Raw genomic sequence first — 72,089 nt, 5'->3', positions numbered from 1 at the left:
GGTGGACCATATATTGCGCCATCATGTCGATGGTTCTCTGCAACCCAGCTAGAGTAGCTGCCATGGGGTCCATGGGACCCTGTGCCATGAAGGACTGATCCTGAACTGTTGGCAGCTGCTCTTCTACTTGAGCAGCTTTTGGCCTCCTACCCCGCCTCCTCGGGGCAAGCGCCTCATCCTGTGCCGACACCTCGTCAGGCACATCTGGTTCTGGTGCAGTGGCAGCTCTCCTGCTTCTACGCATTTTCCTGAATTTCAGCAGCATTAGCCCACAAAATTCAAAACTGCACGTTACACAGCTCTATGACTCATATTTACACACAATATATAAAGCAGAAACTAGAAGCAAAGATGACAATGTAAGACGAATGTGGACCCTATTTTCCGCATGTGACTCCTAGCAGACTCTTCCCAACACTTAGATAATTTTTCCCTATGAATCTGGAGCCTAAGCTCTGATACCACATTTGTCACGACCCAACCTATGGGCCGGACAGGCACTAGGACCTGGGCCAGCCTAAAGCCCCCGAGGCCCGTAGTAAGCCTAACTATTCACTAATCCAACTCAAAGGCCCATTTGGGCCCAATATCAAGAAATCAACCGGACAGAGTCTGGCCATAAAATGGACCTACCAACGGAAAGTTTTTGACTCACCCGACCTGTAAACACAGTAAATACTCAACTGGGGAGCTCAGCTCACCCTCCACATACTCATTTCATCATAAAAACATATGGGAGCTCAGCTCCCTCATCCAGTCCATCAAACATACATATCATTATATGTTTACAGGTCCAACATGATAATAATATTACAGACCAAAATCAAATAAATACTTCTAACACATGCGGAAATTCTAGGAGTTAATAAAATTACACAAACATTGATAAACAACCTGCGAGGGATGAAAGCAGGTTAACCTCAAAAATATCCTCCTGTGGCCTGGAAAAATTTTGAACAGGAGTGAGCGTTCGACTCAGAGAGTAAAATATCAATTTTAACCATAATCTCTATAACTATCTAGAACTAGTGCACCCTGTAGAGTGAAATGCAGCATCAACAATAAATTCACATCATAACAGCAAAAAGGTAATTTAGAGCACTCACACACCCAGTAATATCAATCATAATATATGAGAGCTGATCCCCTATACAGCTCTCTTAAATCCAACCTAGTGCCAGCGAAGAACTCAAGTCGGACTTTCGCTTAATAAACCAAATCAGGGTACCAGCGAAGAACTCAAGCTGTAACTACCCCGAAGGACCGGGTCCCAGCGAAGATCTCAAGCAGTGTCTACCCGTCCTATCCATAGTCCACACCATATCACACCCACGCCAACGCATGCACACTGCTCCAAATTACCACAACAACATACATGGCACTTTCATAGTTATGAATGCAACATAAATCATGCCTAAAGTTTATCTACATAAATATATGCATATAAGTGATGCATGGGTATGCTTGAACATATAATAATAGTGAAATTACAATTAAAATTAATATTTTACTCACAGACTTGACAACGGTTACTGTGGCGGCTGGGCGGAGGAAGAAGGCTATCCCGACTCACCTGACAATTACATTACAATTATTTAATATAAATGACTCAATACAAATCATGAAAAGACCAAATACGTCCTAAGTCGTGCCGAAAATCCGGCAGAGTCTCTCCCCTATACCTAGGACCTACCCAACCTGCAAAAGGGCTCAAAACACACTTCTATATTCACAATCCATATATCCACAACTCAATCATATCACACAGCCCCTCCTGGGCCCATCAAATCAATCATTCATCACAATATGTAAAATTTTAATTTAGTCCTTATAATTGATCATTTTTGCAAAAACTGCCCAACAAGATCTAAAAATTCTAAAACTTTGCCCCGCGGTTCTTAGCAATATTACTAGGCTATAGCAAAAAGAATCATAATTTTCTGAGCTACCATGAATATTTTATGGATTTTTAATCCTATTTAAACACTAGAAAATTACAAAAAAGCAAGGTTCGGGTTTACCTTATCCGATTCCGACTCCGGGGACGCGCTCGAGACGTCTGACAATGGGGGGGTAGCCAAAACCTCGGTCCAATTCGGAGACTTTTCCGGTAACGGGTCTGTCTGGTCGGAAATTCACAAACCAGGTCAACTGTCGAATTTTCGTTAATTGAGGATACCTTCACGAAGCCCACAACACGGGGGTTAGTACATAAATTTTTCAGAATTTTCTAAGCTCATTTAATGCTCGGAAAGACACTGCGAAGTTTCGTGGGACCTACCGAAAAATGGTGTCAGAAAAATTGGAAATTTATGTCGCCGCGAAGATCTCGACGAGTGGAGCACTCTGGTACTCTCGGTTTTCTCGTGGGATTCACTATTTGCGAGAAATCTAGCCCGAAAGTCAAAATGGGCTAAAACTTCCCAGGCAAAAATTGGACAAACCGCTCGATGGATTTCGGTGTTCTTAGTGTCTATGGAAAGCTCTCGACGAGTAGATGAGTTTAGACACAAGACCCGGTCCGATTGGTGGCCGGATCGGCCGGATTTTGGCCGGGAAGATGAAGAGTCGCGTGCGCAAGTTGCTCCACTTCGGGCGCTGTTTTCCGGCGTTCCAGGCAGCGGCCGGTGGGCTGGGACTGCTAGGGGTGGGCGCCGGCGAGCTGGGGTGGCAGGAGAAGGGAGGAGAGAGAAAAAGAGAGAAAAGGGGAGAGGGGTCGGACCCGCGCGGGGAGGAGGAAGAAAAAGAAGAAGACCGGTCTGATTTGACCGATCCGATCCGGTCTGGTTCGATTCGGCCGGTTCAATTTGAAATACAAAATTTTGAATTTTTACTCTGCCTCGGGACCGAAAAAGAAGTTCGAAAATTCCGAAAAAAATTCCAGAAAACTCAGAAAAATTCGTAGACTCCAAATATATTTTTAGTTTTGCCACGTGGTCTTTAAATTAATTTTTAAAAATCATCAAAGTTTATATTTTGAAAAATCGAACCCGATTTTTAAAATCCGAAAAATCTCAAATAATTTCTTAAAATTTAAATAAAATTAAAATATCAATAATGCTCATAAAATAATAAATTTTAAAATTTTGGGGTGTTACATTCAGCAGAAAGGGGAAACTGAGTCCTCGTTTGATTGGCCCATATGAGGTTTTGGAAAGAGTGAGTTCTTTGGCACTACCTCCAGAGTTGGAGAAGATACATAATGTCTTCCATGTGTCTATGTTGAGGAGATATCGATCAGACCCATGTCATGTACTACCAGTGGAAGAAATTGAAGTAAATACAGACCTCACATATGAAGAAGAACCCATGGAGATTCTGGCTTATGAGGTGAAGCAGCAACGGAACAAGCAGATACTGTTAGTAAAAGTGCTGTGGAACCATCATTCGGGCCAGGAGACTACTTGGGAATGAGAGGAGAACATGAGGAGACAGCACCCACAGCTGTTCAGAAATTAATACCAGGTAAAATTTTGAGACAAAATTTATTTTAAGGGGGAGAGAATTGTAACACCCCTATTTGCATAGCTTGGTATATTTCACTGTTCCAGTGACCGGTGTCGGTCAGGACAATTAAGGGGATTAGAACCACATCTAAGACAACTAGATAACCTATAAACACAAATAATTAGTAATTGCCAATTAGTTAAGTATAAATAAGAAAAACAGAACATAAGAAGTTAAACGAGCCGATAGTCACAGCGATGGGTGACCTTCTCGGGAACGACTTTTAAACTCAAATTTCGAACCATAAAATGTGACGTCGCGGTCCTTAGGACCATTACGAACACAGTGGAAAAGAGAAAATCACGAAAAAGAACTGTTAAGCCAGTCAAATAATTAGGTCAAGGAGCCGGAAGAAATATTGATTTATTTGCAAACCGGGTTGAACCGGCGAGGGGTAATTTGGTCAATTGACCCCGAGAGCTGACTCCTGACCTAACTGTCAAATAAAATCGAAGAAAAGAAAATTTCAGAATCGATAATTAAATTAAAGAACTAATAGAAAAATAAATAGAAAAAAAATGAAAAAGTTAAAAAGGTGATGACATCATGCATGATATCATGCGTGATGCCATAAAAATAATAATTAATATATTTAATTAATTGGAATTTTTGGGTTCTCTATAAGGATAAAAACAAAACAAAAGAAAAGAAAAAAAGAAAAAAACTAAAAGCCTCATCTTCCTCAAAGTGCCGCCTCACTCTCCCTCATTTCTCCATTGATACACCTCCATTAAAACTTGCTTCAAGCTTTGAAAATCCCCACTAAACCCCAACTTCTCCCATAATTGCTTCATAAAAACTTGTTTTAGTTACTTGAGAAGAAGCTTGGTCATCAAAGAAAGAAGAAAAGAAAGCTTAGAAACCCTCCAAGCAAGGTTAGTAATGCAAACTTCAAATTTTTAGTTTAATTAGCGTATCTATAACATCAAGAACATAGAAATAAACTTAAAATGAAATGAAACAAATTGTTAGGGGACTAAGCTGAAATTCGGCCAGCATGAAGGGGAGGGTGATTTGCATGATTTGAATGGTTTGAATGGGTATAGGAACTTTAATTAGTTGAATGATTAGGATTAAAGACTTTGAAAGTAGCTAAATGCATGAGTTTGTGAATTAGGGTTTTGAACATTAGGGTTTAGAGAATAAAAATGTGAGGAAGTAGTAAATGATGTCTTTGACCTAATGTGAATTGAAAAATGGTCATTTGTAACCCAATGAAGTGTGTTGGAATGGTGGGAGTTAAGGCCAAATTCGGATGGAGTATGGTCATGCTGCTGGTAGCATGACCAAATTTCCTTTGAGGGACCAAAAATGAAATTTTACAAGTCCAATTGGTATGGACCAATTGGAGATGAAAATAGACACTAAATGACACAATTTTCATTGAGGAAGCAAGCCCAAAAAGTGACCAAAACCTAGTGAACAAATTGACCAAAGTTAGAAAATTGCATGCTTCCTTGTACAAACTGACCAAATGAACAGTGTTTGTTCATTTGGTCATAACTTGAGCCAGGCAGGTCTAAATGACCTGAAATTTTACCAGTGGTTAGATGAGATATAGACCTAAAACTTTCATGAAGAAAAAAAAATCCAAATTATGCCATTTACCAAGTCATTTGGCCACCCCAATTTGGTGACTCAAATCTGCCAGCACAAAAAATTGCCCAGAATTCTGGGTTGAATCCAATCCGGCAGCCATGGTTCAAATGGCCATAACTTGAGCTACAAAACTCCAATTGGGGTAATTAAAAAAGGAGAATAAACTTAAGACATTAGGGAACATTTTCTATGAAGAAAGTTTTGCCAAATTCTAACAATAAAGTGACCAATGGAACAGTGCAACTTAAGACTATAAAACTGAAAATTTGGCAATTTTGCCTAAAAGACTTAAGTTTTGAGAAAACAACCAAAACCAACAAATTTAGTGACCAAAATATGGTATGTGGGTGAAGTTGGAATTCCCATACCTATTAAGCCTTAGAAAGTCAACAAATTGACTTGAATAGTATAGTGAATAGTAACCCGAAACACAAAATTTCAAGAACGTCGAGTTTAGCACGTTAGAGCTAGGTAAAAGTGAAGTTAAATTTTTTTTTGGATTTATGCTAAGTTATGGTACTGGAACACTGTGAAATTGTGTGTTTCAGTTGAAAAAAATACCGAAAAAGAACCCGAGGAACTGAGTCAAGGCCAAGAGGCGACTCGCTTGAGGTTTGTGCACAACATCACTATGCTTTAAAATTCATTATTAAAGTGAATGAAATATGCATTTTACTTTCGCTTTGCATTGTTGAAAGTTTATTGTGACCTTATTTATGATGTTTTAATTTAAATTGTGAAAGTTATTGTGTATATTTGAAATGACAATGTTTAGCAAATTGTTAAGATAAGTTTTGAAACCACAGTGTCATGACCATATATTTGAACACCTCACTAGCACGACTAGTGGGAGTAATTAGTTTCGAATTTTGATTCCTTCTCTGGAGAAGTGTTGAGGTGTGCCAGTAGAAGAGGATGTGAATGGATATCCATATATTTGAGCTAGCTAGCCTTGTGATGTGATTTCTCTTTAGCCTCTGGCTATTGAGATTCTATTTGTTACGAATGGCATGATCTAACTGTGGGTTTTATGAAATGTAATTTGATACTTTAAAATGAAATTATTTGGGATTAAAATCTTATAATGCATGATTTGTATTTAATTCTCATGTTCAGTTAAATTTTTGAATAAATGTGATTTAAGTTCTACATAAAGATTATTTTAGTATGTTGTGCACTACTGAGTCCTAGTACTCAGCGATAGCTTTTATTACTGTCGCAGATATAGAGACTAGAGGAGCAGTGATCGAGTCTTGAGGATTGAGGATTTATCAGCTTGAAGTTCTCGGGTATAATTTATACCCTGCCTGTAAATATTTATTTTGATGTATGTATTGCACATAAATGTATGGACATGTAAATCGGTCTTGAGCAGTTTGTACAGAGTTTGTATAAAGTTGTAATAAAATTTAGTTTGAATTTTCATACTGTAGATTTTGGTATGATGTATATATATAGTTTGTTGTCTTTAATGAATGGAAATATTTTATTTTAATTTGATTGAGATTGATAGATATTATTTTACTGATGATTGAACTTTGAAAATTGTGAAATATTGACTGTTGAATTTTGAGATTTGAGAAATTGTTGATATTGATTGTGAAATTGAAGTAGTGGTTGAGAAAATTTTTGGAAGTGCTTTTTTTTTAGGTATTTGAAGAACTGTTTTCTCAAAATATAAACGGAACTCTGTCAAAATTTTTATAAAATTTGTGAAAAAATAAAATAGACTAAAAATATTAACTAGTTTTAAATTTAATTAAATGTTTTAAATACCTATTAGAAAATGCTCACCGCTTACCGAAAATAAGAAAATTGTTTTAAAATCCCTTGTAGGGTACTTAATGAGTTATCGGTAGGTGAAGTTCGGTAGTTCATTAGGTATTCTATGGGATCATGTTATGCCTTACAGAGGGGTAAGGTGTGACATGTTTTAGTAGTATCAGAGCAAAATTTTTGAAGTATGTTTTAACTTGAGAATTTGTGTCTTTCTTTGTTAAGTACAACTACTCAATGTCCATATTTGTTACATACAGTGCATTACATCATAAATATGAACTAACGGAGGGAAATCTCCTTGTGTTATTTGTTCAGGAGATACCCTAACTTCAGACTGAAATGGAAGAAGGGGATCGCTCAGTCAAGCAATCTGTTGAAGCTGAGGCACAAGGGGAAGCCCTAGCTTTACATAATGTCAGTGGGTCAGTAGCACTAGCCCCACAAATGCCGCAGTTCCCTGCACAATTCGCACAGCAGATGGCTGCGATGTTTCAACAAATGGCTGGGGTATGCCTGCTCAAGTTCCACCCTAGACACCTGTGACACAACCACTGCCTCCAGCTAGACAGTATGATAAATTATTGAAGTATGGAGCTACTGAGTTTAAGGGTACAGTAGACCCGCTTGAGGCAGAGCAATGGCTTGAAAGGATGGATGGAGTATTTAAGAAGCTGCACTGCCAAGATGAATTGAAGTTTGAATACTCTGTGTCGCTACTGCAAGGGGATGTGTATGATTGATGGAAGACCATCCCCACGGCTTGGTGAACCACGATCGACACAGGATGACTTCATCAGAGAATTCTGACAGAAATATATCCCAGATGCATATGTTGATCAGAAACTGCAAGAATTTTTGAGTTTGAAACAAGGGAATATATCAGTGACAGAGTATGAGAGGGAGTTCTCTCGCTTAAGCATTGGAAGCCTAAGCATCCTGGTAGGTCAAGGTGAAAACCCGAGTTTGACCCCTACCCTGCATTGCAGAACCCTGATATTGATTTCTACCTCCTAACCTGCCTCCAAATCCACGTCCTCCTTGTCCTCGGCCCTGTTGGCCACTGAACTGACTACCTGCTATGCTGGAAGCACCAAGATACAACTGACGAGGAACATTTGCAACAGAACCCTGTGACCCCATTTGTGGCTCGCTAAACATTGAACATTCTCTAGCAAAGTGACCCTGCTGGCCACACCTGAAACATACTCCTAAACCCATCATACAAGGTCCTGAATGTCCTCTTTCACACTGTGTGCAAGGTGCCAAGGAGGATCCTGAACCAGACCCATAACTACTATAACCCGAACTGTGACCACTGCTGGATCCGTACCCTGGTCTAAATCATCGAGATTTGTGTTTAAAAACACCCTTCTTGTTGCTTCTACCTTTTCCTCTGTAGTGACTTTGGCTGTGTAATATCCTCACTTTAGCTAGTTCGTACAGTCTACTGCTCCGACGACCAATATTAATCAGGGTAGCTAGAATGTTTGAAATTATAATTAGACTATAGTGGAGAGTTATAAAGAAACAAAAAAATGCTCATAAAAATCAAGAAAAATTTTTAGGAACGAAATACACTAAGGTTAAACGAGCCGAAACCCCAGTGATGAGTAACTCAAAGGGGAAGTGACGGTGAAGGCCGTTAACAACCCTAGACCCGAGGAAAAACTTTATGAAATAATTTTTGGGACTTCAGAGAAGGATTATTGGGGTTCCAATGATAATAAAATATTAGGAAAACACAAGGAAAATTTAATCAATCGGTACACACAATTTTGGCTCGTTAAGCTAAACGGAAGGCATTTTGGTCATTTCGTCTTCAGAGATAAATTTTGACCAACTTGTCCATTTATGTAAATGAATTATATGACATAAAATATGAACAAATATTGATGAAAAATTTATTAAAAATGAATATCAAGAGAAAGGAAAGAAAATAAAATAAATTGAAATTATGACATCATTGTGATGTCATTAAAATCCTCCCACCCAATCAAATGTTGACACATGGCATTAATTTAGTTAAAAAGACTTAAAGGGCAGAAAAAGAAAAGAAAAAAACTAGATGCTTCTTCTTCCTTCCCTTGGCCGAAATCCCTCCCTCACTCCAAACCTCCATGGAAGCTTAGGAAATCTTGAAATAACTCACTAAATTACCTTGAAACTCAATTTTGCCTTCACAAAAAATTGTTTATACATCTTGGGCAAGCTAAAGACTGCAAAAGGAAATAGAAAGGAGGAGCTTTGATAAGCTTGGAATTTACTTTATTAAAGGTTAATGACTAAACTTACTCTTTCTCTTTCAATTCATGTTGAAGGAGTGAAATTGAATGTAAACTTACAAGAAAATTTAATAAACAACATGTGTATGTCTTGCTTAAAATTCCATCAGCCTTGGGCTTAGTAGGGTTTTGAAGATTTTCTTGAATTAATATGGTACCCTAGCTGCCCTTAACACTAACCTATTGTTTAGGATGGTGAAAGGTAAGTGAATGCATGATTTGAGATGGAATGGGTTAGGGTTTGGGTATGAAATTGAGACTTTGATCATGCAATGGTGAAAGTAAGTTTTAATGGTCAATTAGTGACCATTTGGTTATGTGTGAATGAGAAATGAAGTGGTTTGTGTAGTGGGAATTGAAGTTAGTGTTGCTGCCCTTGGTGACCTGCAGGATTGGGCATGAGTTCAGCAGGTTTGGGCAGCAATAACTGGAGTTGTAGAGGTTCAATTGGTGCAAGGCCAATTGGACATGAAACTAGACACATAATGGCACAACTTTGGTGAAGAAACCATACCCACAAAATCAAATCAAGTTGACCTAAAGATTGCCCCAATCCGGGTGACCTGCATTCTGCCTGGGCAGAATGACTAAATGAATAGTATTTATTCATTTGGTCATAACTCAGTGTAGAAAGGTCCAATTGACCTGAAATTTTACCAGCAAATAGCTAAGAATAGACTACATCTTTCATGAAGAAACCTAACCCAAATTTTGACCATAACATGTTCAAAAGGTGACCTGCAATCACTGCACAAAACACTGTAGATTTGGTCAGTCCAGAAAATCTGAGAAGTTGGCAATCCGGCCAGTCATGGTAATTAGGCCATAACTTGAGATACAAAACTCCAAATGGAGTGATTCAAAAAAAGAAATGTAACTAGACACAATAAGGAACAACTTTCATGTTGACAACTTTGCCAAATTCCCACTGCAAAAATGACTAATGGAATAGTAAATACAAGACTTGAAATTTGAAAATTTTGAACAACTAACATTAAGCTTAGAAATGGTATTGGCAACCAATACCAACAATTTTAGAATGCAAGATGTGGTATGTTAGGAGTATTAAAATCATTGTACCTATTGTCTATGCAAAAGTCAACATTTTTGTTGACTAATGAAATGAATAGTAACACCTAACCTTAAATTTCAAGAATTGTACAATTTGAAAGTGTAACATGCCCTAGTACACCTAGCAAGATTGGTTTGGATAGGTTGGAATGCCAATAGGGTTCTATTAGCAGTACTGCATATGGCTTCATGCCATTATGTGTTTTATGGCCTCACGTGCCATTCTGTGTTATAATAGCCTTTGGCTATGTTGATTGAGTTATTATACTTGGGTTTTATCCCTGAAAATTATTACAGTTTATTAGCTGTTCTGTTGCACACCGAGAGACGCAATGTGACCGATGGTGTGATGGTCTGAGGTGCTTGGTACCCACTGCCAGTTTATCCGTTTATCCAGTCCAGTTGACTAGTATAGGTTACTCAGGCAATGAAAATAAATTTTATCAAATTTTAATCGAATAATACTGCATTAAATGTCAGAAATTAAGTATACTTAAAATGTAAACATACATTATGTATATTTATTTTATTTTAGTTATTTTATTTTATATTGTCACCACTAAGCAGAATTGCTTAGCGCGTCGCTTTTGCCACGCGCAGGTACTGGAGACATAGCAGGGGAGTCCAGTAGACCTCAGACCGGGTGAACTTTCAGATCTGCACACAGAGTCCAGAGTCACCTCACATTTACAGTGCATTGGTAGGACATTAGGTTACTTTTGGTATTTTGTATTTTGTAAACCATTGTAATTAGACTTTTATTTTGTCATGTATATTATAAACTCATGCAATTATGTTTTGATGTAAACATCTATAAATCATGTTCAGTAATAAATTTGAGTATTTCTTATTGAGTTGAGTATGAAATGAAATGAATTGAATTTTGAGATATTGAAGTCATTTGAGAAATTATTGAAAAGATGTTGGCGGTTGACTGAGATTGATAATATGATTATATTGGAAGTGTTTTTAACAGATTTAGAAGAACTGTTTTTCCAATTTACAGTCGGCATTCTGCCGAATTTTCTATAAAATTTACGGAAAATTCAGATTAACAAAATTGTAAATAAATGAATTAAAAAGGGTAAATTGTAATGGAAATATGATTTGGTGCTCCAGCACACTGTGTGGCATAACTTGCTCGGCTACACTATAGACGGGTAAGGGGTGTCACAGGCCGCCACTATCCGTGGTACCCGTGTAGGGAATACCTGAAGAACTTTCTGTTCTATTCTTCTTTGCTCTTCCACTGTCATCTTCTGTATAGCTTATCTCAATCTTTCGGGCTCGATCAACTACCATATCAAAAGACTGATCAGACATCATGGCCAGGTTTGCATACCTCCTGTCCAGCCCCTTTAGGAACCTCTTTACCTTCATGTTTTTTGTAGCCACTACTGTAGGGGCATACCTGCTCAGTTCCAGAAATTCTGTAGCATATTCATCTATAGATCTGCCATTCTACCTTAAGGCCTCAAAGGTCCACTGCTTTTGATCTTTGAAGCTTTCTGGCACAAACCTGTTGATAAACAGTTCCATAAACTGGGTCCAAAATAATCCCTCAATACGAGATAGTACGTAGCCTGTCATCCACTGTCTTGGTACTGGCCCCAATACACGCTGCACACACTCTATAAGCCTCCTATCAGTCAACTGCAACTCTATTCCTGGCTGTTTGCAGGAATCTAAAAACTGATGGGCATCATCTGACACATCATAAGTACCAGGCACTAACTTCTTGAAATTAATTATTTATTTGTAAGGTTCCCCTCTTGGTGAGGTAGACTGCTACTGTTGGGAATGGTGGACCATATACTGTGCCGTTATATTGATGGTTCTCTGTAATCCCGCTAAGGCAGCTGCCATTGGGTCCACGGGACCCTGAGCCATAAAAGACTGATCCTAAACTGGTGGTAGCTGCTCTTCTACTTGAGCAGCCCTAAGCCTCCTCCCCGCCTCCTCGGGACAGGCGCCTTATCTTATGCTGTCACCTCGTCAAGCACATCCAGTTCTAGTGTAGTGGCAGCTTTTCTGCTTCTACGTATTTTCCTGAAATTCAGCAGCATTAGCCTACAAAATTTCAAAACAGCATGTTACACAGCTCTATAGACTTATATTTACATACAATTATATAAAGCAGAAACTAGAAGCAAAGATGACAATGCAAGACGAATGTGGACCCTATTCTCCGCATGTAACTCCTATTAGACTCTTCTCAACACTTTAGATAAATATTCTCTATGAATTTGGAGCATAAGCTCTGATACCACATTTGTCATGACCCAACCTATGGGCCGAACCGGCACTAGGACCTAGGCCAGCCTAAAGCCCCCGAGGCCAGTAGTAAGCCTAACTATTCCTCAACCCAACTCTAAGGCCCATTTGGGCCCAATTTTAAGAATTCAACCGGACAGAGTCTGGCCATAAAATGGACCATTTAACGGGGAGTTTTTGACTTGCCCGCCCTGTAAACACAATATATAATAAATTGGGGAGCTCAACTCACCCTCCACATAATCAAAATGTCATAACTCAAATGGGAGCTCAGCTCACTCTCCACATAATCAAAATGTCATAACTTAAATGGGAGCTCAGCTCCCTCATCCAATTCCATCATGCATACAGTTAATAATTTTATAGGTCCAAAATAACTTTTATAATACAAGCCAAAAATAAAAATAAGTGCTTCTAAAATATGCGGAGCCTAAAATTTAACTCAATTGTACAAAATACATTAAATACTATTAATGGACCTGCGAAGAAGAAGAACAGGTTAGCCACAACAAATAATCCTCCTATAGCCTGGAAAAATAGATGAACAGGAGTGAGCATTCTACTCAGAGAGTAAAATATCAATTTTAACCATAATCTCTATAGCTATCTAAAGCTAATGCACCTTATGGAGTGAAATGCAACATCGTCATAATTTTCATATCATAACAGCAAAAAGGCAATTTGGAACACTCACACACCCAACACTATCAAACAATACATATATGGGAGCTGATTCCCTATACGGCTTAATCCAACCACTGCCAGCGAGTGTCTCTTAAGCTGGACTTTCGCTTAATAAACCAAATGCGGGGTCTCAGTGGGTGTCTCTCAAGCCGTGTCTACCCGTCCTGTCCATATCCAATACCATACCACACGCACCTCACGCACACACACTGCTCCAAATTACCACAAACAACATCCATGGCAGTTCAATAATTATGAATGCAATATAAAATGTTCCTAGTATTTAACTACATAGATACATATTTGTAAGTTATGCACGGGCATGCTTGAACATATAATAATATCGAAATTACAATTAAAATTAATATTTTACTCACAGACTTAACCGAAGTCACTGTGGCGGCTGGGCAGAGGAGGAAGGCTATCCCGGCTCACCTAACAATTTTATTACAATTATTTAATACATTTGACTCAATACAAACTAAGAAAATACCAAAGATGTTCTAAGTTGTACCGAAAATCCGGCAGAATCTTCCCTATACCTAGGACCTACCCAACCTACAAAAGGGCTCAAAATGCACTTCTATATCCACAAATCATACATCCACAACTCAATCATGTCACATAGCCCCTCCTGGGCCCTTCACAGTCAACAATCACAATGTATAAAATTACAGTTTAGTCCTTATAATTAACCCTTTTTGTAAAAACTGCCCAAATGAACTCTAAAAATTATAAAATTTTACCCCGCGGTTCTTAGCATTATTACTAAGCTAATGCAAAAGGAATTATAATTTTCTACGCTACCACGAATATTTTATAGATTTTTAATCAAATTCAAGTGCTAGATAATTCAGAAAAAGTAAGGTTCGGATTTACCTATGTCGATTCCAACCCTGGGAACGCGCTCGGGACATCTGACAATGGTGGGGTAGGCAAAATCTTGACCCAATTCCAAGACTTTTTTAGTAGCCTGTCTGCCGGGCTCGAAATTTACAAACCTAGGCAACCGTTGAATTTTCCCGAATTGAAGGTACCTACACAAAACCCACAACACGGGGGTTAGTATATAATTTTTACGGAATTTTCTAAGCTCAACATAACTTTTATAATACAAGCCAAAAATAAAAATAAGTGCTTCTAAAATATGCGGAGCCTAAAATTTAACTCAATTGTACAAAATACATTAAATACTATTAATGGACCTGCGAAGAAGAAGAACAGGTTAGCCACAACAAATAATCCTCCTATAGCCTGGAAAAATAGATGAACAGGAGTGAGCATTCTACTCAGAGAGTAAAATATCAATTTTAACCATAATCTCTATAGCTATCTAAAGCTAATGCACCTTATGGAGTGAAATGCAACATCGTCATAATTTTCATATCATAACAGCAAAAAGGCAATTTGGAACACTCACACACCCAACACTATCAAACAATACATATATGGGAGCTGATTCCCTATACGGCTTAATCCAACCACTGCCAGCGAGTGTCTCTTAAGCTGGACTTTCGCTTAATAAACCAAATGCGGGGTCTCAGTGGGTGTCTCTCAAGCCGTGTCTACCCGTCCTGTCCATATCCAATACCATACCACACGCACCTCACGCACACACACTGCTCCAAATTACCACAAACAACATCCATGGCAGTTCAATAATTATGAATGCAATATAAAATGTTCCTAGTATTTAACTACATAGATACATATTTGTAAGTTATGCACGGGCATGCTTGAACATATAATAATATCGAAATTACAATTAAAATTAATATTTTACTCACAGACTTAACCGAAGTCACTGTGGCGGCTGGGCAGAGGAGGAAGGCTATCCCGGCTCACCTAACAATTTTATTACAATTATTTAATACATTTGACTCAATACAAACTAAGAAAATACCAAAGATGTTCTAAGTTGTCACAAAATCCTGAGAATCTTCCCTATACCTAGGACCTACCCAACCTACAAAAGGGCTCAAAATGCACTTCTATATCCACAAATCATACATCCACAACTCAATCATGTCACATAGCCCCTCCTGGGCCCTTCACAGTCAACAATCACAATGTATAAAATTACAGTTTAGTCCTTATAATTAACCCTTTTTGTAAAAACTGCCCAAATGAACTCTAAAAATTATAAAATTTTACCCCGCGGTTCTTAGCATTATTACTAAGCTAATGCAAAAGGAATTATAATTTTCTACGCTACCACGAATATTTTATAGATTTTTAATCAAATTCAAGTGCTAGATAATTCAGAAAAAGTAAGGTTCGGATTTACCTATGTCGATTCCAACCCTGGGAACGCGCTCGGGACATCTGACAATGGTGGGGTAGGCAAAATCTTGACCCAATTCCAAGACTTTTTTAGTAGCCTGTCTGCCGGGCTCGAAATTTACAAACCTAGGCAACCGTTGAATTTTCCCGAATTGAAGGTACCTACACAAAACCCACAACACGGGGGTTAGTATATAATTTTTACGGAATTTTCTAAGCTCATTTAGTACTCGGAAAAATACTACGAAGTTTCGCTGAACCCACCAAAAAACGGTGTCAAAAAATTTTGAAATTGGTATTGTCGCGAAGCTCTCAACGAGTGGAGCACTCCGATATTCTAGGTTTTCTCGTGGGGTTCACGGTTTGCAAGAAATTTAGCAAAAAAATCGAAATGGGCTAAAACTTTTCGGACAAAAATTGGGCAAACTGCTCGATAGATTTTGGTGTTCTTGGTGTCTATGGAAAGCTCTCGAGGTGTAGATGAAGTTTGGCACAAGACCCGGTCCGATTGGTGGCCGGATGGGCCGAATTGGCTCGGGAAGACAAAACGATGCGCGCGCACAGGGGGGACTTTGCGCGACATTTTCGGCTGCTTGGAGCGTCGGCCGGCGGTGGGAAGGTGACCTTGAGGTGCGCCAGCGTGTGGGGGAGGCTGGGGCGGTGGCAGGCCGGTGAGGGGTGGAGGGAGGAGAGAGAAAACGGGAGAGAGAGAGAGAGAGAGAGAGAGAGAGAGAGAGAGAGAAGGCGTCGGGAATGTCACACCTTACCCCTCTGTAAGGCATAACATGATCCCGTAGAATACCTAATGAACTACCGAACTTCACCTACCGATAACTCATTAAGTACCTTACAAGGGATTTTAAAACAATTTTCTTATCTTTGACAAGTGGTGAGCATTTCTAATAAGTATTTAAAACATTTAGTTGAAATTAAAACTAATTAATATTTTTGGCCATTTTAGTTTTCCGCAAATTTTATAAAAATTTTGACAGAGTTTCCTCTGTATTTTGAGAAAACCGTTCTTCAAATACCTGTAAAAAGCACTTCTAAAAGTTTTTCTCAACCACTACTTCGATTTCACAATCAAACTCAATCAAATTCTCAAAATTCACAAGTTCAATAATTCTCAAAATACTGTCAATCAATATCATTCATATTTCATTAAAAACAAAATAATTTATACACAACCTTATAAATTTATATCAAAAGAAACACAAACTAAACTTTATTACAAACTTCATACAAATTTGTGTACAAGCTGCTCAAGACCCATCTTTACATGTCCATACATTTATGTGCAATATATACATCAAAAGAAGTATTTACAGTTAGGGTATAAATTATACCCGAAGGCTTTAAGCTGATGACTTCACACACCTCAGCAGCTCAGTTTGCTGCTCCTCTAGTCTCTGTATCTGCGACAGCAATAAAAGCTATCGCTGAGTACTAGGACTCAGTGGTGCACAATATACTAAAATAATCTTTATTCAAAACTTAAAACACATTCATTCAAAATTTGGCTAAACATGAAAATTAAATACAATCATGCATTGTAAGATTTTACATGTAAACCAAGTTCATTTCAAAGTATCAAAATACATTTCATAAAACCCACAGTTAGATCACGCTATTCGAAACAAATAGAATCTCAATAGCCAGAGGCTAAAGAGAAATCACATGAATCTCAATAGCCAGAAGCTAAAGAGAAATCATATCACAAGGCTAGCTAGCTCAAATATATGGATATCCATTCACATCCTCTTCTACTGGCACACCTCAACACTTCTCCAGAGAAGGAATCAAAATTCAAAACTAACTACCCCCACTAGTCGTGCTAGTGAGGTGTTCAAATATGTGGTTATGACACTGTGGTTTCAAAACTTATCTTAACCATTTGCTAAACATTGTCTTTTCAAATATACATAATAACTTTCAACAATTTAGATCAAACATCATAAGAATGCCATATTCCAATATTTCATATTATTCAAAACGATATGCAAAAGATGATTATAAAAGTATATGTTGTGCACAAACCTCAAACGAGTCGCCTGTTGGCCTTGACTCGACTCCTTGGGTTCTGTCCTGGTATTCTTTTCCACTGAAACACGAAATTTTCCAATGTTTCAGTACTAAAACTTAAAATAAATCCAAAATAAACTTAACTTCACATTTACCTAGCTCTAATGTGTTAAATTCGACGTTCTCGAAATTTTGTGTTTCGGGTTACTATTCACTGCACTATTCAAGTCAAATTATTGACTTTCTAAGGCTTAATAGGTATGGGAACTCCAACTTCACCCACATACCACATTTTAGTCACCAAACTTGTTGGTTTTGGTCATTTATTTAAAGCTTTGGTCATTTTGGCAAAATTGCCAATTTTCGGTTTTGGTTTTCTGAAGTTGCACTATTCCATTGGTCGATCTGTTGTTGGAATTTAACAAAACTTCCTTCATAGAAAATGTTCTTTATTATCTTAAGTGTATTCTCATTTTTGGATCACCTCAATCGGAGTTTTGTAGCTCAAGTTATGGCCAAAATAAGTTTATCGCTCACGCAATCGCTCATGCTGCACTTTTGGGTTCTGGCAGATTTTGATCCAACTTTGGTCAATAATTTGATCAAGTTAAGTTCATAATTTGGCCTCACTTTCTTCATATGAAATGTTCTACTATGTCTTAGGTTTCCATCGGTTCAAGAATCGCCTAAATCCGAGTTTTCTAGAGAGAGTTATAGCCCTTCAAACATTACTGCTCAAATGGAATTCTGCAGAATCGCAGGTACAGTAACTCAACTTTGATCAACAATTTGAATGGGTTAATGGCATAATTTGGGTTGGTGTTCTTCATGAAAGTTTTAGATCTATATCTTATCTAATTGCTGGTAAAATTTCAGGTCATTTTGACCTTCCTAGCTCGAGTTATGACCAAATGAACAGTTACTGTTCATTTAGTCAGTTTGGTGCAGTGGCAGCCTGCTCTTATTTCACTTTGGTCAATTGGTTCACCCAGTTTTGGTCAGTTTTTGGGCATGGTTCCTTAATGAAAATTGTGTCATTTTATGTCTATTTTCATCTCCAATTGGTGGCATATCAATTGGACTTGTAAAATTTTAGTTTTGGTCCTTCAAAGTGGGTTTAGTCATGCTGCCAGCAGCATGACCATTAACCTACGAATTTGGTTTAATTTCCTACCATTCCCACACAATCCATTTGGTCATAATTGACCATTATTTCACTTCACAATAGCTCAAACATGCCATTTATGCATTTCTCTAAATTTTGGTTCATAAACCCTAGCATTGAAACCCTAATCTCACTAACTCTTGCATTTAACTACTTCTAATGATTTTAATGTTAATCATTTAAGTAAATAAGGTTTCTAAACTCATTCAAACCCATTAAATTCGTGCAATTCATACTCCCTTAGGCTGGCTAAAAATTCACTAATAGTCCTTCCCCCATATTTTCACTTCATTTAATGAATCTAAGCTCATTTTAAGTAATAAGCATGAACTTAAAATAGAAATTGAAGGTTAGAATACCAACCTTAGGTGAAGCCTTTGATCTTCACTTTTTGTTCCAACTTCACACTTTTTCTTTCCTCTATTCTTCCTTTCTATACTCTTCAAGATACAAGAATGAAGTTTTTAGGTGGGAGTTATGTTGATTGGGTAAAGAAAATTAAGCTTAATGTAAGCTTAAGGAAAGATTTTTCATGGGAGCTTATGGAGGAGATGGGGCGGCAAACAAGGGAGAAGAAGAAGACTTTTCTATTTTTTTTTTATTTTCTTTAATCTTATCCCCTTTTGAAGACCAAAAATCCCAATTTAATAAAATAAGTTAATTAATCTTTTATGACATCATTCATGATGTCATCACCTTTGACTTTTCTAACTTCTTTCTTTTTCTTTATTTATTTATTTATTTATTTTTTATTAGTTCTTTAGTTTAATTCTTGATTCTAAAATTTTCTTTTCTCCGATTTTATTTGACAGTTAGGTTAGGAGTCAGCTCTCGGGGTCAATTGACCAAATTGCCCCTCGCCGGTTCATCCCGGTTTGCAAATAATCCAATATTTCTTTCGGCTCCCTGACCTAATTATTTGACTGGCTTAACAGTTCTTTTTCGTGATTTTCTCTTTTCCACTGTGTTCATAAGGGTCCTAAGGACTGCAGCATCACTTTTTATGGTTCGAAATTTGAGTTTAAAATGACTTCGCAGTCGTTCCCGAGGAGGTCACCCATCGCTGTGACTCTCGGCTCGTTTAACTTCTTATGTTCTGTTTTTCTTATTTATACTTAACTAATTGAACATTACTAATTATTTGTGTTTGTGGCTTATCTAGTTGTCTTAAATGTGGTTCTAATCCCCTTAATTGTCCGGACCGACACCGGTCACCGGAACAGTGAAATCTACCAGGCTATGCAAACGAGGGTGTTACAATTCTCCCCCCCTTAAAATAAATTTTGTCTCGAAATTTTACCTAGTATCAATCTCTGAACAGCTGTGGGTGTTGTCTCCTCATGTCCTCCTCTCGTTCCCAAGTAGCCTCCTGGCCCGAATGATGGTTTCACAGCACTTTTACCAACGGTATCTGCTTGTTCCGTAGCTGTTTCACCTCATAAGCCAGAATTTGTATGGGCTCTTCTTCATATGTGAGGTCCGGATTCACTTCAATTTCTTCTACTGATAATACATGAGATGGGTCTGATCGATACCTCCTCAACATCGACACATTGAAGACATTATGTATCTTTTCCAACTCTGGAGGTAGTGCCAACCGATATGCCAAAGGACCCACTCTTTCCAAAACCTCATATGGCTCAATGAAACGAGGACTCAGTTTCCCCTTTCTGCCGAATCTCATAATTCTCTTCCAAGGAGAAACCTTGAGGAAAACTTTCTCACCCACTGCATACTGAATATCCCTTCTTTTCGAATCAATGTAGGACTTCTGACGGTCCGATGCAGTCTTAAGTCGATCTCGAATCACCCTGATTTTCTCTTCAGTTTGCTGAACGATTTTAGGTCCAATCATCTTTCTTTCACCCATGTCATCCCAACACAATGGGGTTCTACATTTCCTGCCATACAAAGCTTCATATGGAGGCATCTCAATGCTGGATTGGTAGCTGTTGTTATAAGCAAACTCAATCAAAGGCAAGTGTGTATCCCAACTACCCTCAAACTCAATCACACAAGCCCGTAGCATGTCCTCCAAGATCTGAATTACCCTCTCGGGTGGCCATCGCATGCGTGGGTAGAATGCAAGATCGAAGTTCAATCTAGTTCCTAGGGCTCTCTGAAGACTACCCCAGAATCTAGAAGTGAACCTAGGATCTCTGTCTGATACAATGGATACTGGCACTCCATGAAGTCTCACAATCTCATCGATGTATAACCTGGCTAATCTGTCCAAACTATAGTCCATTCGGACTGGCAGAAAATGAGCAGATTTAGTCAGTCTGTCAACAATGAGCCAAACTGCATCATGACTCTTCTGTGTCCTCGGAAGTCCCATCACAAAATCCATCGTTATTCTCTCCCATTTCCACTCTGGTACTGATAGTGGATGTAACAACCCAGCGGGTACTTGATGCTCTGCCTTTACTTGCTGACAAGTTAGGCATTTAGAAATAAACTCTGCCACATCTCTTTTCATACCCATCCACCAGTAATGCTCCTTTAGCCCCCTATACATTTTTGTGCCACCAGGGTGCATGGCAAAAGGAGACTCATGTGCTTCCTTCAAAATGATCTGCCTCAAATCAACATCATTAGGAACACATATTCTGCCCTGGTGTAGCAGTAAACCATCATCTCTGATTGAGAATTCTGGTTTCTTGCCCTGCTGGACTTCTTCTAACAGCTTCTGATACCTTTCATCATTCTGAGCAGCCATTCTAATCTGATCAATCAACACTGGCTGTACATGCCATGCAACTGCTGTCTGCCCATCATCATTAATCTCTAAGCTGGCATGCAATGATCTTAACTCATATACCAAAGATAAAGGAGTAACTTGTAGACTTGCCATAGTCTTGCGACTTAGGGCGTCAGCCACAACATTAGCTTTCCCTGGGTGATAGTCTATCAGACAATCATAGTCTTTTATCAACTCTAACCATCTCCTCTGTCTCAAATTCAACTCTTTCTGGGTGCCCGCATACTTCAAACTCTTATGATCTGTATAAATGTAACACTTTTCCCCATACAAATAGTGTCTCCAGATCTTGAGAGCAAACACAATGGCTACAAGCTCCAAATCATGTGTTGGATAATTCCTCTCATGCGGTTTTAGCTGGCGTGATGCATAGGCAATGACATTTCGATCTTGCATCAATACACAGCCTAACCCATTGTGAGAAGCATCACTATATACTGTATATTCTTTACCCGGTGTAGGTAAAGTCAGGACTGGAGCTTCAGTCAAACATTTCTTCAATTCATTAAAACTCTGCTGGCATTTGTCCGTCCACTGAAATTTTACATCTTTTCTAAGCAGCTTGGTCAATGGAGATGCCAACATGGAGAATCCCTTCACAAATCTACGATAGTATCTAGCTAAACCCAGAAAACTGCGAATCTCTGTGACATTTCTGGGTGGCCTCCAATTAAGGACAGCTTCAATCTTACTTGGATCTACTTTAATGCCCTCTTCTGATACTACATGCCCCAAAAAGGATATCTCCTTCAGCCAAAATTCACACTTCGACAATTTAGCATATAACTGTTTCTCTCTCAAAGTCTGTAGTACAATCCGCAGATGTCTATCATGCTCTTCTGCATTCCTCGAATAGACCAATATATCATCTATGAATACCACAACAAACTGGTCGAGGTATGGTCTGAAGATAGTGTTCGTTAGATCCATAAAAGCAGCCGGAGCATTAGTTAACCCGAATGGCATAACTAGGAATTCATAATGGCCATAGCGGGTTCTGAAGGCAGTTTTAGGAATACTCTGCTCTTGTACTTTCAACTGATAATAACCTGATCTCAGGTCAATTTTGGAGAACACAGCTACACCCCTCAACTGATCAAACAAGTAATCAATGCGGGGCAATGGATATCTATTCTTTATTGTCACCTTATTCAACTGCCGATAATCAATGCATAACCGGAGAGTGCCATCCTTCTTCTTTACAAACAACACTGGCGCTCCCCAAGGTGACACACTAGGGCGGATAAAGCCCTTGTCAAGCAATTCTTGTAATTGCACTTTCAATTCTTTCAATTCTGCTGGCGCCATTCTATATGGCGTTATGGAGATTGGGTCCACACCAGGCATAACATCAATTTCAAACTGCACTTCTCTTTCTGGAGGTAATCCTGGCAATTCATCAGGAAATACATCCGAAAAATCACATACAGTAGGGATGTCCCTTAGTGCTGGACTCCCCCACTTGGGTGTCTATAACATGTGCTAAGTATGCTTCACACCCCTTTCTGATCATTCTTCTGGCTAGTGCAGCCGAAATGATGTTTGATGGCAGTAAATGCCTCTCCCCGTGTATTACCACATCACCGTATAAAGGGAGACCAAAAGTGACTGTCTTCGATCTAAATAATCATGGCATGATGCCTGGCTAACCAATCCATGCCCAAGATGATATCATACTCTCTGAAGGGCATTTCAATCAAGTCTGATGGGAAAACATGTCCTTGGATCACCAGATGACAGTCTCTATAAATTCTGTTGACCTGGACTTCTTGTCCTAACGGACTAGTTACTAGCACTTCAAAACCCATTTGCACACATGGAACAGCAAGTGAACTAACTATGCTAGCACTAACATATGAATGGGTTGAACCCGGATCAAACAACACAAATACTTCTTGATCAGAGATAGAGAATGTACCAGCTACCACATCAGAAGTCTCAGCCTCTTCTCGCTGTCTCATAGTGTAGATTCTGGTCGAAGCACTTCCTTGTCCCGACTGACCAACTGTGCCTTTTGCTCGGCAAGGTGCCTCTACCTCTGCCTCTTCCTCCAACCGATCAGTGAACCTCGAGAGCGGGACTCAATAGATCCCTCGGCAGTAGTAGGAGCTGGACTATATCTCGGAGCACTAGTACAGTCTTTAGCTATATGGCCCTTGCCACCGCAGTTAAAGCAGGCTCCAGTGGCCCAGTAGCACTCCCCCCCATGAATCTTGCCACAAGTCTCACAGGGACGGGCAGAATGTGAACCTCGCTGATGGCCGACTGCACCTAGGGGTCTCTGTCCGGAGAATCGGCCCCTACCAAATCTTCCACCTCGACCCCTGCTGGGTCCACTAAACTTCTTTCTCTTTCCAGAGGTAGCACCAGAACTCTGTTCAACTGATTTTTCCCCCTTGTATTTTTCTGATTTCTCAGTCTTTTCTGATTTTTCTTTCCTTGGGGTTGCTTCTGATTCAATCCTTTCCAGTTCGAGTGCTTGAGACATAAGCTCTGAGAAGTTGCTGTGTCGGAATCCCACAACTTGCATCCTTATGCTGGGCTTCAAACCCGTCTCAAATCTCTTGCATCTTGTTTTGCTGGTAGTAAGGAGACTCCCCGCAAAGTGACTCAAAGTGAGAACTCCTCTCATGCTCGCCACCGACGGTTCCCTTGTTTCAAACTCAAAAATTCTTGCGCTTCGTCAACATATGCATCCGATGTATTTGTCTGAACTCTCGATGAAGTCATCCTGTGTCAAGATCGTGGTTCAAAGCCGTGGGGATGGTCTTCCACCAATCATACGCATCCCCTTGCAGTAGAGACACGGAATACTCAAACTTCAGCTCATCTTGGCAGTGCAGTTTCTTAAACACTCTGTCCATTCTTTCAAGCCATTGCTCTGCCTCTAAAGGGTCCACTGTACCCTTAAATTCCGTAGCCCCATACTTCAATAACTTGTCGCATCTCGTCAAGGCGGTGGTTGTGCCACAGTGGTTGGGGTGGAGCTTGAGCAGCATACCCCACCATTTGTCAAACATCGCAGACCATCTGTATGCGGTGTGCAGGAATCGGCATTTGTGGGGCTGGTGTTCTTGACCCATCGACATTCCGCAAAGTCGGGCTTCCTCTTGTGCCTCGGCTTCAGATCGCTCAACTGAGCGATCCCCTTCTTCCATTTCAGGCTGAAGTTAGGGTATCTCCTGAACAAGTAACACATGGAGATTTCCCTCCGTTAGTTCATATTCATGATGTAATGCACTGTATGTAACAATTATGGACATTGAGCAGTTGTACTTAACAAGAAAGACACAGATTTATATGTTAGAACATACTTCAAAAATTTGCTCTGATACCACTAAAACATGTCACACCTTACCCCTCTGTAAGGCATAACATGATCCCATAGAATACCTAATGAACTACCGAACTTCACCTACCGATAACTCATTAAGTACCCTACAAGGAATTTTAAAACAATTTTCTTATCTTTGACAAGTGGTGAGCATTTCTAATAAGTATTTAAAACATTTAGTTGAAATTAAAACTAATTAATATTTTTGGCCATTTTAGTTTTTCGTAAATTTTATAAAAATTTTGACAGAGTTTCCTCTGTATTTTGAGAAAACCGTTCTTCAAATACCTGTAAAAAGCACTTCTAAAAGTTTTTCTCAACCACTACTTCGATTTCACAATCAAACTCAATCAAATTCTCAAAATTCACAAGTTCAATAGTTCTCAAAATACTGTCAATCAATATCATTCATATTTCATTAAAAACAAAATAATTTATACACAACCTTACAAATTTATATCAAAAGAAACACAAACTAAACTTCAAACTTCACACAAATTTGTGTACAAGCTGCTCAAGACCCATCTTTACATGTCCATACATTTATGTGCAATATATACATCAAAAGAAGTATTTACAGTTAGGGTGTAAATTATACCCGAAGGCTTCAAGCTGATGACTTCACACACCTCAACAGCTCAGTCTGCTGCTCCTCTAGTCTCTGTATCTGCGACAGCAATAAAAGCTATCGCTGAGTACTAGGACTCAGTGGTGCACAATATACTAAAATAATCTTTATTCAAAACTTAAAACACATTCATTCAAAATTTGGCTAAACATGAAAATTAAATACAATCATGCATTGTAAGATTTTACATGTAAACCAAGTTCATTTCAAAGTATCAAAATACATTTCATAAAACCCACAGTTAGATCACGCCATTCGAAATAAATAGAATCTCAATAGCCAGAGGCTAAAGAGAAATCACATGAATCTCAATAGCCAGAAGCTAAAGAGAAATCATATCACAAGGCTAGCTAGCTCAAATAAATGGATATCCATTCACATCCTCTTCTACTGGCACACCTCAACACTTCTCCAGAGAAGGAATCAAAATTCAAAACTAATTACCCCCACTAGTCGTGCTAGTGAGGTGTTCAAATATGTGGTCATGACACTGTGATTTCAAAACTTATCTTAACCATTTGCTAAACATTGTCTTTTCAAATATACATAATAACTTTCAACAATTTAGATCAAACATCATAAGAATGCCATAATCCAATATTTCATATTATTCAAAACGATATGCAAAAGATGATTATAAAAGTATATGTTGTGCACAAACCTCAAACGAGTCGCCTGTTGGCCTTGACTCGACTCCTCGGGTTCTGTGCCGATATTCTTTTCTACTGAAACACGAAATTTTCCAATGTTTCAGTACTAAAACTTAAAATAAATCCAAAATAAACTTAACTTCACATTTACCTAGCTCTAATGTGTTAAATTCGACGTTCTCGAAATTTTGTGTTTCGGGTTACTATTCACTGCACTATTCAAGTCAAATTATTGACTTTCTAAGGCTTAATAGGTATGGGAACTCCAAATTCACCCACATACCACATTTTAGTCACCAAACTTGTTGGTTTTGGTCATTTATTTAAAGCTTTGGTCATTTTGGCAAAATTGCCAATTTTCGGTTTTGGTTTTCCGAAGTTGCACTATTCCATTGGTCGATCTGCTGTTGGAATTTAACAAAACTTCCTTCATAGAAAATTTTCCTTATTATCTTAAGTGTATTCTCATTTTTGGATCACCTTAATCGGAGTTTTTTAGCTCAAGTTATGGCCAAAATAAGTTTACTGTTCACGTGCACTGTTCATACTGCACTTTTGGGTTTTGGCAGATTTTGATCCAACTTTGGTCAATAATTTGATCAAGTTAAGTTCATAATTTGGTCTCACTTTCTTCATATGAAATGTTCTACTATGTCTTAGGTTTCCATCGGTTCAAGAATTGCCTAAATCCGAGTTTTCTAGAGAGAGTTATAGCCCTTCAAACATTACTGCTCAAATGGAATTCTGCAGAATCGCAGGTACAGTAACTCAACTTTTCTCAACAATTTGAATGGGTTAATGGCATAATTTGGGTTGGTGTTCTTCATGAAAGTTTTAGATCTATATCTTATCTAATTGCTGGTAAAATTTCAGGTCATTTTGACCTTCCTAGCTCGAGTTATGACCAAATAAACAGTTACTGTTCATTTGGTCAGTTTGGTGCAGTGGCAGCCTGCTCTTATTTCACTTTGGTCAATTGGTTCACCCAGTTTTGGTCAGTTTTTGGGCATGGTTCCTTAATGAAAATTGTGTCATTTTATGTCTATTTTCATCTCCAATTGGTGGCATATCAATTGGACTTGTAAAATTTTAGTTTTGGTCCTTCAAAGTGGGTTTGGTCATGTCACAAGAAGATGACCATTAACCTACGAATTTGGTTTAATTTCCTACCATTCCCACACAATCCATTTGGTCATAATTGACCATTATTTCACTTCACAATAGCTCAAACATGCCATTTATGCATTTCTCCAAATTTTGGTTCATAAACCCTAGCATTGAAACCCTAATCTCACTAACTCTTGCATTTAACTACTTCTAATGATTTTAATGTTAATCATTTAACTAAATAAGGTTTCTAAACTCATTCAAACCCATTAAATTCGTGCAATTCATACTCCCTTAGGCTGGCTGAAAATTCACTAATAGTCCTTCCCCCATATTTTCACTTCATTTAATGAATTCTAAGCTCATTTTAAGTAATAAGCATGAACTTAAAATAGAAATTGAAGGTTAGAATACCAACCTTAGGTGAAGCCTTTGATCTTCACTTTTTTTTCCAACTTCACACTTTTTCTTTCCTCTATTCTTCCTTTCTATACTCTTCAAGATGCAAGAATGAAGTTTTTAGGTGGGAGTTATGTTGATTGGGTAAAGAAAATTAAGCTTAATGTAAGCTTAAGGAAAGATTTTTCATGGGAGCTTATGGAGGAGATGGGGCGGCAAACAAGGGAGAAGAAGAAGACTTTTCTATTTTTTTTTTTATTTTCTTTAATCTTATCCCCTTTTGAAGACCAAAAATCCTAATTTAATAAAATAAGTTAATTAATCTTTTATGACATCATTTATGATGTCATCACCTTTGACTTTTCTAACTTCTTTCTTTTTCTTTTTATTTATTTATTTATTTTTTTTATTAGTTCTTTAATTTAATTCTCGATTCCGAAATTTTATTTTCTCCGATTTTATTTGACAGTTAGGTCAGGAGTCAGCTCTCGGGGTCAATTGACCAAATTGCCCATCGCCGGTTCATCCCGGTTTGCAAATAATCCAATATTTCTTTCGGCTCCCTGACCTAATTATTTGACTGGCTTAACAGTTCTTTTTCGTGATTTTCTCTTTTCCACTGTGTTCATAAGGGTCCTAAGGACTGCAGCGTCACTTTTTACGGTTCGAAATTTGAGTTTAAAATGACTTCGCAGTCGTTCCCGAGGAGGTCACCCATCGCTGTGACTCTCGGCTCGTTTAACTTCTTATGTTCTGTTTTTCTTATTTATACTTAACTAATTGAACATTACTAATTATTTGTGTTTGTGGCTTATCTAGTTGTCTTAAATGTGGTTCTAATCCCCTTAATTGTCCGGACCGACACCGGTCACCGGAACAGTGAAATCTACCAGGCTATGCAAACGGAGGTGTTACAGGGTATGCTTGGAGGGAAGAAGAAAAGGAAATTGGCCGGTCCGATTTGATCGGTTCGATCCGATCCGGTTCGATTCGGCCGGTCCGATTCATGATACAAAATTTTAAATTTTTACTCTACCTTGAAACCGAAAACGAGGCCTAAAAATTCTGAAAAAATTATAGAAAACTCTGAAAAATTCGTAGAGTCCAAATATATTTTTAGTTTTGCCCCGTGGTCTTTAAATTAATTTTTAAAAATCATCAAAATTTTATATTTTCAGAAAATCGAACCTAATTTTTAAAATCCGAAAAATTTCAAATAATTTCCTAAAATTTAAACAAAATAAAATATTAACATCTATCTATAAAATAATTAATTTAAAAATTAGAGGTGTCACATTTCAATTTACATTCATATAAAAGGATTTTTTTAATCTTTTTATATATAAAATTATAATATAACTGGTATTAATTGAATTTTGCTTCATTCTTTTATTTAATGCAAGTTTATATAGTTTTCAGTTTAGTTATTGATACAAAAATTATAGTCATATTATGCAATAAAATAATTTAAATTAATGTGATTCAATTTTGACGATATATATCTTTTTCAATTATGATTCTTATTAAAATGGTTTGATTCTAATGATATCGGTTTTTATGAATTATACACATATTTACCTTTAATACTAATGAAATTAAAGATAAAAAGAACAATAAAAATTGTAATAATATAATTATTCATCTAATTAATTAACAAATAATGTTAGTATTTTTTTAAAAAATCATAATTATAAAATAATGATAATAATATTTATATGCAGAAGACCAAATTGATTAATTTTACATTTAATTTTCATTAATATTTTTTTAGTATTAATTTTTTATTAAAATTAAATCAAATTCCTTTTAAATAATACTTTAGTTAGCTTTTAAAATTAACATTCACCTTTGGTTATTTTTTTTATTTTGTTTAATTTTTTAAATATTTCATAGTTTAAAAAAAATTAATTTTATAATTTTTATAATTTTATAAACATTATTATTATTTTAATGTAAATTATTATAAAGGTTGTAATTAATTTACTTTTTTAACATATGTTATAAATCTGTAAACTTCTTATGATATTTAGTCAGTTCACAGTTTCATTTCCCTTATTTTTCCTTCTTACATTTATATAATAATAATAATACCTTATCAAGGATCAATTCAAATTGTGAACTAGATTAAAATTAGTCTAGGTCAAAATCTAAAAACGGATTGTATAAATAGTTTCAATTCATGAACGGGCCTGGAACGAATGTATAGGGGCAATTTCAATCCCCTCATTGACATGAACCAGAATTGATTCGATTCAAAATATTATTATTTTTTTCTTTAAAATGTATATTGACTTGCATTAAATTCTTTAATTAAAAACTAAATAAATAATATCTAAATAATATATAAAAATTAATATTATCATAATTTTTTAAAAATTTTGAACTGAGACCAAATTAAATTAAAATGAAATCATATCAAATTAAAATTATTATAAATTAAAATTATTATAAGTTAATTAAGTGATCGATTTTAATTTAAAATCATATCAAGATCTAGCCTTAGTTATATTTAATAAAAGAGAGGTTATTGAATATTTTTAATATAGGTGCATTAATTATTTAAATGTAAAAATTTTATTTTTTTTTAAATTAATAAAAAAATAATTTTTTATTTTTTAAAAAATAATTTTTTATTTTTTAAAAAATAATTTTTTATTACTTCCAATCCAGATAAAAATCCTCCCTAATAAGAAAGGGCTCCATTATTTGACAAGTTGATTGCCATAAGTACAATCATTAAATGAGCTGATGGGTTGTAACGTAACCAAAGAAATTGATGAAACCGGTAATGCAGTTACCCGGTAAAACGAATGTGTAGTCTCCGATGAGATTGCATTTGCCTTTATACGAGCGTATCAATAATCCCAAACTTCGCTGACACTGCCGCTACCCTTAAATTATTTATCCCTTTCGCTGAAAATAAAATACTAATTACCAATTTTTTTTAAGAATAATAAATTATTATGCAATTTTAAAATATGATATTTTAGAGTTATTTTACATTTTAAACACTGTAGCCCCACTATAAAAGCATAGCCAAGCCCCCCTCTTCTCACGTCTCTTTATACAGACTCGGTACTCCAAAAAGCTTTCACGCCCTCCCCCCAGCTAGACACCTCTGCATACAGAGGCAGGAAGAAGAGGAAGAAGAAGAGAAGAGTTGCCAATTATTACTGTGTGGACATGTCGCTTCTCTCAGATCTCATCAACCTTAACCTCTCAGACACCACTGACAAGATCATTGCCGAGTACATATGGTGCGTCTTTAGACTCTACTTGCATAACTATGTACTCTTATGCGTATTCATATGAGTAACTACGTGCATGTGTTAATGGGTATGCTTTGTTTTTGTTTTTGTTTTTGTTTGTTTCTCTTGTGATCCATTCTATCATGGGCGTTCTGGGAATTTTATTTTCTTGTTCAAGCTCAAAAAGATGTCTTCAGATTTTGGTTTTTGGAATTTAAACAGCTTCAGATTTTTATTTTTATTTTTGTCCTAATCATTGAATTACTGCACCAGTGGGCTTGTTGAAGTTCTTCTTGTTCTATAAGATCTCAGTTTTTCTTTATGCACTTTTTAAGTTGGTTCTTGAAGAAAAGAATCTGCAAATCTATTCAACGCTAAAATATTTTTTTTTTAGTCTTTTTTTTTTGCTACAGACCATTTGCTGTTCTTCTTCATATGTCTATGGTGGATGAATTGGATGTTTGTTAAGTTTTTCTTAATCATTGTTTTGGAATGTCTTTATAATATTGGTTCTATTTTTCCTATAAGGTTTTATTAGTCAGTATTTTATTTTTTGTGTTTCCAATGGATTTTTGTAGTTGCCCTGCTTTGCAACTAATCCAACTGGTTTATTACACCTTTTTGACAGGATCGGCGGATCTGGCATGGACATGAGGAGCAAAGCAAGGGTAAAGATTAACAATTTTTGTTCTTTTTAGAGAGGACCAAAGGGAGAAGAATTTTGCAAACAAAAGCTATGTCTTTCTTGTTGTTATTGAGGTTGTTCTATTTGTTATAATTTTTTTTTTTGCTTGTTTGAAGACTCTTTCTGGTCCTGTTAGTGATCCTTCAAAGCTCCCCAAGTGGAACTATGATGGTTCCAGCACAGGACAGGCTCCTGGAGAAGACAGCGAAGTCATCCTATAGTGAGGCTGTGTTCTTATTTGTATTCTTTTTTAAACGCTTTACCTACTCCTAAAACTGATTATGGTTGTTTAATATATTGAAACAGTCCCCAGGCTATTTTCAAGGATCCATTTAGGAGGGGCAACAATATACTTGTGAGTTTCTACTTCATCATTATAATTGTATTACTGCAATTGGATTTTTTTTTTCTAATTCATTCGCTGAATTAGGTGATGTGTGATGCTTACACCCCTGCTGGTGAGCCAATTCCAACAAACAAGAGACACGCTGCTGCTAAGATCTTCAGCCATCCAGATGTTGTTGCTGAAGAGCCCTGGTATGTTACTGTAGTTATGCTTTTGTTGACTTTATTGTTTTTCATTCTAGAATTATCTGGTTAATGTCTAACTTGATTTGGGAAAACAGGTACGGCATTGAGCAAGAATACACCTTGCTGCAGAGAGATGTTAAATGGCCTATTGGGTGGCCTCTTGGTGGTTACCCTGGTCCTCAGGTAATTAAAATTAGTCTTTAAGCCTTTGAAATTTGAGCCTTTTCTTTTGTCACTACAACAGATTGTTTTGGATTGTCCGTATTTATGAATGTATCTCTAAAGTTTCTCATTCTTTACTTCCAACCAATGTTTGGTGCTCCACCCCACTACACCTGACTGCCTGTGATTTTGTCTGCTTCTGTCTGTAGATGGTTATTAGCATTTTGTTTATCAGTGATGGTAAAGCTCATTTATTACCTATAACAGGGGCCATACTACTGTAGTATTGGTGCTGACAAATCCTTTGGGCGAGACGTTGTTGATTCACACTACAAGTCCTGTCTATATGCTGGCATCAACATTAGTGGTATTAATGGAGAAGTCATGCCAGGCCAGGTAAAGATATGCAACTTCGTCGTCTCTTGTTGTTAACTTTAATTAGTTTTTAATTCTTTACCATTTTCCATGATTATGCAGTGGGAATTTCAAGTGGGACCTGCAGTTGGAATCTCTGCTGGAGATGAATTATGGGTTGCGCGCTACATTTTGGAGGTAATATAACCTACATGATTACAGAAGAAATACTAGTCTTACTCCAAGTTTTATTGTTTACTTGATTCCTATCTTTGTTTCAACAGAGGATTACAGAGATTGCTGGAGTTGTCCTTTCTTTTGATCCCAAGCCAATTCAGGTCGAACAGCTTCCCTCTTTTTGCAGTTCAGGGGAATTTGAATTTGCATGGTAACATTTCTAATGGAAATTGGTTTTTGTTGCACAGGGTGACTGGAATGGTGCTGGAGCTCACACAAACTATAGGTATAGTATGAACTGTTCAATGGAATTTTTCTTGATCTATTTCTTCCTCTCTTTTGGTCTGTTTTCTAATTTTTTATTGATGTTTCGTCATTGGACACTGATTTTGTTGCTTGTCTTTTACGATGCATGCAGTACAAAGTCAATGAGGCATGATGGGGGCTATGAGGTCATCAAGAAAGCAATTGAGAAGTTGGGGCTGAGGCACAAAGAACACATTGCTGCATATGGTGAAGGCAATGAACGCAGACTGACTGGACGACATGAAACGGCTGACATCAACACTTTCTTATGGGTATAGAACATAAAAAATTCATTGTCTTTGTTGTTGCTGGATCACACGTTCTACTTACTGGACAAAAACATTTAAAAGAGATTACTTACATTTTGCCCCTTTTTGTGCAGGGCGTTGCTAACCGTGGAGCATCGATTCGCGTTGGCCGAGACACAGAGACGCAAGGAAAGGGATATTTCGAGGACAGGAGGCCTGCATCAAACATGGATCCATATGTTGTGACTTCTATGATTGCAGAAACCACAATCCTGTGGAAACCATAAGCAAGTTGATGCTCCCAACCACTCAAAATTTGAAACATTGTTGTTTTTAGCCTGTGTCTGTGGGAGTGTAGAAAGAACTGTGTTTCAGTGGGAACTTGTTCTCCATGTGGTTTCAACTTCCTCTTTGATTCCAAATTTTCCTGCTGTTTCGCCAGTTCGCCCTTGTGTGGGAGGTGTGGCAAGGTTGGGTTATTGCTTCCTTGCATATGCAGTCATTCTCTGTTATGCATTTTAATAATATAAAACGCTTTAATATCAATAACATTATTATTGGGCAGATTTTTCTGTTTTTGCTGTTGCGTTGTTTTCTTCCCTGGTTGCTTTTAGGGTTTGCAATTCATCGAGTCAGTTTTGAATCGAACCAAATTTTTAAAAAAATTTATAATTATTTGAATTGATTGCAGCTGCAACTGACTCAAATAGAACTTAAAATCTAACTGCGCATTTGCAAACTTTAAAGGCTCATTATAAATCCGTTCAAAACAAAATAATTGAAATTGGAGCAGCTTAATCCCAATTACAAAAATCAAATCCAGATGCTCCAGAGGGGGCTTAGCTTCAATCACTTTCTATCTACTCATATTTAATTAGATCCAATCATGGCCCAAGCATTAGTCCAGCTCGTTTGAGTCAGTCTTTAACAATAAATTTAAGGGCCATACCGAGTCTGGATTTATTTTTAATATAAAAAAATAATTTTTTATATAAACGTTTTTTATAATTTCCTTTTTTTTTTTTTTTTTAGAAAAAAGTGAAATAAGGGGGGGTTTTTAAGCCCGCAAAACCTCTCCTGAAACAACCGCTTCCTCCTTTTCTCTCCCTCAGCTAGCACTGGCAGCTTAGCACAAGAAGAAATGTATCTGCGACAAGTCGCAGCACGTCTCCTAAGGAGGATCCGAATTCCTAAGCAAAGCATCTATTCTTCGTATTATGGAATACCTGCCAACATGTTGCCCAATTTGCTCTCCAGTATGTTACTTTTGTCTTTGTCCATGTTTCTGCTCTTTTTTTCTATGTTCTCAATTACCATTATTTCCAGTTTAGTTATGTCAGGTAAGTTTTTTTTTTTTTTTTTTTTTGGTTAATTGTGGGTTACTTATCTGTTGAATTTATGGGATTATCATCGTTTTCAATCTTCAATATTTCTTGCAATCATCATTAGTCTTGTTAGTTTATTACAGGTACTAGAAAATGTTCCTATAAATACGGTTTTGGAAATTATGGTTCGAGGGCGAATCATAAACGTTCTTTTCTATTGACTATCATGGCTGGACAAGCTGGTAAGTTTCTGTTGCACTGGGTTCTTGGATATTCAATTTTGAACTATGAAATTACTATGATAATGTTTTATGTGTTTTTTGACCTTTACTATGATAGTTTTTCTAACTTTTTTTTTTAAATGTGATGTGAGTGTTCTATCTATGACAAATATGATGTTATTAAAGTTTGCTAGAGAAGGGATGGATTTCATGTAGGCCAATTATTTGTATTGGGGACAGCAGGTAACAGGAGATGTATGATGTTTTTGGATTACCGTTCAAGCAATATATAACTGAAATCATCTTTTGATCCATTGTTCAGTGCTGCTTTTTTTTGGAGGAAATACCTATTTATGTGAAAACATTGAGAGATCAGTGGTCTAACTGAAGCATGTGTTCTTCAGTTCTCTCTTTTGTGATTTGTTATTAGAGTTAAGCACTCAGATCCTTTATGTCTTTCAGAATCTCTTCACCTGTTAAATATTATATTCTACAATCATCTCTCAGTCATTTAGCTGTTTCTCTCTCTCTCCCCCTTTATTTCAGTCACATATCCAGTGTGCTAAGCTTGCATTTGTTTCTTTTTTACAAAATTTCAATACCTGCTATGAACAGAAACTTTTTGATATCTGTCAGCTCTCCAAAGTTAGATGGTAAAAAATGGTAACTTGTTAAAAACTGAGGCTTTCAAAAGTTGCCTCGGCAATAATATATAAGTTAAACCTTTAGCTTTAGGTTGTGTTCATTGTGGTGATGTGAGTTGGCAATCACATCATTGCAACAGTTTACAGTAACTAGACCAGCCAAGTAGAATGGTTTTCTGATCTGTTTGTCTCCCTTTTCTTTTTTCTTCTTTTTATTTTCTGTTTGTATTTGTTAACTGTTTTGATTTGATTGATCCAAGAGCTTTAATTATTATTAGGTTTTGGTCTGTAAAAATTGTAATATCCTGGCTTGATAATGAAGTATTTAGGGGAGGAAACTTATAGCATGGAACATTGTTTAAGATCATGAGTGACTTTTTTTTCCCTCTTGTTTGAGTTATTTCTTCTTCTTCTTCTTCTTCCCTCTTTGTTATTTGTGTGCATATCTTACTTCTCCATATTGCCAAGAACCAACTCTAGTTCTCGAGTTTCAATCTACTAATTGTACTTTTCATAACCATATTGCTTGCCACATTTCCTATGCAAAATAGTCTATATACTTTAGGTTTGTGGCTGTCATGCATCATAGTGGTTGTAAAGTTGGTTGCTTTTGAGATACTTGTATAAAATTGCATCAAAGTGGCTGGCTGTTTTAGTAGAGATTTTTTTTTTTTATTCGATACTTTTGGAGATAATATTGCAGCAATTACTGGATGGAATCTAGGCCTTGTACAAATAGGGTGGAAAGGTTGCTCAGTCTCATCTATTGGATATCATTTCAATTCCATCAACACTAATATTTGCAGCAGCAAAGACTTATGATTTTCAGATGTTATTCATGATTTTTCTTTTTTAATTGAGAAATTGGTGTCTTCTGATACTCTGGAACAAAAAGCAGCATCGCCATCGTTTTATTTTTCTATCTCATAGATCTAAATTCTAGGGCCTTGTCATGTGACTTTTGGTTGTATTTTTTTTACCTGAAATTACATAGGAGCAAGGGAATAATCTTGAGAAGGGAATATTGTATCCATGTCTTTTATACAATTGTTAGTTTCGTTACAGTTCAGCATCCTCGTTGATTTGGTGCTCCAACTTCTTTTGGGGCTTTAGCAATGATAAATTACTGACATCTGTTTTTGGCAATGGTTGCTAATATTTAGTAGCCATTTTCCATGGGATATATGCCAACCCTGTTTTAGCTGATGCATCAAATGGAAGTAGTGCTGAAACAGAATCAGAGGGGGCTAATATAACTGGATTACGTAAAATTGAGGATGGCTCTGTAATATCAAATGTACATACTTCTAAATGGAGAATATTTACTGATAATGGGAGGGAATACTTCCTGCAGGCAAGCATATTTAGCCACATGCGTTGGTTTCGTCTTCTTCTCCTCTCTCTCTTTCTTTCTCTTTCTCTCCTATTACAATTTATAAATTCACTCAAAATTTTGCCTTATCTTTCTGATAGGGAAAATTGGATGAAGCTGAAAAGTTCTTCCTTTCTGCCCTAGAAGAAGCTAAAAAAGGTTTTGGGGATAGGGATCCTCATGTTGCTTCTGCTTGTAACAATTTGGTGGGTCCACTATTCAAATAAATGCTTGTCCTTTTCCAGTTCTAGTTTAAAAATTGAGGTATTTAGAAACTAGAAAAAACTTTTGGTGATATAAGTATGTTTTTGGTTTGCAAATGACATTGTCTATTACTGCAGTTATTTCAAAATTGTGTATCTGAGATTATGGAGGAAATACAGGGTCTAAACTGATTTGCAATTCCATTTCAATGCAAGGTTTTTCCCATTTAAAAATCTTTTTTAAAAAATTAAAGTGTTAGATATATTTTCTGGCATAGGAAAAGGCTACTTTTATTTCGTTGACATTCTTTGAAATTATTTTTCCCCCTTATTTTACATTTGCTATTTCTGGCGGATCCAAAATACAAAAAATTTTCATAACTCGGAATATTTTGCTAGCTGAAATTTGGTCAAAATTGAAGGCAGGGGGAAGGGTTTAAGCCCATCTGTTCATTTAATTTTTGCTGTAAAGGCTCATACTAGTGTTGAGTAAACCCCTTCCAACCAAGGTTGAAGTCTTTGCTAATTCTTTGACCCCAAATAAGTTTTCAACGAAAGTAAGAGTGATTTTCTAGTGTGATATCATTATTTGTCCATCATGATATATTTTTTTTTTCATCCTGAGGTTGAAAAGAAAATTTTGATTTCTATGCATTTTCCGATTATCTGTCATCAACTGTATATTAGTAGCTATTGCTGATTGTTTATGCATTCAAGCAAGTTGTGATTTGGAGAAGTGTTTTATAGGAACGATCTAATGTGTATAATGAGAAGTAATTGTTACATTTGGTTATTGTTCCAGGCAGAGCTGTATAGAGTCAGGAAATTGTTTGATAAAGCAGAACCTTTGTATTTGGAGGCTGTCAAAATATTGGAGGAATCATTTGGTGCAGATGATATACGGTATAGTGTTATTACTTGTGAATTAAGATAAAGAATGTTGCATGTCAGTTTGAGATATCATAATCGTCAAATCCTTTTGAATTTAGGTTTTACTTTTAAATCACAAGTTTCACTGGAATTAATGTTTTTTTTTTCCCTTTTAAAATTTTTGAATATAATTTTAGTTTGTTAACAAACTATTAGTTGCATTTGATCAATTTGGTAAGGAATTTATTGCTGAATATCATTTAATGATTTAAATTGGGTTTTTCTCTCAACTTTAGGATGAGAGACTAGGGTTGAAACTTACAATCATCAACCAGAATTTTCAGGAAAAATGATCAAGGAGGGTTTTTTTAGAGAGGTAGCATATTTGGAGGTGGTTGGTAAATGTTGAAGTGTGGCGTTGGCAGAGATTATTGCTGTACAAAAAGGGTGACCATTTTTGGAATGATCTTGTAGAACATTGAGAGGCTTGAGAGCCGACTTTGATAGATTTTTTCTTTTATTATCATTGGGTGGTACGGTTCTCCTTTTGCAAGATTTGTGGCGGAGATTTACCATTTGAGCTATAGTTCAAACTACTTGGGCATATAGTAAGGTGCACAATCATTGTTCCAAGGGCATTTCAAGACTGGGAGGTGGATTATAGTAGAGATTCTCTAACCTTATCAATGAGAAAATCAATGAAAGATCTTGGAAAATGGCTGAGTTTTGACCTGTGTATATGCACCAACGATACTCATACCTGAGTAGAGGTAACATAAAACAAGGAAACAATCACAATACATAGAAACTCATAAAGAGTCACAACTTTTACTTATACTATTTGTAATTCTAGATGGGAAAAATCTTAATAACTAGCAAAAGCTTAACTTTCACTTAAGAAAAAGAAAATTAAAACTTTTAGAAATTCCTATAAGACACTAGACGGATGTTAGTAAACTCAACTCAATTAAGCCTTTATCCCAAAAATTAGGGGTCAGCTATATGGATTCTCTTTCTCCACTCTAAACGATTTTGGGTTATATTCTCGGAAATGTGTACTGCTTCCAGGTCATATTGTACTACTCTCCTCCAAGTTAGTCTAAGTCTACTCATTTTTTTCTTTCTATCCTCTAACCTAAGGTGCTCTACTTGTCTAACTGGAGCTTCTGTATGTCTACGTTTCACATGACCAAACCACCTCAATCTCCTTTCTCTAAACTTATCCTCAATTGGCACCACTCTTACCTTTTCTCTAATGCTCTCATTACGGACTTTATCTAGTCTAGTATGGTCACTTATCTACCTTAACATTTTTATCTTCGCAACTCTTATCTTAGACACATACGATTCCTTCAATGCCCAACACTCACTACCATATAACATGGCCGATCGTATAGCTATGCGATAAAATTTTCCTTTCAACTTATTGGGAATTTTGCGATCACATAAAACTCTCGTGGCACGTCTTCACTTCAACCATCCGGCTTTAATCATGTGACTAACATCCTCCTCACATCCCCCATCTACTTGAAGGATTGAGCCGAGATATTTAAAATGATTACTTTGGGGCAGTACCACTCCATCCAATCTAACTCCTTCCCTATCACCAGTTTGGCCTTCACAGAACTTGCAATGCATGTAATATGTCTTCGTTCTACTTAAAGCCTTTTGACTCTAGAGTACTTCTTCAAAGTTCTAGCTTTCTATTGACTCTTTCTCGCGTCTCATCTATCAGAACTATATTATTCGCAAACATCATGCACCAAGGGATACCCTCTTGTATATGTTTCGTCAATTCATCTAAAACTAATATAAAAAGGTAAGGGCTTATAGCTGAACCTTGGTGTAATCCTACTGAGATAGGAAAATCTCGTGTCCTCTCCCATTGTGCGCACAATAGTAGTTGTTCCTTTATACATATCTTTCGAAACTTGCATGTACCTAATAGATACTCTTTTTTATTCTAACACTCTCCATAAGACATCTCTTGAAACACTATTATAAGTCTTCTCCAAATCGATAAAAACCATGTATAGATCTTTTTTAACATCTCTATATTTCTCCATCAAGCTTCTAATGAGAAAGATAACGTCCATCGTTGAACGACCGAGCATGAAGCCAAATTGATTGGGAGAGATAGAAGTGTCATGACGTAGTCGATGTTCTACAACACTCTCCCACAACTTCATAGTATGATTTATGAGTTTATTTCCCTATCAATAGTGTAGCTCGAACAAAGTGGTGGGAGTTCAAAGGAGTAAAGCAAGTGAAGTTCAAAAATGAGCTTCTTGAGTCTGAAGTATGGAAGCTAGATATGGAGGCCAATGATATGTGGATACAGATGGCATCAAAGATTAGAGAAGTAGCTAGAAAAGTACTTGGGGAGTCTAAAGGACATGGACCACCTTCAAAAGAGAGATGGTGGTGGAATGAGGAAGTACAAAAGGCAGTGAAGAGAAAAAGGGAATGGTATAAGAAATTACCTAAATGTGATAATAATGAGGCATATGAACAAGACAAGATAGCAAAGAAAGAGGCAAAAAGGCCAAGCAAGAGCATGTGCCTTTGAAAAGTTATATGAGAAACTTGGAACTAAAGAAGGGGAGAAAGATATTTATAGATTAGCAAGGAGTAGAGAAAGGAAATGTCAAGATCTCAATCAAGTTAGGTGCATTAAGGATAAAGAAGGAAAAGTGTTGGTGAAAGATGAGGACATTAAAGAAAGATGGAGAAATTATTTTAATGATCTCTTTAATAATAGTCAAAATGGAAATAGCGTGAATATAGATTATAGAACAATAGAAAAGAATGTAAATTATACTAGAAGGATTAGATCTTTAGAAGTAAAGAAAGCACTTAAGGGAATGAAAGTGGGTAAAGCCTGTGGATCCAATGGAATACCAATTGAAGTGTGGAAGTGTTTGGGAGATATGAGAGTGGCATGGTTAACTAAATTATTTAATAAGATTCTAAACTCAAAGAAAATGCCTGATGAATAGAGGAGTATTTTAGTACCTATTTTTAAAAATAACGGAGACAGAGTTGCTCGAACTATAGGGTAATTAAACTCATGAGCCATACTATGAAGTTGTGGGAGAGAGTTGTGGAGCATCGACTACATCATGATACTTCTATCTCTCTCAATCAATTTGGCTTCATGGAGGTCTTATGGAATGCGTTAGAACAAAGAGGGTATCTATTAGGTACATACAAGTATTAAAAGATATGTATGAAGGAGCAACTACTATTGTGCGCACAAAAGGGGGACACAAGAGATTTTCCGATCTCAATTGGATTATACCAAGGATCAGCCATAAGCCCCAAATTTTACATTAGTTTTAGATGAACTGACAAAACATATACAAGAGAGTATTCCTTGGTGCATGATGTTTTTGATGATATTGTTCTATATATATGAGAGACACGAAAGGAGTCAAATAGAAAGTAGAACTTGAAGTACTCTCTAGAGTCAAGGGTTTTTAAGTAGTAAAACGAAGACAGAATATATATATTGCAAAGCAAAAGAAAGGCCAATGGTGATAGAGGAAGGAGTTAGTTTGAATGGAGTGGCAATGTCCCAAAGTAATCACTTTAAATATCTAGGCTCACTCTTCAAGTAGATGGGGATGTGAGGAGGATGTTAGTCATGGATTAAATGATGGTTGAAGTGGAGACGTACACGGAGTTTTATGTGATCGTAAGATTCCCAATAAATTAAAAGGAAAATTTTACCGCATGTACCATACGACCGGCTATGCTATATGGTAGTGTGTTGTTGGGCAAAAGAAGAGTCGTGCATCATCTATATAAGAGTTGCGTAGATGAGAATGTTAAGGTGGATGAGTGGTCATACTAGACTAGATAAAGTCCGTAATGAAGTATTAGAGAAAAAAGGGGGTGTGGTTGCCAAAAGAAAGAGAGAGAGAGAGAGATTGAGGTGGTGGTTTGGTCATGTGAAGCGTGACATACGGAGGCTCCTAGACAAGTAGAGCACATTAGGCTAGAGGATAGAAAGAAAAAAAGGGTAGACCTAAATTGACTTGGAGGAGAGTAGTACAAAGATGACTTTAGCATTACACATTTTTTTTTAGGATAAAAAAAAAAATCGAGAAAAAAAAAAAGCGAATCCATATAGCCGACCCCAAATTTTTGGGATAAAGGCTTAGTTGAGTTGAGTTGAGTTGTATGTCTCCCTTATTTTTAAAATAGGTACTAAAATACTCCTCCTCCATTCATCAGGCATTTTCTTTGAGTTTAGAATCTTATTAAACAATTTAGTTAACCATGCTACTTCCATATCTCCCAAATACTTTCACACTTCAATTGGTATTCAATCGGGTCCACAGGCTTTACCTACTTTCATTCTCTTAAGTGCTTCTTTACTTCTAAAGATCTAATCCTTCTAGTATAATTCACATTATTTTCTATTGCTCTGTAGTCTATATTCACGTTATTACCACTTTGACTATTATTAAATAGATCATCAAAATAATTTCTCCATCTTTCTTTAATGTCCTCATCTTTCACCAACACTTTTTCTTCTTTATCTTTAATGCACCTAACTTGATTCAGATCTTGACATTTCTTTTCTCTCTTCCTTGCTAATCTATAAATATCTTTCTCTCCTTCTTTAGTTTCAAGTTTCTCATAAAACTTTTCAAAGGCCTGCGCTCTTGCTTGACTCATTACCTTTTTTGCCTCTTTCTTTGCTATCTTGTACTGTTCATATGCCTCATTATTATCACACTTAGGTAATTTCTTATACCATTCTCTCTTTTTCTTCATTGCCTTTTGTACTTCCTCATTCCACTACCATTTCTCTTTTGAGGGTGGTCCATGTCCTCTAGACTCTCCAAGTACTTTTCTAGCTACTTCTCTATTCTTTGATGTCATATGTATTCACATACCATTGGCCTCTACATCTAGCTTCCATGCTTCGGACTCAGAAAGCTTATTTTTGAACTTCACTTGTTTTACTCCTTTGAACTCTCATCACTTTGTTCGAGCTACGCTATTTCTTCTAACCTTACTTGAATTGTTCCTAAACTTAACATCCAAGACCACTAACTGATGTTAACTTGTTAAAACCTCTCCTGGAATGACCTTGTAATCCTTGTATAGAGCTCTATTTGTCTTTCTAGTTAAGAGAAAGTCAATTTGGCTTCTATATTGCCCACTTTTGAAAGTCACTAAATATGACTCTCTTTTTATAGACTAGGTATTTGCTAATATTAGGTCGTATGCCATAGCAAAATTCATGATGCTTTTTCTCTCATCATTTCGGCTACTAAAACCAAAACCTTCATGAACATTCTCATAACCTTGTCTATCACTTCCTATATGTCCATTCAAATCTCCATCAATGAAAACATTCTCTTCATTCGGTATGCTTTAAATTAGATCATCCATATCTTCCCAAAACCTTTGTTTATTCTCACTATCTAGTCCTATTTGTGGGGCATAAGCACTAACTACATTTATTGTTTCTCCTTCTAGTACTAGCTTTACTAGTATAATTCTATCTCTTACTCTTTTCACAGCTAATACAACATCTTTCAATGTCCTATCTATGATTATGCCCGCTCCGTTCTTGTTCCTCTTTTTTCCGGTAAATCACAGTTTGTACCCTGAATTACTCACTTCCTTGCTATTCTCTCCTACCCATTTAGTCTCCTGAATGCAAGCAATATTCATCCTTCTCTTTTCCAAGGTATCCACAAGCTCTATTAATTTTCCTGTAAGTGATCCAACATTCCAAGTACCAACCCTGATACTCCTTCTATCCTGTTCCTTCCTAATTGATCTCCTTCTATGATATCTTTTATTGTTCTCTATGCGTATCTTATGTTCTGTTCCACTATCTGTTCTACTATATGTCCTATGGACTAACTTCTTTACCCTCACCCATCTATGATGTGGGAACCCTTGCTCATTTAACACCACACTCGGGCACCGGCATAGCGCGTCGCTTTCAGTGAGCGTCCTACACCCTTGCATATTTCTCACTACACCCGAGCTCCAATGTAGCGCATCGTAAGTAGAGGAAGCCCCAATGTTTATATCATTTGAATCCATATCATGAGGTGTGACGAAATTTTTACGCTAGTTGTCACCTACCGCAACCCTCCTTCTTTATCCGTACTTGGGACCGGCTAAGCATAAACTACTTAGGCGGAGTTAGACTGAAGTTAGTAAACAACCTTAAATTTCAGGAGTCAGAAATTACTCTTCTATCCCTTCTCAATGAAATATCCATAATTGAATAAATAAAACGCCTAATTAACAATTGTCTTTAAATTAATTTATTTATGATTATGACTTGACCTATTAAATGATGTCAAGCATGCTTTTATAGAATGTTGCTTGAGAGTCTCATGCAAGATGGACCTAAAGTTTCCAAATTTGAAAATTAGGTGAAAGTAATTAGCAATATCCTTTGCCCATGGCTGCATAACTGCTGTAATCTTCTGACATATGAATTGTGCAAGGCTCCACTTCTTTTGTGGAAAATATTTTCTGGTGTTCGGAGTGCTCAAGGGAAATGGTCCCCAAAATAAGTTTTTCATGATTAAAGAGAAAATTGAACCATTTTCAAAGAAAATGACTTCCTATTCTTAATACAAGAATTCATTTTTCTGATTTTTTTCTTTTGTGCCACAAACATGAGAAAATATGGAACACATTATCCGTGGGACAAACGGAGCCTAAATATTATATCATTTTGTCTCCTTCCGCTTGCATTACTTCTAGGATCTTTTTTATGATTCTACAATATCTTTGCTTTGATCAGTTGCTATTAACTTGTTGTAAAACTGAACAATCATTTTCTTTATCATTTTATTCATTGTTACGCAAGCAATCCTGTTGTTTCACAGTGTGGGGGCTGCCTTTCACAACCTTGGACAGTTCTATCTTGTGCAGCGGAAACTAGATGAATCCCGCAAGTCCTATGAGGTAATGGTGTTTTTATATCTCCAGCTTATTATGCATCAGGGTCATATCATATCTATCATATTGAGAGGTTCAATGACTTATTGGTTAAAGTTTGTAGGATTTTGCATGTGTTGTTTTTCCCCTTTTTTTCAGTTGCATGGAGTGTTGAATGTTGTCTTGTTGAAAGCATTTCTTAGAAAAAGAGTTCAGATTCAAGCCTTAAACATTTTTCAGTAGAATGCCTGCTGACAGCTTATATGTTTATAGATGAAGGAAAAGAAAAAAAATTCAGTGGCTCATTGTACAATTCATATGCAGAATGGTTGTGGGAACTGCATATTTTTTTTCTTCACTTTTTTGACTTTGTATCATTTTTCCTTTAGCATGCTATTCTTACCATCTCTTACTTAGGTTGTACATGTACTAGCTGTTGAACTATGGAAATGGCATATGCTTAAACCCCCGGAAACAACATGATCACCTATAGTTTAATATCTATTAAGAACACGGAAATTTCTTTTATGTTCTCTGTGGCTGTATATAGTTATTCAGTTTGTCCCTATTGAAAATTGTCTGGTACATTGCATACATGAATACACACACACACACACACACACACACACACACACACAATGAATATTTCTGTTAGTTTCTCTTCTTGCATTTGTGCTTCTAAAAGCAACAATAGTTTTAGCCTGTGACTAAAACACTACAGGATAAATCTATGACTAGCAGTTCTCTATTATTTTACTGACGAGTTGGATGATCTGTGTTTTTCTTTCCTGCTGATTTTTCTCTGGGCAGCGTGCTTTAAAGGTATGAACAAGTGCTTTATATATTCATTTTCTAGATAGAAATTCTGAGATGACGATTTCTTGTCTGTTTTCAACTTAAATTAACTTTGCAGCTGAGATTCTTAGCTTGAACTTCGAACTTATAGTGTCCAATATCACTTTGTAATCTTTCAGATAAAGGGTCGTGTTCTGGGACTTGGCCATGTAGATTATGCAGATACGTTGTATCATCTTGGAACGGTAAAGTATTCTACTATTTTATTGTTTGTAACATAATTGCTTGCTGTGTTATGTATCAATGTGTATTTGTTGTTGTTTTGCTAATTTTGTTATGTAGGATAGAATAGAAAAAGAATATTTGATATTTCATGCTGCATCTGGAAATTTCTCTTGAACAACCCACAACCCCCCCTCCCTCCCTCCTCTTTCTCTGTCATCTGTGTTCTGTTGACTTATAAATTGCTATAAAATTACAACCAAGGTGCTATATCTGCAAGGCAAAGAAAAGGATGCTGAAGCCGTTATTCAGGATTCAATTCGGATATTAGAGGTGCTTTGCTATGTTTCTCAAAACTAGTGTTGCTTGTGGGATTCTGCTAGTTTTGATTTTTTTTTTCACTGGCATGGCAACCATTTTTTGTTTGTTTATATAGGAAGCTGGCCAAGGGGAGTCAATTATGTGCATAAGGAGATTGCGATATCTTGCTCAGGTTGTATGCTAACATTGTTCAATTTTACATCTATGATACAGTGAACCTGCATGTTGATCACAAATTAATTATAGATATGTTGTTAAGTTCCATTTATGGGATAAATTGCACCGACCGTCTCTCAATTTAGGTGATTATTTCATTTCTGTCACTCAACTTCGATTTGTTAAAATAAAATCTTAACTTTAGTTCTGTTTCAGAAAGTCTCTTTAACCTGCAATAGCAGGTTTACTGGTTCTTTTATTTATTTATTTATTTTTAACTAACACTAAATTCATATTTAATCAAAATAAATCTATAAATTATTATTACTTATTGTTTATTTTTGTTAATATAAAAACTAAAATATTGATAAAATATCATATATTAATAAAATATTATTTTAAAATTTAAAATTTATTATTATTATTATATTATTATTATTAATTTTTCAGGTTGTTACAAATTAAATTTTAATTAATAATAAATAACAAGTATATAATTAATAATTTTATTAATGAATTTAGTTAAAATAAATTAATTTCTTTGATAATAATTATTAATTAATTTAATCATAAGGCAAGAGAGAGAAAAAGAAGGAAAAGAGAGCAAAAAGGGTAATTTTATTATTTTTACCTGAAAACCTGTTATTATAGGTTAAGAGAATTTTTTCTGAAACAAAAATAAAGTTGAGGAATTTTATTTTAACAAATTAAAGTTGAGTGATTGAAATGAAATAACCATATAAGTTGAGGGATGACTGGTGCAATTTACCCTCCATTTATGCTATATGTATATATGTATTTGATATAGAACCACGATAACACTCCAAGGGGAAAAGAAATAAACTCTCAAATTTGATTAATTCTCAATTGTCAATATCAATAATAATAAGTTCTATTAAATACCTAGATGACATAGGTATTTACAGTATAATAACTAGTCCTACTAGTGCTAAGATTAGGAATCCCAGAATAGGAAATACTAAACTGATACTAATTAAGAATACTAAACCAACTCAAAATTCCTAAATAAATAAAATACTACTACTGAATTAAATTTCCTAAATTTCTTCCTAAAATGGGTAGACCTAAAATCCCTAATAGAAGGTCTTGCACTAGTATTGCTCATGCAGAAGACAACTTTTTTGTTTATACATCGTCTTTCATTTGTCTGGTTGCTGAAACTTCTCAATCTTGCTTCTTAATTAAGTAATTATATACCATTTTTGTTGCAAACTTTTTTTTAATTACTTTTTTGGTTACAATAATTTTCTTACCTTTGTAGACATGGTGATTCCTATTTCATTATTTATCTCAAAGTTGCATAATGTTAGGAATGTATAACTTACAATCCACAAAACCAGAGTGGAGAAAGAGAACTATGGGGGGGGAGAGAGGAGTATATGAGGGAAATTTAATTCTGCACTTTTACAATAGTGAATTAAGAAAAATCTTGCAAGGACATGGGATTATATACATCGAAGGAATGTTACTGATAGTAACCAATAAATTGTGCTGTATTTATTCTAACATCCATTCTTTTTCACCTTGTACGCTTTGTAAAAGTGAGGAAAGGGAAAAGGGATATAGTACAAAGTCTAAAACTCTGAAAGATATGTTGGTACATAATCTATGCATTATTTGATTGCATTAAAAAACAAAATAATAATATGTGATGCAAAGTAATAGGCATTTAATGGTTAGACAATAAAAGGAAAATAGTTGATTGAAAAAATTGTAGAATCAATAAGTTCTGCATGATAATAATTATACTTAAAATTATAGTAGGATTAACTTATAAAAGGGATAATAAATGCAAGAAGAAGGGCATGACCAAGACTACGTTATAATAGAAATATAGGAAGTTCATGGTCCCCCTCCCTCTGCCATTGGTTGTGTGCTTGTGTTATGCCATAGAAAGACTAGCATGTGTTTACATGTGTTGCCTGAGCTAATCTGAGTTATATTCTTGGCCTTATTCAGATCTATTTAAAATCCAATCGTCTTGCAGAAGCTGAGAATGTGCAGAGAAAGATCCTGCATATTGTAGAACTATCACAGGTTTGACTTATTTTTCTTTCCCGGCTTTTAAATTTTTGTTTTGGCTTTCTATTTCATTTGCAAAATGTTTCTGTTTATTTGTTTGTTTCATAGAAAATAACTTACTTTTTGTTTTTCCATTGCAACTATGAAAATCAGTTGAAATTTATTTTTTCGGTGTCTTGGAAAATATTGATTTCTTCCCAATATATATGCTTGAAAATGTTTAGACCCATAAGAGATTCATATTTTCTTTTCACAGCTGAATATTAGACAAAATTACACTAAAAGTAGTAAAATGTGGTTGCTGGGCCGCCATTGGCAGCAGTGGCTGATGAAAGCTAGGGATGATCAATGGTAGTTGGTTGTAGAAAGAGATGATTCTCATTAATATCAATTAATCTGTACATGGGTATATATATACAATTGATTCCTATAATTGTGTTCTACTAATTAGGAAAAAATCATAAATAAGAAATCCTAAATAATATATAATATAATCAATCATAGAAGAAATAATATAATATAGTGACTTTCTTTCCATCCTCTCTCCCCTCAAGCATGATGTTAATCATGCCCAACTTGTTAACTTGTTAGTCATAGTCAGCTCCATAGCTCCATTTTTTTTTAAAATAAAAAATCTCTCTCTCTCCTTGATGTGTGATGTGTTGATGTGAGATGATTTGTTGAATCTTTTTCAATAGAATCAATCAATCATATCTTTCATTTTTTTGGTCGCTCCATGAAACAAGTTAGAAAGCATATGAAGAAGCACATGATATCACAACACAATTTTTTTAGCGAGAGGTCTCTCAGAACCGGTCTCTAGTAGTAAATTGAAGTATCCACATACATTCATACATATTGTTGCATAGCTCGCGAGAGATCGATCACAGAACTAGACTACTCTTCTCCACTTCTTTCTTCAAGAAATCAAATAAAAGCATATAAATAAAACGTAACCCTCCAATATGACCCTCCAACACATCTGAATCCCAAAATCAGAAAAACATTCACACATTCAACATTCAATTTAAACCCATATAACCTCTTCACCTCTTTCTGCCGGCCCCTTAACAGATTTCATTCAAGAGCCCCCTTCCAAATGAATTGGGAAGATATGAAGCCGACTACCACACTAAGCATAAGCAATGTGTGCGGTATAAGTAGTTATTAGTGTAATTCAATCACTCTCTACTCTCTCTCTCTCTCTCTCTCTCACAAACTCTCAACTATCTTAAAAAGTTTGAAAGTTTTGGAATTTTGCTTCTTCTGTTGAGTCTTTCTTTCTTTTCCAATTTTCTGTCCTATTTTTTTTTTCACATTTTTTCTTTAGACATATTTTCTTTTTTTAACTTTTTATACCTTCTACTTTAAAAATCTTTTTATTTTTTAAGAAGTCTTTGGGTTGGAGGTTTTTTTTTGGAAGGATTTAAGAGATGAGAATCAGAGAGATGGTGAATGTCATCCACATAGACTACCATAGACTTATACATGATTTCATTGCCACAAATATATTATTTGCAATTGAGTGACTTCAACTTTTTCTAAATTATCTCTTTCCTGTCTTTGCTTCAGCTCCCAAACCCTCATCATAGCAAACCATTTCAAGCCCAAAGGAGAAAGCCAAAAGACAAAAACTTTATCCAACCCACAAACTGAACAACACCTCCAAATCCACATATATAAAAACCCTCCTCACCATGAAGATATGAACCTCCATTATTCAATCCAATTGATGCAGGCATCCAATCATATGTATAATAAAAGAGATAATAAATTAGCTAAAAAGAAAGTAGAGAAATGAGAGAAAAAAGTAAGTAGTATTAAATCCCATATATAAACGCATATTGCTTTTCTCTTGCTTTTCCTTTGCTTAAAAGCTACCAATTAATTTATACCTTTTTATGCATCCAAGATTTTTCCAATTTCTTTTCTTACATTTACAAAAGGCAGCTCCTTTCCATCTAAAGCTTTCATCTACCTCCTCATCACTTTCTCTCATTATCACAGATGATTTATGAGACATAGGAAGAGGGAATAAATAGGGACAAGAAGAAAATTAAGAAGAAAAAGAAAGAAGAGAGAAAGACAAAGAAAGATAGAAAACAAAAGAAGAGATAAGAGAAGAAGACGAAGACGATGAAAACGTGAGAAGATAATGATCTAGGTGAAGTGAAGTGAGATTGATGTGGAGGGAATGAAGGATGGAATCAAGAATCCGAATCTCAAGAGAAGGAATCTCAGATCTCTGAAGAGGAGTAAGGTGAAGAGACAAGAAAGAGGATCTGGAGACAGAGAGAGAGGGAAAGGAGAGATCATTGAGAGGACTGACATTATTTGAGGACATGATCTATGATGGAGGAAATGGAGAATGGACACAAAAAAAAAAAAGATGATGGACAAAAAAATGACACAAGACAAGAAAAAACAAGATAGAGAAACAAGATAGGAGAGAAGGTTTGAAAAACAAGAGATTTTTTTAGGAGAGAAATTACATTTTTTGGAAGACACAGTAGATTTTACAACCCAAAATGTGACACCAAAAGGAAATAAAAAAAAAGTAGAGGAAAATTATAGGGGAATAAAAATATAAGTATTAACAAAAAGTAGGTAGAAGAATAATTAAAGAAAAAACCAAAAAAGATTATCAGAAAAAATCAAAAAAAAAAAATCAAAAGCATCAAAAAAGAGCATTTAATCATCTTAAAAGAGTTTAAAAAGAAAGATTCAAAAGAGTTTTCTTCAGAATGAGATTTTTTTGTTTTGGATTTTTTGATTTTTAGAGGGATTTAAAATTGAAAGAATTTTGAAAATATGATTTTTTTTGATTTATAGAAAAAAATATAATTTAAAATTATCTTTTTCAACTATTCTTAATTAAAAAAATAAAAAAAATATTAAAAAAGTATCAATCAAAAAAAAAATAAATAAAAAATAAATTTTCATTAACAATAAATAACAAAACAAAAAAACGAAATTAAAAAAAAAAAAAAAAATAAAAACAAACACAAGATAAAAAAATAAAATAACAAAACAAAAAAAAAAGAGTGAAGAATGAGATAACTAAAAACTAGATGTGGAACGATGATTAAGACAAACTTTTCTAGGAATAATGCGATGATGCAGACAAACATACTATGAGACATTGCAAAGGTCTTCATGGTGGCAATCAAGAGATGACCAATCTACAAGAAGGAGAAGGAGAAAAAGACCTACAAGGCAAAAGACAGATCTAGAATACACAAGCAAACAAGAAGACACAAGACGCGCGATCTAAAAATAAAATAATACAATTAAACGAAAAAATAATATAATATCGTCAGAAAAAGAAATCAAAAAAAAAATAAAGACAAAAAAAAAAAAAAAAGGAAAGAAATTAAAAAGAAATTTGAAAACACAAAAAAAAGAAAAGAAGAAAATGACAAAAAAGTAGACAAAAAAAAAGAAGTAAGCAAAGAAAAAAGAAACACAGATGACAAAATATGAACAAGAAGAATATAGAAGTAAGAATAGAGAACCCATTTGGATGAAAGTGAGAAAAGACTAGAAAAGATTTTGATTTTGATTAGATCAAGAGACAAAGCATGTGAAAGAACTGAAGAAGAGATAGTGGATTTGGTTGGCTCATCGAATGCACGTCTTGAGAAGTATCGAGGGTAGATCCGTAAGAGATTTTGAAATAAAAATGTGCAAGGAGTTCTCTAAAATTCATCCTTCTTTTTTTATTTGTTGATCATTGATTATTATTCTGTGCCATTCCTCTTTCATTTTTTGAAATTTCTTTTCTTTTTTTATATTTTTATTATGAATTTCTTGATTTTTTCATGGCATTAATATATAATTTCTCCTTTTATTCCTTCCTTCTTCCTCTTCTTCTTTCTTGTTTTTTATTTCCTCCTCTTCCTCCTCTCTTTCCTCTACTTCTCTTTTTTATATTGATTCTGTGAGTTAAATTTACTTGAGTACTTTCTCACCACCAGTTGTCAGAAACTCTTAGTTCTCATCTCTTAATGAGAGAGGTCTCTTCATCGAAGGAAGATGCAAAAGATCTGAAGAAGAAAGGACTCTGAAGGATGGCTGCGAAACTAAGATGGCGAAGAAAACTCATAAATATATAATGTTCCTCATATACAAGACTAAAAATTTACATCGAAACTAAAAAGAAATAAAATCTTCTCACTTAAGATAATTAATAGAAAAAAAAAAATATAATCTATATCAGATTTATCCACAAAATATAAATAAATAATTTATCATCAAAATCTAAAAATCTTTATTAAATATTAAATCAATAAATTTAATAATTCAGAAATTAATTCATTTAAAACAAATTAAATCTAATAAAAATAAAATTTATTTTAAAAATCAAATAATAAGAAGTAAATCAATTATTATCCTACCTCATAAATAAGGTGTCAATAGTCTTCAGTGGGTGGATCTTTCAATCGATGATCTCTGTATCAATCGTTCCGTGATCTTCTCTTAATCCACGGTCGTTTAGTCTTATGATCTCTTTTGTTGTCATTGATCATATCTAACAATCAAATCTAGCAAAAAAAAAAATAATTGAAAAAAAAAAAACTAACAAAAAAAAAAAAAAAAAGTAAATAAAATTAAAAATAAAAAAAAATAAAAAAAAAATAAAATAAAAAAAAATCAAAAAAAAAAAAAAAAAAATAAACAATAAAACAAATGATGGGTAACAGTATATAATAGTAAAGATCAAATGTCAAAACAGAAAGAGGTGAAATAGATTGAAATCGGCTAAAGGTCTCTGACCAAATAGATTCTCATTGATATAAGATTGATGATGATTGTGGATAATGATGATTCTCATTAAAGATTATATTGAAATGATTATGTATATATATAATTATATATAATAATATTATAATTACTATAAATATCACATATTAAATATAAAATATATAAAAATATAAATATATATATATAAATATAAATAAATATATATATAAGTAGCCATTAAAAGTGCCTAGTTCCTCGATGGGTTTCTTCACTGCTTTATTAGATTGTGAAAGTCTGGACAATTACTTCCTTGAAAATAGCTTACTTTTCCTTCTAACTAGGAAAACATTTTCCCTTTCAATAATTTTGCTAAGTGCCCTAAACAATGGAAGATGCAAAAAATGTTTTCGGGAAAATATATTCTGTGAAAACAATCAAAGCATAAGAATATTGTTGTTCTCTTCTTTATATCCCATGCTACTTCTACACGGTATGCATCACTGCCTATATACTTTTAAGATCATAGTTTCAGTTGCAGATTCTTCCATTATGTTGGTTTAATATTCCTCCCATTACATCCCTCCCCCAGAACCCCTCACCACAACCAAAAAAGGAAAATCTTATGATTTCTGTTTATTCCTTCCTCATTTCCTTATATGGGAAATATCTCTGTTTTTTCCCACTAAGCTCATGCAATGGAATGTCTTTTTATCGTCTCATTTTACTGGGGTAATTAGTTTACCTTCTACAAACATTGTATGAAAACACATTCCCCCAATTATATCCTTTTGTGGAGTTTTTGTATGCTTTGCCTTCAGGCCTTTAGATTGTTGGTTCTATCATTTTTTCAAAACTTTTGGCTTTCCCTCAATTTACTGCTTTCATTTTCTTGAGTGTATAACACTCAATACTTGGGTTCACCCCATGAGCCTTGTTTTCATGTTAATTATCAAAAGCGAAACAATTTATATTAAGTTTATAAAGTGCACAATAGTTTGGCTTGTACTTGTATTATATAGGAAAAGAAATATTAACTTATGTATTTGTGCAGTACATTTTTGTACTTGAATCTTGTAGTGAAATTTAAAATTTTAAAATTAAATGCCTTGTGGCATTCAAAATTGACATCATGTAATTGTTAGCAGCATAAGGTTTTATAGCCTTATTCTTTGCCCAGTTATCTATTGACTATTGCTATTATCATTTATTTACCTTAATACCTGTCTTGTAAAACAGGGATGGAAATCTATGGACACTGTAATTGCAGCTGAAAGGCTGGCTCTGACTCTACGGTCAGCTGGCAGCTTAAAGGAAGCACAAGAACTTCTGGAAAGGTAAAAAGTGATAAGAGTAATGATAGAATGAAAGAAGTTATTGTCCAGGATTGACTTATATGTTTTTTTATTTATTTACTTTTTATTTAAAGGTGTCTTGACACGCGGAAAACAATCCTTCCTGAAGATCACATTCAGGTTTGATGTTTTGATTGATTTCAATAAATAAATAATTTACAGAGAAAGGAGTTGATATCGTTTTGGCAATTATGATACAAGGACACGCTTTTATTTGGCCCTTGTGACTTTCTTGATAAAAAAAAAATATATATATATATATATATATATATATATTGCTTCAAATGAAACTTATTTTCTTTTTCCATGGGCAGATTGGTGCGAACATGCTTCACTTTGCTAGGGTGGCAATACTGAAAGCGAATCGACTAAGAAAGATTCACATTGCTGAAGCATTTGCTGAGCTTGATAGGGCAAGAGATCTTTTGTACAATTCAACAAGGTTTGCCCTTTGATATTGTAAAACTTTGTTAATCATATTAATAAAGATTTTGAAATAACCTGCTCTTTGTTTATATATATTTTAATTTGTTCTCTTATAATCCTTTTATGTTTTTTTCTTTTTAAAATTGTCTTTTGCTCTAATTTTTTTACCATTACTTTACATGTGTACTTTGATGATTCTCTATTTCACTTGGTTGTCTGTGGTTCATGTGCGATACTGAATACTGTTATTAAGTATACATATTCCTTGCATGTTTATTATGGAGAAAATGCAATGAAGAAAGTGGCTTTCACAGAGAAAGTGTGCATCTGTAGGGGTAGTTATGGGATAGGACCATGTTGTGTGGGATTTTTAAGGAGCACATAGTCATGATCAATTGAAGAATGCCATGTGCCAGTGATTGACTGTGGCCAATCATTTTATGGTTGAATTAGTACTATTCTGTTTCTCCTAGTTTGATCAAAAGAGACTGTGGCCAATCATTTTATGGTTGTATGGTACTTGTGCACTAAATTTGCACCACACCCTCAGCATTTCCTCTCTTTCTTTCATTAAAATTATTTCTTATCAAACATAACAACAATAATGTAGTTCCATCGGTGGCAATGATGCATAGAGTCTGGGACCTCTTTCTTTTTGTTTCCTTTTCTAATAAAGTAGGGATGTTCTTGCATCTTTTATCTGCGGATGTCTTGAGTGATGCCTTTGTAGTGGAGTTGATGAATTGATGGCCCATTGGAAGTGGACGGTTTTACATGAATAAGGTGTTAATGGCCTAAAAAGTAGTCCCTTTTATATATAGAACTGCTGAACATTGGAGCAGGTCTGCAATAACACAAGCTAAAGTTGGTATCTTGAGGTTATTTTTTACAAATTGTGTCCTTTTGCTTTAACTCTTTTCTTGTTTTTTCCATCTAGATTTGGGATTCCTAGAATATTTGGAGCTCACTTTTGGTTTAAAAACTGCTTTTTTGGCTTCCTGTCAACATGGTTATGCTACTTTTGAATGTTTCTGTCTCAACATTAATAATCGAAAAAGAAAAGTTCTATTAACTTCTGTAGTTTGTGTTGCAATGTATTTCACTGATTCGTTGCTTGATGTTATTAATCCTACCAAATTTGAGTTTTTTATTTTTTATTTTTTATTTGAACCTTCTAAAGGACAAATTCAAGGTAGGAGTTAATTAGTTGACTTTGTTAAAGTTTTCTATTAGAATTCATCTTCTTACTGTGTAGATTCTTACAGATTAGTCATATGCAGTACTCTTTGCATGATAGGATAGCACGGCAAGTTTTAAACAAATTGAGAAACCAAAAAGGCAGCAGGCAAAAGAGTAGGGCACCTGAAGAAACCAGAAGGGAGGGGCGTGCAGCATTGATCATACTGGTCAGTTCCTTTTATTTGTGAAAATTTTTCAACAAAAATGAGCCCTATCTTATAAGATCTGATTAATTTCTTTCCCTTTCTTTTTTTTTTTTTTTTGGGGGGGGGGGGGGGGGGTGTGGAATTTTATTTGATTTTTGCCTTTCTAACTTAAAGCTACAGAAGGTTTATTTATTTATTTATTTTTATTTTTTATACTTGCCCCATCATTTTTCTGGACCCATGTATTTAGAGTTCTTATCTTGACTTGATGAATTGTGGAAAGTTAAAACTTGGACCATAAGAGATCATAATTGAGTTTGGCATGCATGAAGCTAGGGACATTTACGATCTTAGAGAAACAAAAATGCATGTTATTCTCGTTGGGACTCCCCAGAGCTGATTTTTTGGACTTATCTAATGAAGCATGTGGCTACAAGCCTAATTCAACCATATAGATATTCAGAAGGATTCGTTTTATATAAGCACTGTTTTTATAGCTTTACTTTTTATCAGGTTTTTTTTTTTTTTTTCCAATCAGATGTACTTTGTAATAGTGTATGAAATTGTAATATATTAGAGGAAAAGAACAATTTGTTTTATATATATGACCATTGAGCATATTGTGGTCATTTCACCTGTGTAAATACAGTTGACCACCATAATTGCTGCCCTACATGCACACAGAAAGAAGATGAGAAGTGCTTCCAGGATAGCTGATTCTATTTCACTAAATTCCAATCAGAACTTAGTAATTCATTGACTAGAGTGGAGGTCCATGTAATTTTGCATTTTATAAGTGTCATTTATAATTTAGGCCAATATTTCAGTAGTAACTTTTTCATAAAAAATGAAAATAGGAAACTTTTGTTACCGTCACAGATTAAATATATTGTAAATAAATTTACTACTGTTGTTTTTGCTTTCAGTGTTATTTAACTTCGTTTCATTATCTTGTTCTCTCCTATTTTCTCATGTCCTTGTCTATGACGAGTATTTAGTTGTTCATGCATCCATCACTGGACTCACATATAATAGAGCTTGTGTCCATTAATTATTGGATCACGTGGTTAGAACGTTTATCAATTTTCAGGAATTTGATTTTTATTATTTGCTTTCTACTACATAAATAAAGCCATGATAGATTAGTTATTAATTGTCTATTTACTTCTGTTGCATTTATTGAAACTAATTCATGTTATGATCTATTAGTGCATGCAGCTAAAAATATAAAGCATAATTAAGATTGAGCTAGTAATTTTGGATGCTTATGATGTTTTGATCCATAATTTGACATGGAATACGATGGATTTACAGTTGCAATCACTTGATACTCTTGGGCTTTTGGAGATCACAAAACAAGAGCTACAGGAATCAATGGTTAGTGTTAAAGAAGATGTGCAATCAATGATAAGATTTTAAAGTTTTCTTCTTTAATTCCAAAATGCAAAATAATTTTTTGTTGAGTTGTTGGATAATATGTGTTTTGCCTCATTTGGGGAAAATGTAAAGATGTTTGGTCATATACTCAACTCAACTAAGCCTTTATCCCAAAAATTTAGGGTCGGCTATATGGATTTTCTTTCTCCACTCTAAACGATTTTGGGTTAAATCCTTGGAAATGTGTAATGCTTCTAGGTCATGTTGTACTGCTCTCCTCCAAGTTAGTTTAGGTTTACCCCTTCTTTTATTTCTATCCTCTAACCTAATGTGCTCTACTAGTCTAATTGGAGCCTTTGTATGTCTACGCTTCACATGACCAAACCACCTCAATCTCCCTTCTCTCAACTTATCTTCAATTGGCACTACTCCTACCTTTTCTCTAATACTCTCATTATCGACTTTATCTAGTCTAGTATGGCCACTTATCCACCTTAACATTCTCATCTCTGCAACTCTTATCTTAGACACATACGACTCCTTCAGTGCCCAACACTCACTACCATATAACATGGTCGGTCGTATTGCTGTACGGTAAAATTTTCCTTTCGACTTATTGGGAATCTTACAATCACATAAAACTCTCGTGGCATGTTTCCACTTCAATCATCTGGCTTTAATCCTATGACTAACATCCTACTTACATCCCCCATCTACTCAAAGGACTGAGTCGAGATATTTAAAGTGATTACTTTCGGATAGTGCCACTCCATCCAAACTATATTTAAAGTGATTAGTTTCGGACAGTGCCACTCCATCCAAACTAACTCTTTCCCTATCATCAGTTCGGCCTTCATTGAACTTGCAATGCATGTATTCTGTCTTCGTTCTACTTAAAGCTCTTTGAGAAAGAGATGAAAGAAAAACCCTGTATATACTCTTTTTCCCCTTCCTTTTTTCTGCTCTCATATTCTAAAAGAGCCCCATCATCCTTTCTTCAAGCCACCACCTAAGACCCCCATTGGTAAAATAGTCTGACTATGGTAAATTCATACCAAAATATTCTGAATTTTCCATTTAACCTGCATTTGCTCTGTTCAGAGACATGGAATCTTTCGTTATGCATCTTCAGAACAATTAAATATTTCAAACTAGCAAACATATTTATAGCTTAGTCATGTATGTCAGCTTCTGGTAGGTTTCCAACAATCAAAAGGCAAGTACTATCACCAGTATTTCCCAAATTTATAGATCCCTTGTCCTAATTGTAAAAAGCTTTCTGTTGTTACAATGTTCAAGTGTAATTTCTTACCGCTGCAGCTCTAGGTGCCCCAAATTTAAATGCATAATGCCTTGGACTAACTCTAGCAGACCTTTGAGTTCCCTTTGTAATTATTGTCTCACAGTTCAATAACAATGTGTGCTTGTAATGCAAAACAGGAAGAGCATCCTGATCCACCTTCGTTTGGGACTAAAAGTGCATTTTTCCAATGCATTTCTGCTTACAAAGAGGTATACTTGTGGTGCGTAGCCTGTTGAACTTTTTGGTTAAATTATTGATTTTGTAGTAACTGTTGTATGCTTGTGAAAAACTTTTAATTCTGCTTGGTTGCTTCCATCTTGCTCCTCCTTTCTATTCTTTGCTTTTGTGCATGGGTGTGTACATAACTACATATTCATAATTTCAATTAGTATTCCGTAGAAGTTGTTTCAGTGACTTTCTTTCATCTTTATATTTTCACATGCCAGCCATTTATGTTTTCTTCCAATGAGTTCTACTAATTTATTTTATCCTTGCTGTTTTGCTATCTCTTGATCCCTCTCTTGCCAGTGGCTAGACTCTAGTTTAGCTACATTGTCAAATGGAAGAAAAAGTGGTAATAATTGACGTGGAAATGATTGTCACTAGCTCATTGTAGTTTGGCCCTAAATAAAACAAAACTACTGAAAAAAAAAATCCATGCGGTTGGTCTAACTGGTTTGGACCGAGGCTTAGTGGAGCGTCAAAATACAGAAAAAAGGGATTAATGACCAAATCCAAAACTCAAGTCAAATTTTAAGCTACTAAAAATTCTTTTACTTGAGTCAGTTATGCCACCAACTATAACATTTGTATCAATTGTGGTCAGCCTAAGAGGACCTTAAGCTGGACATGCGCGCTAGCACATCTCAAGTGTTGTAGCAAGTTTTACTAGTAGAGATGTAGGAAGAGGAAAAGTTGAAGTTGGTGCCAAATGGTATTGCTGGTACAGAAGAGGGTCTTATTTTTTTTTTTTTAAAAAAAATCAATAGTGAATATATTCATACTACGGAGGTTGTATGGTACTAGAAAGTGGACCTAATTTTTACGCCTTCTTGCTATAAATTTCAAAATGTGGTTTTAGGTCCAAGGGAATGTCCATTTATTTGTGTGAAGTGATTATCTGGGTTTTATATTCACTTGGCATTATGCCCATGCTTTGCACTTACTTATTAATAAATTTTTATATTTTACTTCTAGTTTTATTTTATATATATATATATATATATATATATATATATATATTAGTAGAAATTTAATATATAAGATCTACTTCATGTTTTATTTTACTATATATTATATTTGCCTATACGTGTTTAAATATATTATTATATTATTATTGTACACATGCACATTTGAACTACTCAATTTTTTTTATCAATTGTTATTCTCTTTATATAATTCCTCTTTCTCGTTGTCTCACTATCATTAATCTTTATTTTATTTGGAATATTAAGTTTCATATAATAATATAATGGCATTGAACTAGGTCTTTTCCCTATTAATAACAAATAAAATAAGAAAGAGAGTAAGCTATTAAGTATTTCATTTGGAATCTTCCTAGAAAGCCACATGATAAGCTCTTAAGGAAAAATTAGCTTGTTTTATTTAGATAATTAGATATATAGGATTAGTATGCACCTTCAAATCATTTTAGGTTTTCCTTCTCACATTAGTTGCTTTCTATTTGCTATGAACAGGCATGAATCAACTATCTAATTAACCAGAGTTTTTTTCTTTTCTTTTCTTTTTCTCTCTTTTTCCGTTTATCTAATCTGAAACTTATTTGAAAATATTGGGCATTCACTTAATCGATCAAATTAACGGTTTGGTTTATCAACTTTTTATTTGAAAAGTTGAAAATAAACCTATTTTGGGGGGAAGACATTGCAACATAGCTTATTAATCAAATATCTAACTTCAGTTCTGCATTTAAAAGTAATTACTAATAACAAGAAGTTTCTTCTCAAATAACTCTGAATATCTATAAAAATGTATGAAATAACAATGCAAACACACAATTAAAAAAAAAAAATATATATATATATAGAGAGAGAGAGAGAAGAGAGAGAGAGAGAATTATTCAGATCAGATATCTGGCTAAAATCCTAATCGGATGCAAAAATCTGCATAGTTTGAAAAAATGAACTGATATGAACCTTTCTTTTTTTAAATCAGAATTTTTTTTCGTCTTTATGTACTATTTGCCTGAATTAGCTGTTTTTGAAACAGTTCTTAAGTTACTGTAGACAGAAATGGTAATTTCAAGTATTTTTGTTAGGATGCATCCTCTATTTGACCAGTGATCGGTAGAAAACAATTACATATTATCTCACTAAATATTTTATTCTTTTTATGCGAATGTGAAACATGGTAAATAATATAGGTTGACACTTCAAATTTTTATTTTATTTATTTATTATTTATTTATTTATTTTTTTTTGCAGTTTGAATCTGACAGGTTAATTTCTGATTCCCCTGAAGTAAAGGTTGAGTATCTATCATGCTTGAAGCGTCTTTCAAGCTTGATTAGTAATGGTGAGGTCAAAGAGATAGAAGTCTCCGGAAAAGCTACATTGCAAGAGCTGAATGATGAAATCAAGCGTGTTGAAGGTGAAATTTCTCGTTACAGGAAACATAAATCCAAAGCAGGAGCTTGACTAATGGTTCAGGCTAAAATCAAGCAACACTTCTAAAAATAATGGTGCTGAGTATACGCTAATAACGAATTATTTGTGTTTTTTTTTTTTTTTAACCTTGATTTATGTACTTTCTCATATCTCTTTTTGCAGCCGTCAAATTCTAGATTTTGGATTACATTTCTTAGTTAACATCTCACTGTTAATAAGGGTGTCCACTGTCCAGGACTTCGCTTGAGAAGTTCTGGCTTGGATCAATAAGCAGGCGGACCTGAACGTGTTTCAACTCAAATGAGAAAGGCTATGCAGAATTATATATATATATATATATATATATATATATATATATATATATATATAACACTGTTGAGCGGCTTATTCACTTCTTTTATTCCATATTTTGTTTAAAAGAAATAATTGATATCTTTTTAATAATTATTGAACAAATTGCCCTCAAAGATAGCTTGCCCATTTTGCAAAGGGCTGTAAATAATCTTATTTGGTAGGGATTTTCGGATTGCAGCCGTGTACTGCACATGATAATAAATTAAAGAAAGCCTTATATTGTTCATTACGATAACCAAACCATCTTATTTTTCGACTTGACGGTCAATCCTCTAAAATTACAAATTCTTGCTATAAGGTCACAATCCACATAATAAATTTTGTTGAGCAGCCCAATTATTGACTGATTCGCAATTCATTACCAAGACCAGGGTTTGACGAAAGAGCCTTGCAAAAAATATTTGATGAATCTACTTGAAAAAGCATGTTATAAACAGGTAAATTCCAGCTCAAAAGTTCAGTTCCTTGTGCTAAGTAAAGCGTGACGTCTTGAAATCCTGATTCAAGCAGTTACTTGATATGTAACAGCAATTGGACAAATAGATAAAAGCTCCATCATCTATCACTGCCCCAATTGATATCTTGTCCCTGATATTGACTAACATAACTTAATGCAATTAGATACATTTTCTTTTGAAACCTAAAATAACAAAAACTTTTAATTTGGTACCGATTGAGGCTTTGAAAGAATAAAATATACGAAATACCAAAGGAACTTTTATTTCATCCCGATGTTTTTGGTCGGCGACAAAATGATAATAGCAATTGAGAATTTTTTATTACCTTACTTTTAAATTAGTTAAAATGTTAGAAACAAATAACTAGCATTTTTTGGTAGTCATGAATTTATATTATCATCCTTTTTCAAAAGGGTTCAACTACCAAAAAAACAAATTGCCCATATGACATTAGTAGTGTAGCATTTGCCCTTTTGTTTGTTTGTCTAGAATCCGGCATCCGCATAATAATATAAAATTGCACACCTTCAGACCCTCAGTGTCGAACCACATCTGAATTTGCTTTTTCAAACTCCAGCGTTGCATAATAATAAAGATTAACAAGTTTAAAAGACTATTAAAAGCCAAATAATAATAATAATAATAATAATAATAATAATAATAACAATGCTAGGCTAACATTTCTACAGTCACTTTCAAAAAGGTTGACAATAATCCAAGCATAGCTCTCGCGCTCCAAAATTTGTCAATTTCAAACAGCAAAGGCATCCTCTTCCAAAGAATGAACACATTCCAGCTAAAAACGTCAACTTTCCTGCAAAGCCTTCATCAAATACAATCGGCTGAAGCTCTGCCCAGTAACCCTGCAAAGTTATGGTGCAAAGATATAACGAGACAATGAAGATAAAAAAGAATAGACAAAGGTAACTAAACACAAATATTTACCACCCTGTACATCTACCTCCTTCCAATCAGAGATATGGACAACTATTATTTACCAACAATAATTACACAGAAAACACATCCTAGAACAAATATAGGTATGGATAAAATCCATCACGTTCATTTCATATTTCTGGTTTTTAATGTGGTCAACTTGATTTAAAAGAAATTACAAATTCTATCAATTCAAGCACATTTTTTTTTAACAAATATTATCAAGGCTACAATTAGTTACAGGTGAATCTCCTAGAAATGCCAGGCAAAAAAACTCGCTTAACAAAAATAAAATGGAGCAACATATAGTTATGATGCCTTATTCTGCCCAACACACATCTAAAGATTGGTAAAGGGCAAAAGCAGCATTCTTACACAAGCATAGACACAGTTGAGCAAGTTACACTGCGCAATAATTAGAAATTAAATTGTTCATTTTACAGTAAACTATGTACAAGCTCAACAAGCTTCCACAGCAGTGGTAAGAAAAGTGGGTGCAATAACCCACTGTTTAACAAAATCATCTAGCTTGTGTACAAGAAGGCATGAAATGAGAAGATAAAATAGCAGCCATCCTCTAAGATCCATAACATACCCGTTTATTTGGTTGCAAAAGTTTGAGATTTGATTGGTAATGAGGAAGCTATCCAACCGTGATGGCTCAGGTATTGGCTTAAAAATGGGGTTTGAAGGATCCTCCTCAGGCAGAGGCTCTTCTCCTGCAGCTTTGCGTGCCATGTTCTCTGACCTACACACATTATAGAATCCCATAAAGAGAACTACAAAAATATACAAAATATAAACCAAATAATAATAAAAATAAAATAAACTTAGTATCAAGAGGCAAGAATGGGAAGAGTTCAAAAATTCAGACGCTAAAACAGTTCAAAAAGAGCTATCTAGTAAGCTAGTTGAAGATGTAGTTTCAACTCTGTGCACATCTAATTATGACCCTTAACCCACACAAGGCTTCAACTGTCTTTCTTACCACCAAGGAAAAGATTTGACCATGCTTCTACCTCAACTAAATAAAAAAAGCTTTAGAGAGGTTCTATTGAGAAGACTGTAGAAGTTTAATTAGTATTGACCACAGTACAGGTTGCATAGCACAAGCTTTGTGCCATTACCAGAAGTACGAGATTAGTTCGTGCTGTAAGTATGCAAATGGCTCCCTGAACGTCATGAATACTCCTCAATCTCATTCTTTTTGTCATACCATTATCAACCAAAGGAAAGAATATCTAAAGGCCATTGTGATGCAGCAGAAGAGTTTAAGACAACTAGATCTCAACAATTAGGGTAAAATAGGGTTGATTGTGGTAGTAACAAAGAAAAGATAAATAGGGTTTACATAAAACCTCTTGATAAAATTCTGAATACCAAAAAAAAAAAACGCTGCCGATATGTCTACCAGCATCCTTATTTATACTATCCAGGATAAATCCTATTCAAAGAAACCTAAATAAAGAATGAAAAGAAAAATAAATAGAATTCAGAACTGCAAAGAAAACCAAATGCCTGTTTGACATTGCGTTTGAAAGGCCGAAATTGCTTTTCGAAATAAAAACACCATTTTAGATACAATTGAAAAAAACAGCATGGAAAAAGCTGTTTTGTTATTTTAGTGTTCTTATAACTAAAACTTATCAAATTTGATTTTAAATTATTTTTTAATACTTTTAACTACTATATTTAAAAAAGTGATTTATCAACAGCAGTTCCAACAGTAATGCCAAACAGACTCTAAATAAAATCCAAAACTGAATAGGACTTTAGATGCTCCCACATGACATTGCCTTCTCATAAGCAGATTAGGGAAGACCTAAACCACACCGTCCAAAGTTTTAGCCATGCAAAGCCAAGATATTATTGCCAAACTAAACTGATGCAGCCCATTGTATTAATTGGGTAACCTAGGCCTTTCTAAAGTCCAACATGGAACTGGAATTAGAAAAATGAAACCCATCTTTCCACGTGAAATAAGTACTGGAAAACTTGGGTGTGATGCCTGCTGAATTCTATGAGTGAAGACAAGAATACTTATTTACTTTCATAAGAAATCATACAAATAGCTATGAGTTTTAGCCACCTAAGGCCAGCCTCATTTGTCTACAAATAGTTATTAAATTGACTTGAAATCAATCCTAGAAACAAATCCAGGAGGTTGGGATCAGCCTATTACTTCAACTGTGGGCAATAATGAGGGATTAATTGAGATCAAACTAAGCTACAGATCAAAAAACCTAGAACTCAACTAAACTAAGTCTCAGTTCCAACTTCCAAGCTAGTAGGTCAGCCAAATAAACTCTTTCTTCTATTTGGCTCCCACTCTAAGCCAAACCTTGTATCATCTATTTCCATTTACAATGATGAATCCTATTTACCATCAGTCGTGTCAGTTTTCATCCATGTAAAACTTTAATCTCATGAAATATACTTTCTAGTATCATTCCCTTTAGTTTTACTCCGGTTTTGCTCCCAAATAAAGTGTTACATTACTTGCATATTTTAAAATGAGAACATCCTAAGAGCCAAAAAGTTCATCCTAAGTATGATTTACCTTCTCTTCTGAAGCCATGCTTGCTGCTGAGCTTGCTGGCGTGAAAGATTCCGATAGTAAAATTGGAACTGCAAAAGAAGGCATATTTCAAATTATAAAAATAGGCCATTTAAACCTGGAATATTAAGGGGGGAAAAAGAGACAAACCTTCTGCTGTTCAATTGACAATTCATCCATGCACTCAATCAAAAATTCAACATTTCTCTCCATAAATGGATTGGTTGATAATTGCAAACGATCATAATCACACTAAAACAGGAAACCAGTGTAGAAGGTTAAAATAAAGAGAGAATTACAATTACTAAAATTTATCTCACAAACAGTCAATATCCTACCTGGGTGATGGGTGAATCAGCTTCTAGCTCAGTCATAAAGGCACTGATAAGTGCAGAATTCGAAACTTTGACCTGTGTTATAAGAAAATAGGATATTTATCTAAAAAGAAAATTTCAGCCTCTTTTCAGTTCAATAAAATGATAGTTATTGAAGTAAACATAGCAATAAATTATTCTGGGACCAAAAAAAAGAATACGTTAGAAGCTTACAGGAATTTCTTCAAAAATATCAACCCATGACAAATTTCTCTCTCTCAATCTGTTGAAGCAAAAGAGAAGTCAGAATGAGAGTACATTAAATAGTTCACAATTGCATAAAAACATTAGCAATGGGAAAAATCCTTACTTCTCCCCGGTAAAATTGTTACTACGGTACAGTTCCATGAAAGCATCAGAAAGTTTCAGGGCCTTGAGAGCCAAGACACCCTGATTGGATCTTGAAGGATCATAAATGATACATACACATCGCCTAATATTTTCCTGCAATCACCAACATATAATTTTTGAAAAGAAAAAAAGCATTCACCTTTGACAAGTCTGATCAAAAAAATACGGAAGCAAAGATAATAAACAACAAAATCAAACACAAATGAACTTAAAGACATTCAGAATAACAGTCAGCTCCCTAAAAATTAAAACTCCAATCAAATGCAGGTCCATCTTTGCTAAGATGTTATTATGGTCAACTTTCTGGTAAAAGTACCTTCAATAACAATAGCAACTAGAGCTGAATTGATTCCTCTTAGCCATTTCCAATGGTACAGTTACTCAAATTACTAATGGGTAACAAACCTACATTATCCTGCTAAATTGATACACAAGGAGGAATCTCATGTTTGGACTGCCATTTTAAAGCCTAATTAAATAATCCAAAAACATGTTGCACAAATAACCGAGTTATTCCAAACTGGCCTGGGAAAACCTACAAACCAAAAGCTTCACTAATGCACAGAGTTCAAAAAGTTTCTACACACTTTTTTTTTTCGCAAAAACTTAGGAACTAGCCTCATGCTCTTGTTATGCAAAACATATCTTCTCTAAGATTCCATTAAATTACAGGAAAACATGCTTTACATTTTGGTCTGGTTTTATTAGTCCAATTCACAGAGAAAAATGTTCTCCATTCATATACATTTAAACTTTCCAGCCACAAATATCAAACAAACAGAATTTTATTAAAGATGGAGAAACCACTATAAAATTGTATGCATGCCATTGTGGAGCAAATAATTATTAAACCCAATACCTGGTAGTTCATAAAGGTCTCAATCAATTCCACAGTTTGGAAAGAACCTAACAATGTTGATTGGTACCTGAAATTGAGGAAAAGAAACTAATGGGTCACAAATTGGACCAACAATTTACTTTATAGACAGACAGACAGATATTCATACAGTTACAACTGTGCTATTGTCAAATGCTACCAACATGGACCTAGCTACTAACGTATAACACCCTTAAAAACTAATAAATAAGGATATTCCATGGGCAAACATGGACTTAGCAAATCAAACTCACCATCCAACTGTGTTATTGTCAACATTAACCTCCCTCAAGCATCTCATCATTTCAAGCTGATAATTGGCACCATCGGCTTCAATCTCTTCATCCTCCTCCCGAATCTGCGCAAATAATAAAAAAAAAAAACTAAGATAAAAGAAATTATCATAAACCAAAAGAGCAAGAAGAAGATAAGACTCATCGTACCGGGAAAGGGAAACAGTTGGTAACTTCCAGAATGCTGCCAACATCTAACCCAAGAAGCTGGCCAGTTACCAAAGCAGGAGAGAACTCCTTGCAGTGTTTGATTATCTTCAAAATAACCTGTTCATCATTGAAAGCAAGTTAGTATATAATCCTTTGGCTTTGAAAGTAATAACAAAATACAGAGAAAGAAATTACCAGTCCCTCGATCTGAACAACTCGAAGGGGAGGAGCAACCTCCTCTGTTGATGCTACCTGAAGGAACGATCTTGCAATTGCTGCAAGTAATAAAAGTGCATACTCACAATCACCTTCTAAAAATCAAAACAATTCAAATTATTATAATACATAAAACGTATATCTGTACACACTGTTGCTGTTGTTAGCCATGACCGAGTAGGATCCCCAAAGATGAAAATTCGGCGCGAGAACTTTGGCTAGGGCAAAGCTTTTCCTTCTCTGCAGTCTCTGCTACTAACCTAAAGCCCGCACTGTCATCGGGTCAGGTCTATTTGCGAGGAAAACGACCCGATCAACCTACTATATATATTGAACCGACCCTGATCCTGCTCCAGTCTGCAGAGTGTGTGTATTCGGGTTGGGTTAGTTAATCCGATCATGATGTAAATCCCCCCTTCTTTACGAATTTTTTTTTAGTTTGGGCTTCATGTTTACCCAAAAAGGGGAAAATCAAAATCATTTATAGGCCCAATTAATTATATTTTGTAATAAGGTTATGCCTTCTAAAAAACTTTATTTATTTATATTTTAGAAAATATTTTATTAGCTATATTTTTAAGAAAATAATTTTCAACTGTTACTAGATCGTTAAAATGCATCATTTGATGTATTTTTTTCATTTTATTATAAATTAAATTTAATAGTTTACTTGATTGTTTATTATTAATAGGAGTAATTATATTTATTATTTTTAAAAATAAAAATTAAAAGTTTCACAGTTTAAAAATAAAAAATTAGAAATACGAAAAGTTAAAATAAAAAATTAAGGTCTATTTTTTAAATTAGTATTTATAACATGGCAAATAATTTATAATACATAATTATTTTATTTATATATAAGAATTCAATATTAATTTAATTATTTATATTAAGATATTAAAATTTTTAAAATATAATTTAATTAATAAAATAGGATATATAGATATTTGAAATTTTTTATATTCATTATTTTATTGTTGTTAGAAAATTTTGTCAAATTTACAGTCAAATTGTATACTAATTTTTTTTAAATAATATTTTTAACAAATATATATTGTATACTTGTTAATTCAAATTTTCATACATAATAATATATTTAATATAAAATAATTATATTGATGTATTGCATGTATAATTATTAAATACATAAATGATGCTATTTCACTTATATAAAAAAAAATTCTATAAATTTATTATTTATTTATGAAAAATTCACTTACTGTCCTTTAACTATAGTCCTTATAATGGTTTTTTCATGAACTCTAATTTATGATATAAAACTCTTTAGACATTAATTTATAAACAATAAAATTATTTTTTAACTTAGTTTTTTTAAATTCTTTGTTTTTTTTTATTATCATATACCCCTCTTTCTCTCTGTATCTTTCATCCTCTATTCTCAATCCCTCTCTCTTTCACCACCTTGATCTCTTTCCCTTTGTTTTCCTTCTACTTCCCCCTCCTTTTATATATATATCAAGTGTAATAATTTCTTAATAATAAAATTAAAAAGAAATATTAATAACTAATAGTGATATATTATTAATATTGATTAGCCTCAATCCAATATTAAAAATTAAAGTTAATATAATTCACTTAAAAAATAAAATCATGAAAACCATCACACTCAAAATTAGGAAGTATAAACTTAAAATATGAAGGTGACCTTATGTGATCATAATATAATTATAATATTTATTTAATTTTATATAAATAATTATAATAATATTTATATATATGTTTGTAATATATTTATTAGCCAAAATTTATAACGATTTTTTTAAAAATAAAAAATATTATATGTTTTAAAAGTTTGTAAATTGATATTGTTATTATAAATAATTTTTTAGGGAATTATAAATATTAATTTTAATATACTTAATTAATATTTAAATAATTTATATTGGAAAATATTAATTAAGATAAAATACATTAATTAAAATAAAATAAATTAAATCGATAAATTTATTTATAAATGCATTTTTTTATTTTGTTTAATTATTTGTCAAATTAAAATAAAATTATAATAAAATTTTTAAAAAATTATAAGTTATTAAAATTTTAATATTGTAAACACGGTAAAGGATTAAAATTAATTTTGTCCATTTCATCCCATTATACTTTGTAAATATTTTAAACTTATAAATAGATTATTTATACTTTAATATATATATATATATATATATATATATATATATATATATATATATATATAGTATTTTGTAGATAGATTACAAAAAATTATGGATTTCAGATAAATGAATAATTTAAATATTAATTTGTGAATTAGACTTTGATTGTGATATTTAAAAAAATTCTTAAATATTTTATTTTATTTGAAGAAATTGATAATTAATTTTGCTAAAAAGATAAAATTTTTCTTTAGTTTATATAAAAAAAATGCAATAAGTATTTCGTAGATTCCTAAATTACTTAGTTATGAAATACTAAGAAATGGAATAGATTTTGGCGGTTGATGCGGACTAAAAAGCAGGTACGCAGTAGCCAACCTGGGCAGCTAGAAAGGGAAAACAAAATCAAGGTCCAAGATTATAAAAGTGAATTAAGACAGACAAAAACGATCCTTAAAAAAAAGTATCAGTGGCATGGACACGTGCAGTGCAGATTAAAAAAATGAAAAATTAAATTAAAATGATGAACATATGGGGATGTGAATATGAAGATGAAGATGGATAGATTTTTTTTTTTTTTTTGTAAATTGCACATCATTGCATTAAAGTTTATAGAGCAAACATTACATCAGATAAATAATAAGTCTAGCCCCTAACTAAATATGCCTTACAATTAACCAGCAAAAGCCCATAAGCTTTCATCACTTGTAGCATTATCGATCTAAATTGAGCAAGAGAGACCCGTATAGTTTAATCAAGACAAGGAGAAATTATCCTGCAAAGATTAGCAAAGCAAAGCATATTAACCAAAATTAAGCGAGAATCGTCCCACAATCGCACCAAGCAAGTCAATCTCTTCCAGAGATGAATATAAAGCAAAAGCCGATGCCATGGGAAGAAAAGAAAAATAAAGGCTATGGCCTCTAAGTCTCACATTAGTAATGAAAAAATCGATAACGACAAGTAAACGTCGATTTTGATCCCACAAAAGCCTTTCGACAAGCTTTTATGATAATCAAACGCCAGACAAGGAAAAACATCAAGTCCAGGAATCAACAAAATGAAGAACCAATTCAACCCGACTTCCTCCTAATAGTTTGGCTCCATGTCACCCTCATTAAGAAAGGATCAAGATCTGTCAAATTCATAATACAAAATCAAAATTATACAGACCAAATTAAGGTGAGGAGGAGACCCACATCCAACTCGAAGAAAAATACACCTTCTCCTATCCTGAAGGACAATGTTATTAGAATAAAAAAGTTTGATGAAGTTCGAAAGGTTTAAAAAAAAAAAAACCCTTGAGGTAATTTCTCTCTCTAGAATTTTAGAGAGAGTCTTGTTCAATCTTTCTAGTGTTTTTAAGATGGATCGAATCTACAGGATTTAGTCGGCGAAAGAATTATAATTTTAAGCCACCTGTCGTGTACTTCCCCATGCAAATGCAATATCCCCCACTTCTCCATTACTATATGGCTCCCACCACCTTCCCTCCGCACTACACTTGTTTCGATGTTGGTTCCCTTCCTTGCTTTATAGTACATAACCCACTTTTCACTTACCCATTTTACACGATGGTCAGAGATGCCAACCGCTACTCAAGGCACTAAACCCCTATTAACTCTAATATCCATCACTTTATATAGGGATTCAGTTCATGGTTACTGAAACTATCTATATAGAGAGAAATTTACGTTCTTCTAACTTCTTAATTAAATGATGTATATGAGTTGGTTAACACAGCCTTATTATTTCTGTGCTTCATTAAATTAAAAATAAATTGTAGAAAATAAAGAGTGCTTGTATTTATTATAATGCAAATG

The 72,089-nt window shown here is 34.5% G+C and overlaps 3 protein-coding genes across 9 annotated transcripts; 2 read left to right on the top strand and 1 right to left on the bottom strand.

Annotated features, from left to right (window-relative positions):
* The first annotated feature begins 30,585 nt into the window (after positions 1-30,585).
* Positions 30,586-33,820, top strand: LOC110645924 (glutamine synthetase cytosolic isozyme 2). The gene is made up of 12 exons (XM_021799194.2): positions 30,586-30,802; positions 31,422-31,461; positions 31,595-31,698; positions 31,785-31,833; positions 31,909-32,015; positions 32,105-32,192; positions 32,439-32,567; positions 32,649-32,723; positions 32,810-32,863; positions 32,951-32,988; positions 33,121-33,280; positions 33,391-33,820. Exons 1-12 carry the CDS (start codon positions 30,729-30,731, stop codon positions 33,541-33,543), a joined length of 1,071 nt encoding a protein of 356 aa, XP_021654886.2. The 5' UTR covers positions 30,586-30,728; the 3' UTR covers positions 33,544-33,820.
* Positions 33,821-34,292: 472 nt separating this feature from the next.
* Positions 34,293-61,869, top strand: LOC110645922 (uncharacterized). 7 transcript variants are annotated; one of them, XM_058153297.1, is made up of 18 exons: positions 34,293-34,512; positions 34,725-34,823; positions 36,613-36,800; positions 36,920-37,024; positions 37,824-37,924; positions 44,767-44,845; positions 45,629-45,640; positions 45,793-45,858; positions 46,100-46,168; positions 46,272-46,328; positions 48,293-48,370; positions 54,335-54,432; positions 54,525-54,570; positions 54,765-54,892; positions 56,174-56,282; positions 57,576-57,638; positions 59,079-59,150; positions 61,386-61,869. In XM_058153297.1, the coding sequence occupies exons 1-18, from the start codon at positions 34,398-34,400 to the stop codon at positions 61,596-61,598; spliced, it is 1,698 nt and encodes a 565-aa protein (XP_058009280.1). In that variant the 5' UTR covers positions 34,293-34,397; the 3' UTR covers positions 61,599-61,869. The 7 variants fall into 7 exon arrangements, with proteins under 7 accessions (XP_058009280.1, XP_058009285.1, XP_058009282.1 ...); XM_058153302.1 differs by having other exon boundaries at positions 36,610-36,800; positions 59,079-59,161; positions 61,386-61,552; XM_058153296.1 differs by having other exon boundaries at positions 34,294-34,512; positions 36,610-36,800.
* Positions 61,870-62,919: 1,050 nt separating this feature from the next.
* Positions 62,920-68,505, bottom strand: LOC110645921 (eukaryotic translation initiation factor 3 subunit H). Its single transcript, XM_058153303.1, has 12 exons — positions 68,287-68,505; positions 68,114-68,193; positions 67,919-68,035; positions 67,730-67,833; positions 67,458-67,524; positions 66,558-66,691; positions 66,422-66,470; positions 66,212-66,283; positions 66,024-66,125; positions 65,877-65,944; positions 63,912-64,064; positions 62,920-63,243 (listed from the first exon to the last, which is right to left on the bottom strand). Exons 1-12 carry the CDS (start codon positions 68,303-68,305, stop codon positions 63,186-63,188), a joined length of 1,023 nt encoding a protein of 340 aa, XP_058009286.1. The 5' UTR covers positions 68,306-68,505; the 3' UTR covers positions 62,920-63,185.
* Positions 68,506-72,089: the final 3,584 nt, after the last annotated feature.

The sequence above is a fragment of the Hevea brasiliensis genome, chromosome 9 (assembly GCF_030052815.1).
Source record: "Hevea brasiliensis isolate MT/VB/25A 57/8 chromosome 9, ASM3005281v1, whole genome shotgun sequence".
Lineage (NCBI taxonomy): Eukaryota > Viridiplantae > Streptophyta > Magnoliopsida > Malpighiales > Euphorbiaceae > Hevea > Hevea brasiliensis.
This window is presented reverse-complemented; position numbering and strand designations above follow the sequence as displayed.

Excerpts from the sequence above, each read along its gene's own strand:
- LOC110645924 (XM_021799194.2), top strand. The coding sequence starts at position 30,729 with ATGTCGCTTCTCTCAGATCTCATCAACCTTAACCTCTCAGACACCACT. Across the intron at positions 30,803-31,421 it reads ATCATTGCCGAGTACATATG|GATCGGCGGATCTGGCATGG; the intron begins GTGCGTCTTTAG and ends CCTTTTTGACAG. Across the intron at positions 32,016-32,104 it reads GTTGTTGCTGAAGAGCCCTG|GTACGGCATTGAGCAAGAAT; the intron begins GTATGTTACTGT and ends TTGGGAAAACAG.
- LOC110645922 (XM_058153296.1), top strand. The coding sequence starts at position 34,398 with ATGTATCTGCGACAAGTCGCAGCACGTCTCCTAAGGAGGATCCGAATT. Across the intron at positions 34,513-34,724 it reads GTTGCCCAATTTGCTCTCCA|GTACTAGAAAATGTTCCTAT; the intron begins GTATGTTACTTT and ends AGTTTATTACAG. Across the intron at positions 46,169-46,271 it reads ATTCAATTCGGATATTAGAG|GAAGCTGGCCAAGGGGAGTC; the intron begins GTGCTTTGCTAT and ends TTGTTTATATAG.
- LOC110645921 (XM_058153303.1), bottom strand. Across the intron at positions 67,525-67,729 it reads GACAATAACACAGTTGGATG|GTACCAATCAACATTGTTAG; the intron begins GTGAGTTTGATT and ends CCTCAATTTCAG. Across the intron at positions 65,945-66,023 it reads TGTCAATTGAACAGCAGAAG|TTCCAATTTTACTATCGGAA; the intron begins GTTTGTCTCTTT and ends CTTCTTTTGCAG.